The sequence below is a fragment of the Tasmannia lanceolata genome, unplaced genomic scaffold (genome assembly GCF_043159265.1).
Source record: "Tasmannia lanceolata isolate RefF3 unplaced genomic scaffold, GAP_Taslan_0.1 ptg000015l, whole genome shotgun sequence".
In the NCBI taxonomy this organism is placed as follows: Eukaryota; Viridiplantae; Streptophyta; class Magnoliopsida; order Canellales; family Winteraceae; genus Tasmannia; species Tasmannia lanceolata.
In genome coordinates this window covers 21,182,751-21,254,839 of record NW_027518692.1, presented here as the reverse complement: position 1 = coordinate 21,254,839, position 72,089 = coordinate 21,182,751, and the positions used below count along the sequence as shown (strand labels likewise).

At 39.7% G+C, this 72,089-nt stretch overlaps 2 protein-coding genes and 1 long non-coding RNA gene across 6 annotated transcripts; all 3 read right to left on the bottom strand.

The window, feature by feature from the left end:
* Nucleotides 1–11,951: 11,951 nt before the first annotated feature.
* On the bottom strand, nt 11,952–12,557 carry LOC143891842 (uncharacterized). The gene has a single exon (XM_077396350.1). It carries the CDS (start codon nt 12,555–12,557, stop codon nt 11,952–11,954), a length of 606 nt encoding a protein of 201 aa, XP_077252465.1.
* Nucleotides 12,558–23,971: 11,414 nt separating this feature from the next.
* LOC143891909 (uncharacterized) lies at nt 23,972–31,049 on the bottom strand. The gene is made up of 3 exons (XR_013255428.1): nt 28,802–31,049; nt 25,537–25,704; nt 23,972–24,419 (listed from the first exon to the last, which is right to left on the bottom strand). It is a non-coding gene; the product is annotated as an uncharacterized LOC143891909 (long non-coding RNA).
* A 12,195-nt stretch (nt 31,050–43,244) lies between these two features.
* On the bottom strand, nt 43,245–61,259 carry LOC143845443 (uncharacterized). Of its 4 annotated transcripts, none has more exons than XM_077353790.1 (3): nt 60,469–61,259; nt 43,788–47,020; nt 43,245–43,675 (listed from the first exon to the last, which is right to left on the bottom strand). In XM_077353790.1, exons 2-3 carry the CDS (start codon nt 46,848–46,850, stop codon nt 43,667–43,669), a joined length of 3,072 nt encoding a protein of 1,023 aa, XP_077209905.1. In that variant the 5' UTR covers nt 46,851–47,020; nt 60,469–61,259; the 3' UTR covers nt 43,245–43,666. The 4 variants fall into 4 exon arrangements, 3 of the variants coding, with proteins under 3 accessions (XP_077209905.1, XP_077209904.1, XP_077209906.1); XM_077353789.1 differs by lacking the exon at nt 60,469–61,259 and adding an exon at nt 53,342–53,838; XM_077353791.1 differs by lacking the exon at nt 60,469–61,259 and adding an exon at nt 53,342–53,838 and having other exon boundaries at nt 43,246–43,675; nt 43,800–47,020.
* Between the last annotated feature and the right edge of the window lie 10,830 nt (nt 61,260–72,089).

The following is a 72,089-nucleotide window of genomic DNA, read 5'->3' as shown; positions in this document are numbered from 1 at the left end:
TCCTTCCTCCTACTCTTCTTCTTCTTCCTTCTCCGGCAGATCTTCATTTGCCGGCGGGTCTGAGCTCCGGCAAGCTCATTTTCTCCGATCTAAAGTCCTAAACCACCGATCTGTGTATTCTTTTCATTCTTCTAGGTTATTAAAAGCTTAGATCTGCCCGATCCCTTAGCTACCTGTAAAAATCCTAAATCTGCAATATAAAGCTCTAGATCCTTTGTTTTCTCATATTCAAAATCTTAAATCTGTGTATCAAAACCTCAGATCTGAGAAATTGGAAGCAAATATTAAAGATCGGAGTTTCTTTTTCTCCAAGCTAGAAAATATCATCATCGGCAATTAAGAATCTGATCGGATTTTGGAGGCGTAGACAAAGATCTGAACGGAAAGTGCTGAGATTGGTGAAAATCGAAGAAAAGGTACATTAAATACATTAATTAAAAAAAAAAATGTTACTCTATTTCTTGTTCTTGTAGTGATTTTTAATTCCTGTTTTGATTATATGATAGATGAGTTAGTATATTTAGGTTTTAATTTTAATTCTGTTAGGGCAAGGTTCTAGATGTGGAATCTTTGTATTTTTGTTTCTTTATATTTTGATCTTAGAATAATTCTATAAAAGATTTTTGTTTTATTTATTTTTAGGTTCTATTGTATCTTTTGATTTTGAGTTCTTTTTAAAAAAAAAATTAGACTAGGTTTAAAATTATTATCAGGTTTTATTTGAGTATATCATATGAGATTTTATTTTTGTGTTTTGTGTAAATGTTTATAAAAGTCAAATAGTCTTGGACGTTATTGGTGCTATTAAATTCCTTATGTAAACATGATGTCTGTTCTATATGTAGTCCAATTGTATTTAGTTTCAAGGTTGTTTGAATGAGGATCAGCTATGTAATGGAAGTTAAAATAATTTCAAGGAATTACCAGTGAATGAAACATGTTTGTTAAGTGGCAGCTTCTTATTTTAATCTATTTGAACCTTGTCCTCTAAGGTCTATTTATTAGAATGTAATTTTGTGAGAATCCCTTCTAGAAATAGTAAAGACCTCTTGATAATTTTTTTGAATAAACATGAAATAGTTTGAGTTGGGGCAGTTTTGGGAGGGCTATAACCATATCAAATTTTTTTTATATAGAACTATCCGGTAGTATTAGCCTCAGTAAAACTTTTATTTGCACAGCCCTGTTTTGGTCAGGGGAATGTTTTAGTTTTAATTAAATTATGTTGGATGGGATTTAAGGTGTAGGATTAGTTTTTTTTTTTATTGGTATTTTGCATCTATTTCAGGGTTATTTGTTTCAGGTGAGACATTTATAATATATCATTTATATTAGTCCTATTTTAAGAGCAAAGTAATAATATATTTTTTTATATATACTGCTAGCATTTCAGCCTAGAAATGCATTTCATCTTTACTTCGAAACATGAAGTTGCTGTCCTTAGGGATTAGTGTACTTTACAGTCATGATTCATATTTTTTTTAGCACACCCCTGTCATAATAACAACCCTTACTCTTTCTTGATATGGATATCCCTCATCTTGTTAGGTCTCTTATTGTGTCATCTGTAATTGCTCTCATTATGGCAATATGGCTGATGAGCTAAAGAAGTAGCATGAATCTGTTGATATTCAAGGTTAATGTTTGTACCTTTGTGTGTGCTTAATAAATTTTGAGTACTCTGTTGCGCATCTGTTGCCCAAATTCGAATTTAAATCTCTTCATTGCTCATCTGTTGCACATTTATCTCAATTCTGTTGCACATCTGTTGCGCATCTGTTGCCCAAATTTGAATTTAAATCTCTTCATTGCCCATCTGTTGCACATTTATCTCACTTCTGTTGCGCATCTGTTGCCCAAATTTGAATTTAAATCTCTTCATTGCCCATCTGTTGCACATTTATCTCACTTCTGTTGCGCATCTGTTGCCCAAATTCGAATTTAAATCTCTTCATTGCCCATCTGTTGCACATTTATCTCACTTCTGTTGCGCATCTGTTGCCCAAATTTGAATTTAAATCTCTTCATTGCCCATCTGTTGTACTTCTATTACTCAAATTTGAATTTAAATCTCTTCATTGCCTATCTGTTGCACATTTATCTCACTTTTGTTGCACATCTGTTGTACTTCTATTACTCAAATTTGAATTTAAATCTCTTCATTGCCTATCTGTTGCACATTTATCTCACTTTTGTTGCACATCTGTTGTACTTCTATTACTCAAATTTGAATTTAAATCTCTTCATTGCTTATCTGTTGCATATTTGTTTCACTTCTCTTGCACAGCTGTTGCACCTCTATTGCACATCTGTTACCCAAATTCGAATTTAAACTCTTGTAGATGTACTCAGCCATGTGTGTTGCTCTCACTTGTAAATTCTTCAAAGAAATATTCTTGATGTTTGCTCACTACATATGACATGTTCGGTTATGTGGATAGTGATTGTATTATTTACCTCATTCATATATCCTATATACATATAATTTATCTATTGGCTCTACTTGTTGAATTCTGTTGCAATACCAAAGTCTTTTATTTAGATATTAATATCACTAATCTTTTAATAAATGTATGAAATAATTTTAGAAATCTCATTCATCGCAAGGGCGATGAAGGCGATAGCCCAAGCCCACCTTTAGAGAGATTTATTGGATTATGATAATACCCTCTCGCCTCTTCTTTCCTCTTATTTAATTTTGAGTTAGATTCTGAAGATAAATGGATTGTTCAGGTAAGATTATATTAAAGTTCATTATACTCATTCATTTTTATTTAAATAAATTGTTAATAGGAAGAAGGAGATCAGATGACTACTCTATTCGATATTATCGACATGGGTACTGTCTGATCTCAAGGAGGGATTAGAAATATTATCATGTGTATATGATATCAGATGATTACTTTGGCATCATCTGATTTCATTGGAGTCCCCGTATTGGGGTTTGTGGTTGGTTTTGAAGTATTTTGATATTGTTTTTTTTACTTTATTAGGCTATCCAGCGGCTGGTCTGGACTAATCAATGTTATTTATCATTTTATGATTGCTATTAGATTGTATATTCTTCTTTGCTTAGCACTTGATTTATTCTTAGAATAAAATTTGCGATTATCTGGTAGCTTTTTCTTCTCTTTTTGATAGACTAACACAGTCTTGTAGATTTTGTTAAAATTCTTTGATATTAGAATTCCCTCTCGTTGAAAGGGCGATGAAGGCGCTAGCCCAAGCCCATCTCTAGGGGACTTGCGCAGTCCGAATAGCATTCTATTTTCTCAAAAGACTTGCCTAGTCTTTTAGATCCAAATCTTTGGAGACAAGCATTGTCTCATTAATGAATCAACCTGAGTTAACCTCTAGAAGACTACCTCTAGTCTCATAGGTCTTAAACTCTCTTTTTTGTGCGTTGTTTGGTTTTGGGAGAACACCCTACCCGGCTTGGCAACATACCCCTTACCCTTATGGGTATTGGGTTGCACATTTGTTGCACCCTAGGGCTAGGTAGCTGTCCGGCCCGGCTGGGTGTTTTACCTTTGCCAAATATACACAAGGTCTTTTTTTTCCTTGTTAGTATTTTTCTCTATCCTACCTCTGTGTCTAAGAGACTTACCTAGTCTCATTTTCTTGCTAAACCTCCTCTTTGTGCGTCATTTGGTTTTGGGAGAACATCCTACTCGGCTTGGCAACATACCCCTTACCCTTATGGGTATTGGGTTGCACATTTGTTGCACCCTAGGGCTAGGTAGCTGTCCGGCCCGGCTGGATGTTTTACCTTTATTAAATATGCATAAGGTCTCTTTTTCCTTGTTACTTGTGAGTTTTATCTTAGCTTGATAGTCTCACTAGCACCCTTCTTTATCTCATTTTCTTTTAGGAGACAGGCTTTGTCTCATTAGCACCTCCTTCTTAGAATCCTATTTTCAGAGTCAGTCCTTAGCCTAGGAGTCTGTCCTTAGCTAGAGAGTCTGTCTTTCTTTCAGGAATCAAATTCTATCATCTTAGGGGTCAGGATTCTTTCCAACCTCTCATCAAATCATGTGTTTTTCTATCCACTCTTGCAAGGTATAGGATGCTGTCCAACCCTTGCAGAGTTGTTATTCTGTTCATTTCCCTCCGCAAAGCATAGGATGCTGTCTAACCTTTGCGGGATATCAGGAGTCTGTCTTCCCCTTATGATGATAGGATTTGTCCCCTTTGAGTCAAAAATACTTAAAAACAACAAAAACATCTAAAAAACCAAAAAATCTCAAAAATCTTGAGTCATTAGGAGTAGTTAGGAAATCTGTTCCGAACTACGTTGGCTTGATCCCTTTCAACAGGGTACGTAGTGCAGCTTGGGGTCCACATCCCAAGTCCAGCCAAACCTTTAAAAATAAGCATTTTAAATCTTTTAAAATTACAAAAATCTTTCAAAATATTGTTTTCTTCGAAAGGATCTTCCTCTAGAGTTAGGAGCTTGTCCTAGTTAGAGAGTTTTTGAGTCGGGAGTTGCTCCCTCGTTCATTTGTTTGTTTGTTGTGTGTTTTATTTGTTTGTGTTAGAGTTAGGAGTGAGTCCTAGCTAGGAGTTTTACGCCTCCGTCCGGTCAGTCGGCGATCCACATCGCCAATTGATGACTAGGTCTAAGATGCGATAGATCTTACTGTTTTCTTAGGATATACAGCCTAGCTACACTTAGATTATAGGAATCACCTGCATTAGCTTAGGGCTAACCTGCATTTAGTTAGGGCATATAGGGTGTCCTAAAATCTACAATCCATTGAAATTTAAATAATCACACAAGAAGCTTTAAGAACTAGTCCGGTCTTTTAGATTGAGTCTAGGATAGAGGTCTAGATGTCTTAGGCATCATAGCTTAGAATAGGTGCGAAGAACTACGTTGCCTTGATTCTCGTGGAGGCGGGGATACGTAGGCTTCTTTGGATGAATATCAGATCATCTAAAGACTCGGGCCTAGGTATAGATTAGAGTTTTAGGGTTGTATGGTATCGAGTCATTTTCTATGTTTTGCAGTGTTTTCTTACTTTATTGCGCAGACTTTATACTTTTTTGGTGTGTCATGCATGTGTTTGTTCATCAGAACTTAGACACCCATTAGGCATGTCACTTATAACCTAGCTATGCTTAGGTGACACATGTTTCTTTTATTTTATCTTGTGTGCCTTTGATTTCATCTCCGAGACATGCATGATTAGATAGACGTCTTCTCGGAGATATTCATTCCCATTTCATATGATTTTCGCCCAAAGCTCTTTAAAATTATTAAGTAAATGGCATAAGAGACCAGGTGTTTGCACTTGGGCGGATGAGGTGCTCTTTAGACCTTCCGAATTCGTAACCAGGCACGAACCTTATTTTATATCTCTGGTTATCCGTTGCAACAGAGCATAGTATGGGATCCAAGGCCCATTAGCCTTTTTCCTTGGATGGCGACTCTTCTTTGTTTAAGGTACGCCTCGAATCTGGGCTAGTCCCCGAATCGAGAGGTATCTCACCTTTTGTATCGCCACTCATGCTGTGAGGGGCACTTCTTTCGAGAGTTCCTTGGTAGAGCTCTCCATTCTCGTGGATGGTCCATAGAGACTGTTAGCGCGTGGGGGGCACGTCCCTCACCGCCCCCTCTCTCGGATCGGGGTCCACACATAGCAGAGAATGACAGTACGAAATTTCTCAAACCAGGAGCGAGGGGCTTGTTTGAGACCATATAAGGCACGACGAAGTTTGCAAACTTGTCAAGGATTGTGTGAAAGACAAGGAGGAGGCTGCATGTATACTTCTTCCTGAAGATCACCATTTAGGAACACATTTTTAACATCCATTTGTTGCAACGACCAGTGTCGAGTAGAGGCAACAGCAATAAGTGTTCGGACAGAAGTAATACGAGCAACAGGGGCAAATGTCTCCTCGTAGTCAATTCTGTACTCTTGGGTGAATCCTTTAGCAATAAGACTGGCTTTGTACCTTTCAACAGATCCATCTGATTTGGTTTTGATCTTATAAACCCAATGTGGACCCCGATCCGAGAGAGGCGGGGGGACATGCCCCCATGCGAGTCTAAGGATCATCCACGTGAAGGAGAGCTCCGCCAAGGAACTCTCGAAAGAGTGCCTCTCACAGCATGAGCGGCGATGTAAAGTGAGATACCTCTCGATTCAGGGACTGGCCCGGATTCGAGACGCACCTTAGACAAAGAAAGAGTCGCCATCCAAGGAAGTGGGCCCTGGATCCCATGCTGTGCTCTGTCGCAACAGATAACCAGAGATACAAAGGGTCCGTGCCTGATGACGAATGGGGAAGGGTTAGGCGCCCCCAATTCGCCCAAGTACAAGCACCTAGTCTCTTATGCCATTTATTATTAACTTTGAAGAGTTTTGGGCAAAAATCATGTTAAATGGGAACAATCATCCCCGAGATAACGTCTATCTAAGCATGCATGACCCGGGGATGGGCAAAGAAAGTGAACATCCAAATCCTAACTCATCGCATCTAATCCTAACTCATCACATCTAAGAAAGCAATAAACAATCGCACGCATAGCTACAGCTAAGCAGATAATGACAGATATAATGAGATAAGGAAAGCAAATATCTAAGTTTTAGACAGATAATCAAGCTAAGATGAATGGATAAACACTATAGCTAAGCAATCAAAGCAGTAAAGTAAACACACTAGCATGCGAGCCTATGCAAGAGATAAGACTAAGAAAATGGCAATCGATCGTACGCTAGAAGAACAAACAAACTAGAATGCAAGAGAAATCTAAGATAAGCACACAGCAAGCTAAAAGGTATAAGAAAAGAAAGAAATCGGAAAATCAACGGCATGTGAGAACCAAAAATGCCAGGGGAAAGAAGATGGAACACACGATAGGCTCAGAGGGCGATTCAAAAGGAATCAAGCCCAGAGATCCTAATCTGCTGAAGATCGGACAAGTCTCGCGATCGTCATGACCTATCGTTGGGCTCAGCGAGGACAATCCCTGTAAAGGGACCACGCTACGTCATCGCCCGTCCCAAAACCCCATAAACGTCAAAAAACCGATGGAAACCGAAAAATCACGATGAAAACTGGAAATGGAATGAAAAGAGGGCTCCGAGTGACCTAACAATCACCATCCTTGCCCATTTTTGCTTTTGTTTTGAAATATTTGAAAATATTTATTAAAAAGGTTTGACTGAACTTGGGTGGACCCAAGCTACCTACGTACCCTGCGGAGAGGGATCAAGCCAACGTAGTTTGGACGAAAAGGTGAGAAATATTTGTAAAATGGTGTAAAAAAAAAGGGTGACTGGACTCAGGATGCCAGCTGCACGCCTGAGCTGCCTACGTACCCCTCAGCTAGGGATCAAGTCATCCGTAGTTCGGACTAAATTTCCTAACTACACTCCTAATGACTCAAGATTTTTGAGATTTATTATTTTTCAGATGTTTTTGATGTTTTTTTTACTCAACAGGACAGAATCCTATCATCATAAGCGTAGGATAGACTCCTGATATCCCGCAAAGGTTGGACATCATCCTATGCTTTGCGGGGGGAATGAACAGAATAACAACTCTGCAAGGGTTGGACAACATCCTATACCTTGCAGGAGCGGATAAAAATCACATGATTTGATAAGGGGATGGACGGAATCCTAACCCCTATGATGATAAGACAGACTCCTGAAAGACTGAAGGACTGACTCCTATGCCAAAAACTGACTCTGAAAGATGGAAGGACAGACTCCTAAACTCTCTATGACAGACTCTAAAAAGGAAGAAATCCCTTAACCTGCGAAAACTCTAAGGCAGGAAGGGAAAGGGTTGGCTCAAGAAGCATTCCGTCATAGCCTAACTCGAGGGAAAATTCGAAGGACTGATGAAGATTGAAACACCCACGACTATCTCAAAGCATAACGGTGTGAATATCAATTGACCGTGCTGAAATGGCATCATCAAGATTCAACAAACATACAAATTCTACTTTGTCTATAATCATCACAAGTCGTCACAAGCTAAACTCCAACATGAAGGTGATAATACAGAGCTTATATGACAGCAAAGACCGATTATAGAAATGGATAATCCAAGCCAGAAAATAAAAATAAAAATAAAAATGGATTTATTAATCCCAACCTTAAAATCAGATCATAGAGAGGAAGCCAACGACCAAAGGAATTACACTAGAGGAGAGTAACAATAGAACAATTCATGCTTGCTTTCTTAGACAATCAAGGTATAAACCACAATGTAGAATGTAAATTCAAAGAATCTAAGAAAATATCAGATGCAATTCCCAGAACCAATTTAGTCTTTTAATGATATGGAGAAATGCAGATCATTAGCAATGGTAACAAATTCCAAACCTTATTCCATGGCAATAGGCCCGATTTCACCTTAAACACATATTGAAGGAAAGAGATGGAGATTACCTGAACCAAGCGGATTCTCCTTGATGATAGTGATGATCGGAGCCAAAATTGTTAGAAACAGCAAATTAAAGGAATCGGAATTTGCGAAAACACCCAGATTGTAGGGGTGGCCAGAGCTCGAATCAATTTGAATGGAGAGGATGGTTAGAGATCTTAAAATGGGTTTGGGTTCTTGGGGGGAAAGAAATTATAGGAATTAAGGTAGAGATGGGTCTATTGAAGGAGGGTTTTAATGGTAACTGGGAAGATAAATGAAATGGGTTTGGGCATATGGGTGTATGTAACGAAGGAGGCACGGCCAGAGCTGGGAGAGGTTTTCAAAATAGGTTTTGTAGGAAACAGACGGTGGAGGCTACGGGCAGAAAAATGGACGACTGCGGAGGAGACTCGGCCGGAATCCTGCAAGTTTGCCTGATAAGGGGAGCGGAGCATCTTCTCTCTCTCTCTCTCTCTCTCTCTCTCTCTCTCTGTGTGTGTGTTGAATGGAGAAAAGGGAATGGGGGAAAATGGGCTTGGGTCGGAATCGGCCGGATTTGCAGAGGTTGGGGTGAAAGGGAGGGCTGAGATGGGTTTGATGGTGGTGAAGAGATTTACAGAGGATGAACAGCAAACGGGTTTGGGTCTGCTATGGTAGAAGAAGAAGAGGAAAATGGTGGTTTTAATGTGGGTTTTGCGAAAAACAAGGGATAGGTTCGGATTGGGGTGGAGAGAGGTTTGGAGGTGGAGAATAACCGGAGCTTGGCCGGATTCCGACCGGAATCTAGTCGGAGAAGAAGGTGGAAATGGGTGGAGCTTGGGTTTTGATGGAGAAAACCGGAGTGGGTTTCGGCGAAAATATGCAGAGGAGGTGGATGGGGATCGGAGATGGAGGTGGCTGGTATAGTGATGAGGGTAGATGGTAGAGATGATGGGGTCGGTGGGAATGGCAGAAAAATGGAGGAGGGTCTGGGTTAATGGGTTTGAGTGATGAAGAAAAGAGAAAAATGGTGGAGAAATGGAGGTTGGGGTGAAGATCGGATTCCGGCCGGTGGGTGGTCAGAGGTAGAAGAAGGGAGGTGGTGATGGGGGTTTGGATGGTGGCTTGCCGACGGCAAGGGAGATGGCCAGAGGAGATGAAGATGGTCGGCGGCTCCTTCTTTCTGTGGATGAAAATGGGGGGGAGCAAATTTTCTTCTTCCTCTCTACTCTCGCTGTTTTTTTCTTTTCTTTTTTTTTAGAAAAAATGCGGCTCTCTCTATACCCATGGGATATATGACTTTATAGCTAGGGTTGCCATCCTCCTCCTAATCTCTGCCATCCATTTCACTTTTGATCCTATGGTCTCTGTTCGATGCTTGCAAGACAAGCCAAAATGATAAATTCGGCCCCCCTCTTCTTGCCCTGGACAGACCCATTTAGTATTTATGTCTATTCTTAAACCCCACAGGGGGGTGGTCCAAGTACAGACCAGGGGAGGATAAAAAGGTGTTATATTTGCCTTCTTTTTTTTCTTTTTTTTTCTTTTGGGAAATTGGGGCTAGGTCAAAATGAGGTGTCTACACCCATTTACTTCCTACAACAGACTTTCCAGGAGGAAGATCTACAAGGTCCCAAGTATGAGTATTTTGTAAGGCTGTAAGCTCTTCTGTCATAGCTTGCTGCCACTTTGGGTCAAAGGCAGCCTCTCGGTAAGATTGAGGTTCATGAAGAGATAAAATATTAGATAAAAAACAATGATAATCCTTAAGTTTGGCCGGAGGATGGTGTTCTCGTTGTGGGTAGTGATGCGTATGAACAACATGTGATGGATCAATTGTAGAGGCAGCATCGTTGGTGTCATGCATAAACTGGTCAACATCAGAATCAGGAGCTGGAAGATGATTTGGGAGAGTAGGGGAACTGCTAAGAGGCTCAGAAGAAGTGTTGGAAGGGATATCAGGAAAGGGGTCTACAAGTTGAAGAGATTCAAATGACGGATTGGAGGGGAAGGAATAAAATGGTAATTTTCCCCAAAGACGACATGCCGAGAAATTCTTAATTTTTTTGCTTCAGAATCGTAGCAACGATATCCTTTTTGTTGAATGCCATAGCCTATAAACACACAAATGACACTTCTTTACCTAACTTCTGTTGCTCTCGTATAGGAAGAAGTACAAAACATGTGGATCCGAACACTTGAAGTTCAGAGTAGTCTGGAAGATAGTAATAAAGACGGTCAAAAGGAGATATGCCAGCAATAATGGATGAGGGAATTCGATTAATAAGATAGACGGAAGTTTGGACAGCTTCACCCCAGAACTTACGAGGAACAGAAGATGAGAGAAGAAGTGTCTGTGCCGTCCCAATAATATGACGATGTTTTCATTCTGCTATACCATTTTGTTCGGGTGTATTAGTACAAGACAACTGGAGAAGAGTACCTTCATTTTTGAGAATGCATGAAATGCAGTTGACATGTATTCTCCACCAGAGTCGGAACGAAAAATTTTAATTGATTTGGAAAAGTGAGTTTTTACCATAGTAGCAATTTGATATAAACATGTAAAAATTCAGAACGAGACTGCAATAGATAAAGCCAAGTATAGCTTGAATAGTCATCAATAAAAATAACATAATACTGACTACCCCCATAGAAGAGACATTAGTAGGCCCCCAAACATCAGAGTGTAGTAAGTTAAATGGAGATAAGGAAACTGATGTACTTCTAAAGAATGGCAAAGCTGGTTGTTTAGCCAGTTTACAATTAACGCAACATAATTCTTTGTCAACTTGTACTGGTCCTAATAACTTTTTATTGATCATGTAACGAAGACGCGGTGCAGAAACATGACCTAGTCGAGAGTGCCACGTCATGAAAGAAGAAGATCCTAGAGTGGAGGTAGCTACAAGTGATGGACGGAAAGTAGGAGGAATATGAAGTGCATCCAAACGAAATAATCGACCAGTTTTATTGCCTGTCCCAACTTGCTTCCCCGTCAAACGATCCTGTACAATACAACCAGAAGAGGAAAAGATGACATCAAAACCATGATCACATAACTGGCCTACAGAGATTAAATTCATTAAAAGTTGTGGAACAAGAACATCAGGTAAAGAAAGCATGGAAGATGAATTAATTGTCCCAATGTGACTAGCAATAATAGTAGATCCATTTGCAGTATAAATTACAGGAGAGGTAATCGGTCGAGGATTTTGGAATGAGTGCATATCATAGGACATGTGATGAGAAGCACCAGAGTCAAAAAACCAATTATCTGAATAAATACCTGAAGGTGCTGAGAGAGCAGAGAAAGTAGGAGTGATATTACCAATCTGTGAGATAGCTTGTTGAATCATCTCCTGTACAATATCTGTTGTAAGCTGTCCATGAGTTGTGGAAAGATCAGGTGGAACCTTCTTAGATGAAGCTGCTGCGGTTAGACGAGTATCAAAAACATTCGCAAAGTGAGCAATCCCCTTTTTTTTGTTGCGCATATTGTTAGAGGTAGGTGAAGGACAATTCTTAACCATATGTCCATATTCTTTGCAGTAGATGCATTGAATTTTGGACATCTCTTGATAACCCTAAGTTGATTTGCCCTTTGAGTAATTGCCTCTTGGATGAGATGTGACAACAAAGACTGAAGACGGATTAGGAAGAAGACCTTTACGGGTCTCCTCAGCAAATAATTCTGATAAAGCACTTTCAACAGTTGGGAGGGGCGAGCGATGAAGAATAGTAGCACGAATTGTTTCAAAGTCATCTTGAAGAGCCATTAGAAATTGTACTAACCACATTTCTTCTCGATAGTTGTACCACAATTCTGCACCAGTTGTCCATTTAGGCTCCATAAGGGCCAATTCATCCCAGATTATAGTCATTTGGGAATGAAATTCTGAAACAAATTGGCCCTTCTGATGTCTTAGTGAACGAAGATCTTGTTCCAACTTATACTTCCGAGCAAAATTAGATTGCAGATACCGGCGAGACATGAAATCCCAAACATCTTTCGCAGTATCAAATCTACCAAACTGCATACTAATGGATGGAGTGACTGTATTGGCGATCCAAGTAAGAATTTTGTTGTTGTTTATTTCCCAATCATCAAACTTAGGATCATCCTTTTTAAGCGGTTTAAGATCACCAGTGACATATTTCCAAAGACCCTTTCCTTTCAAGAAACTTTGCATAAGAAATGACCAATGACTATAGTTCGTTCCATCCAATTTAATGGAAATTGGCTGGGCGATTTCAGAACTCACATCGTAAATAGGTGATGCCTTATCTATTTGAAAGGATATGATTTCAGTCTTCTAAAGAAATAAGAAGACACCTACTGATATGGCTTGAAAAATGTGACAAGAAAGGAGACAATTGTTACTGTTGAACTACTCCACTTGTTGATGGAAAACAAAGGCTTATGAAAGTATTAAAAATAAAGACTGATGAAAAAGGCTTTTAATAAAAGCTCTTAGTGCATAAACATACTAGGGAACGGAAACAGAAACTGGAGAAAACAAAGGTTCTCTATAGATATAGAAAATCAGAGAGGTAGAGAACAACACCAGAGAGTGCAACGGGGGATTTGAATGCAAAAACAGAGGATGCAGCGGGGGGCTTTGAATCCGGCGTTCTAGCAAGCAGTAGTGATATGCTTGACAAGAAATCGGATCACCCTCTGAGAGGAATCCTTTGAATATGATAAGATCTGTGGTGTCGCTTGCAGCCGCGGCAAGTAACGGACAAACAGAGAATGACAAGGAAGAGAACAGATGGATCGAGCCTCAAAGCTCTGATACCATGTGAGCATCCGAACAAGATACTGAAAGAAACCTTTATTCACTATATGCTTTTGTGTATACAAGGCACAAACATTTATAGGTATTACAGATATCTCTATTCCCTTGATTAGGGGATATCACACAAGAATAATGGAAACCTATACATGCAATAATCTATACAAGGCATCTGTGAAAAGGGGAATAATCTATACAAGGTATGTGATGTATGTGTGAAATGGCAATAATCTTATACAAGGCATGTGTGATAGCAGCATGCTATACAAGGCCATGCTATATATGGCATGTGTGAGCTGCACTTGTTGTTAACATTTTTCACCTAAAAACTAGCCCAAATCTCCATTTTAAAAAAGCCTAAATTTTGCGTCGTGCCCTTTTTAGGTAAAAAATAGAGCCTTAGTGATGGCTGTTTGTAGGTGATCCCTATTATATAAGGAAGAGTATTATTTCGTGTCTCACACTAATCCAAAACCCTGTTTGAGTATGTACAAGATCCAGACTGTTCATTTGGAGAGTTCCACCTTGAGTTTGTCAGGAGATGAACATCTTAATTTACATGTTACAAAGACATTATCGGAATGGATACACTTAGAAGGGTCTCTGAGGGTGATTGTCAAACCATAAGGTTTAAATGTTTGAGATAATAATAGAAGGAAAAAAAAAGCTATGGTGATCACACAATATTTTTGCTATTTCTCTCAAGCATTGGTATTCTAATGCAAAATAAAAAGAGAAAAGTACGGAATGAGCGTAATAATTACGAGATATTACGGATTTCGGGTACCTATTAAATTAATCATCAAACACGGGCGATTCTTCAGAAATGGGTGGAAAAAAGACCCCAACACCCTTTTGACATCAACATAAATCTCCTTGTAGCTTCCTCTTTCATTACAGAAAATCCCCCTGTATTTAATGCACATCTCATCCCCATTAAATTGGCACGGTTCACAAGGCTTCTTTTGGTTCGTTTGAATGTATTTTTGAACCCCCCCACAGAACCTTGGGTTCGTTTCTATCTTGGCCGTCGGAAATAACCAGAGACGGATGGATGCTTTACACGTGTTAAAAAACTATTTGGACCGCTGGAGCCCCTATACACAGCTGGTTTGGTTTGGATTTGAAAATTTCCTTTGAATCCAGAGGCCCTTGGGTTCGTTTAATCTTGGCCGTCGCCAATATACATAGACGGTCGGATCCACGACACGTGGACATTAATATGGAACGGTGGCGTCTTTTAATAATACTGCCATCTCTCTATATTCACCATTTTCTTCATTCCAACTCTCTTATTTCTACTATCTGTTCAACCTTGCCTTCCATTTGTTCATATATATTTAAGAGTTGGGACATTGTCTATGGATTCAGGGAGAGAACAACACCGAAAATTGAGAGAATGACATCAACTAATCATTTTAGTGAGGTGTGCAGTGAGATTCTGCCGGTGTACCCACTATTTACGCCGGCATATTTCCTCCGGCTTACCACCTATTTACGCCGGCGTACCCTTATTTTCCCTAGCGTACCTACATTTATGCACGCGTACCTACCTTTGCTTCCGCTGGCGTACCTAGCAATGTAATTTGCAATGAAATTTATCCAGTTAATCAATTTCTTCTAATTTCTACCTACCTTTATCCATTTAATCAATTTGGTTTGATTTTTTACCCAATAAATTATCCAGTTAATCAATTTGCTTCGAACTAGAGTTTACCTAGAAAAACCTGTTGTGAGAATAGGTTTCCATTGAATAATTCTATCCTGGACATTTTGTATCACATACTAACATGTGATGTAGCCAGAAGTTCATATCAAATGGGATGGGCCTTGACATGAACATAATAAACAAGAGTGTTATCTATACGCTGGTCTTGATTAATCAATCATCTATACACGGGTTTGAACAATCAGGCATCTACTACTACACATCTTTTAACAGTCAGCCTTCCAAACATGGGTATTGAACATCTGTGCCCCCTACATCTTTGAATCCCCGCTGAAACTACAGTATTGAAGAAGAGAAACTACATATGCCTGCATTCCCAAATCATCTCGAATGTTCTCTCCACTCGTAGGCATTGTATATCTTCCTGCTGTAGGTTATAAGTGTAAGCACTCGACTAATGATTCATTTCTTTGTATGCTTCTAAAAAATAGTACCTTAATGAAGTCGATTTATTTGTACTGGCATAGAGCTTTTATGAACTCAATCACGAATACCCCACAATCGAATTTAGCATTTAAAATTTTAGTAGTTGATATTATATAACCTGCACCGAAAAAAATTTGAAGAGTATATTGTCTTAACGGTGCAGGACGAGTACTCACGGGTTTTCTTGGTCTTCTTGTTTCAACGATATGTTTCCACGTATCCGCTTCGGGTTGAAATCTTTTTAGAACCCTCCTAAAGAAGGTAATCTGCACGCGGAAATTAGTCAGAAAATCCATCCAAACGTACATAACTATGGAATATCGCTAGGCAAGAAACCTACCATTCCCCTTGCAAGCTTCCTATTATGAGCTCTGCCCAGTGAATCATATATTATATATTTTCCTTCGTTCATCCCCTATTATCCAGTGTTTCCCATCCCCTATTGAGCACACTAATCTATGGCGTTGCAATTACGCTGACGCGATGCCACTGATATTTAAATGAAAAGGTATTGTACACAGCAGGAGGACTGAGCATAAATGAATGTTTAAATTGGTGAAAGATTTGCAGTTGAATGACTCCAGGTGAGGGGTTACAACACTTATTGAATTTAATCTGTATAGTTACTTGCTCTCAGCAGTTGGTTGGAATCAATGTCTAGGTCATCAGGGTTCTACAACCGATTCAGGATGAGGTTATGTCACCGATATTGTATATATTTCATCCTTCGGTACATCGAGATTTTCACCACACATCTGTTATTGTGACAGCCGACTGGTGTACGAGCTCCTGAAGATAACCATGGCCAAGCGGATTAGTCCAAGTCTATACCGGTCCTTCAGAATCTTATGACCCTTGCTTCCGTTGCGCATGAAGGCTGCGATATTACGCATGAAGCTGATGATAGCCTCCTCCATCAGGAACTAGTGGGCGACATTGTGTATCACCTTCGACAAGAGCTGTTACATGAGAGATTGCTAAGGAAAGCTGCTTAAACAGAGACTTTGGCGATGAAGGGAGAGCTATAGACAGTCAAGTCACAATATTGCGAATACGATCGGAAGTTAAGTGAGCTTGTGAGAGAAGTAATTGTGATTAAAGAGGGGCAAGCTCAACTTGACCGTGTGAGAGTTCTACAAAGGGATGCGAACGCTATTGATCGGTTCGATAGAACAATAGTGTTTGAGGGGTTTGAAATCTATGAGGTCTAGTCGAGACGAGAAGTTGGACGCCTTTTTGGCACTCGGAGAAGAGTAGGGAAGAACTAAAAACCCCCTATCTTTTTTCTATTTCAATGAGGTTAATCTTTGAATGAGATATTGGTAATTTAGGTACGTCGATTTAGCTGCCTACTTGTCTCTTCTAGGGAAACAATAGTTGTTAGGAAAAAGGATTTTCTAACGAAGAGCCATCTTATGACCCTCTACAAATTAGACGGGTGTGTTATAGATTCGGTGAGCATTATTGAATAGCTTCCTTAAAATGTGCTGGTTGATCCTTGACTTATGCCGGCCGATTTTCTCTGAAGGTCATTGATGTTTATGGTGAGCACCTTAATCAAATGGATAAAAGCGGAGCCTAGGGTAAGGGTCGATGCATTACCCTTCAGTCCCGCCTTGCGGTAGGTGAAAGCCACAATTGATTGTCTTCTAACCAGTTTTATGATTATCCATTCCATGGTTATTATAATCACTAGCTTGTAAATGCAGGCAAAGCTACATCAAACCAACCCGCTGACCATGCCATCTCTAGCACCATACCTAAGGGACTAAAACCGCATTCACATTATTGACATCAAACGAATACTTCTTCCGATATGCACTGGAGTCCATTGGGTTCTTCTTATGGTAGATATGGAATGAAATGTATTCATAGTTTTGGACCCGACCTGTGGAGAGTGCTGTAAGTGTTCCTTATGCTTAATAACATATTGTTTCCCATTTTAGTTGAAAAAACCATACTAACATTATATATAATCAATGTCGGCACATGTTAAATTTTTTAAGATTAACTTAATAACCCGCAACAAAAATCCCGAAGACTGGGCAATTTTGATTGCAACAAAACAACCATTGCAGAACAACGAGTGAGGGTATTTAAAAAGATTCTCTTTATGATCTCCCCCACTGAAAATTAATCATGCATATTGTCACATCTATGCGTGCAGATTTGATTGTGGGGTATTTGTGATGAAGTACATAGACTTCCTGTTGAGGGATTGTGACTTTTCTTTCACGGCCGACGACATGCCCCATATTAAACGCACCCTATGCGATCAATTTTTGGCCGGGGTTTATGAAAAATGTATGGTATAGGATGAATCAAGGGTATCTGTATGTATTTTGTTAGGGCAGCAATTTTTCCGCGCCCTATTCTAATTTAGAAAACGGATCATCAAATATTGTTAATGTGTATGAGTAGTTCTACCAAATCATCATTCTATCATACATTGTCATTCCTCGTCAATATTTTGCTATTACATGAAGAGATTTTATTAAGTGGTAGCAAATCACTATCAAACACTCATGTATACCATAAAAGTAACTCTACCCCCTCCATCTTCTTAACCCAGATTGTTAAGAGTCAATAGAATAAAAACAAGCAAAAACACAATAATATTTGATCTGTGATAGACAATAACAAATATGCCAGTGATGTGTACAGAACTGTGAGACTTAAACCCTTACTATTTATGTTGAAAAAATGATAATTGTCTTACCCCTTAAACCCTTTAAATCTTGGGAAAAATACAGATACTCCCCCTCAACTTTCTGACATTTTCAACTCTAACCCTGACTTTTCAAAGTCATCAACTACACCCCCTAAGGTTTCAATTTTTATAAGGAAGAACCCCTCTTTGAAACACTAACAATGTTAATGAAGACCCCATACCCCCCTCCAAACCCCATACCCGAATCCAAACACTACTAAAAACACAGTGGGCCCACATTGTTTGGATAATCCAAACATTTGATGGGCCCTGGCATAGATAGGGTGTGCCCAAAAAATCAGCTCCATAGGATCATCTTAACCCTTTGATCAGTGGATGACATGTCAACTGAGGGGTCTACCTTATGCAAATTGAAACCTCAGGGGGTGTAGTTGGTGACTTTTAAAAGTCAGGGTTATATTTGAAAATGTCAGAAAGTTGAGGGAGTGTAACTGTATTTTTCCCTTAAAACTATTATATTTTGCAGGATTTAAAAATTACATGTAAATCTAGGGAGATGTGCTTCTGTTTGCCTTACTTTAACGCTAGCGTAAAGCATTCAAATTGAACATTCTGTTTGCTAGCCAATTTTATTTTAAAAAAAAGCCAGCTTCCTTAAGAAGCCGCTGGCATCTTTTAAAAGATGCAAGCGTATTTCTTAAAGACGCAGGCGTCCTTAGGAAGACGCCGGCGTCTTATTGAAGACACTGACATCTTTAAGAAATACGCCGTCGTCTCTACACATCACTGGTATATTTGTTGTTGTCTAATCATTTTTTTTTGGTGTGGCTGCAACTTTTTTTGTGTTATTTAAAAGAGGAAACGCCAACGATATTTGATATTAAATTATCCAGTTAATCAATTTGGTTTGATTTTTAGCTAATAATTATTGTATAATACAGTAAACTGCCGTTCGAATTGGAATTTACCCAGACATTTTCTATCATACTAACACTCATTTGTGATGCAACCAAAAGTTCATATGTAATATGCAATAAAACAAACAAGAAAGTTATGTATACACTGGTATTGAACAATTAGTCATCTATACACTGGTATCAGTCTCTAGAGGGACCTGCACCTTTGGACAAGCCTCGGAGCCGAGCCTTCAAAGCCCTGTTTTCCTCCTTGAGGGTAGCGATCCTCGTCTCAAGACCGAAGACCCTGGTCATCGAAGGAGGGGGAGGAGTGTAGGATTAGGATTGAAACTCTCCGCCTTGAGGAGAGTTTCCCAGCGTGTCCTCTTGGCCACCGGATCTCCATGGTACTTCCGGAGGTATTTACTATCCGGTAGTGCTTCCACATCCACAAAAGCGAATCCTGGCAGGAAGAAGATGTCGTAATTACTTTCGAATGATTCTTCAAAAATGGTGTTGAGAGAAGAGAGTTGCAGGTTTGCAGTAGTTGGGGACAGTTCGAATGTGATGGGAAAATGAAGAACCCAAAGTTGGCGACGGTTTGAATTTACCGCCTCCTGGAACGATGCCTCATAATGATGGTGAACCATCCCATCAGGTCATTATTTCTCTATAGGTACGCCACCGGTACTATACAGGTACGCCATCGGTATAAGAGAGATACGCCACTGGTACGCTACGTGTGCGCCAACGGTACAATACAGGTACGCCACTAGTACAACATAGGTACTCCACCGGTACGCCAGGCGTGCGCCACCTGTACAATACAGATACGGCACCGGTACGCCACGTGTGTGCCACTGGTACAATATAAATATGCTAGCGGACCATCTGCTAACCACAATGTGTCCTTTAAGCCCCCTGAACGAACCTACAAAGAGAATCATGCAAGTACCGTCTTTGACCAACATACGAGGATGATTGATATCATGTTGGTGGGGAATTGGGGTCTTTTTTCCACCAGTTTTTGAAGAATCGCCCATGTTTGATGATTAATTTAATGGGTATCCGAAATCCGTAATTTCATGTAATTATTACATGTGTTCTGTACTTTTCTCCATCAGAAATTTCTCACAATTATATACACTGGTATTGAACAATTAGTCGTCTATACACTGGTATCAGTCTCTAGATGGACCTGCGCCTTTCGACAAGCCTCGAAGCCTAGCCTTCAAAGCTCTGTTTTCCTCCTCGAGGATGGCGACCCTCATCTGAAGATCACAGACCTTGGTCATCGGAGGAGGGGGAGGATTATGATTGGAACTCTTCTCCTTGAGGAGAGTTGCCAGGCATGTCCTCTTGGCCAGCGGCTCTCCAAGGTACTTCAGAGGTATTTACTATCTGGTAATGCTTCCACGTCCACAAAAGCGAATCCTGGCGAGAAGGGGAGGTCGTATTTACTTTAGAATGTTTCTTTAGACATGGTGTTGAGAAAAGAGAGTTGCAGACTTGCAGTAGTTGGGGACGGTTTGAATGAGATGGGAAAATGAAGAACCCAAGGCCCACTATAAATAGAAATAATTTGGCGATGGTTCGAATTTACCGCCTCCTTGAACGATGGCTCATAATGATGGTGCCCTTTCCCATCAGGTCATTATTTCTCTACAGGTACGCCACCAGTACAAGAGAGATATACCACCAGTATAGAGATACGCCACCGGTACGTTACGTGTGCGCCGATGGTACAATACAGGTACGCCACCCGTACAACATAGGTATGCCACTGGTATGCCACATGTGTGCCACCGGTACAATACAGATACGCCACCAGTACGCCATGTGTGCACGACTGGTAGAATACAAATACACCAGCGGACGATATGCTGACCACACTGTGTCATTTAAGTAACAAGAAGGAACTTGCAAAGAGAACCATGCAGGTACCATCTTGGACCAACATACGAGGATGATTGATATCATGTCGGAAGGGTATTGGGATCTTTTTTCCACCAGTTTTTGAAGAACCACCCATGTTTGATGATTAATTTAATAGGTATCCAAAATCTGTAATTTCTCGTAATTATTACCTTCATTCTATACTTTTCTCTATCAGAAATCTCTCACCAACCGGGTATTTGAATTTCTCGAATAGATATCGTCAATTTTTGACATTTTTAAATAGGGAAATGATATATTCTCACCCCCATCCCACAATTTTACTTGGGACAGCCCCCCACCCCCTCTAGCCTCTAGGGCAAAAGAGTAGTCATCAATACATTACTAGGGGCTGTCCTGAGGAAAAAAAGGGACGAATATATCACTTTCCTTTTAAATAAATAAATTCATTACGGTATAGAGGAATGATAGATGCAAGGGCCCTCTTTATGCAAGGGTCGGTCGAAAAACCGAATTCGGTTGCACATATTGATGTGGATCTATTCGAGGGCCCTTCTTTAGCCCTTTCATCTATCATTCCTCTACGGTTGAATACCTTTTTTCTGTTATTTTATGATGACTGGTGATCTTTAATGCCAATTCAGAAATTCTCTAGGGTATTATATAAATTCACAAATGGGAATAAGGACAAAGTCATTAGTGCCCATATTATCGAACAAATGGGCCCCATAAATCCGTTACAACCAATTTATTTGCTAAGAAATCACATACTCGTTTGAGAAGAAAATACCGAGACGATAAATTGTCAATTACAGGCCAAATTTTAGAACAAGGTTGAATCTGCACTGGCCGAGATGTTGTATCACTCGAGATATTCGCCGAGATAAGAAAAATGATGGTACTGGCCTACTCGGTTGCAATTTGCCAATTTCTTCTGGTTATTGTGGGCCCCGCTTAAGGTGATCTCATCTCTCCACCAGTCCCCACGCTTGTAAATGATAGAGATGCCTATGTTTTACCTTCTATGTTATAAAATCATCCCCTAAAAACTAAAACTTATAATTAAATGTTTGCTCTTTACATAATAAAAAATATGCACTTACTTAAGAAATGCATTCAACTCTAAGGGGCCGTTTGTTTAAGAATCAACTTGTTGTTTTTATGGGATGATTACTCTAATTAAAATTATTCCTATAAAAGAAAGATTTTATGCATGTCTCCAAATCCATCAAACCACGTCAACATTAATTTCCATATCTAATTATGAAGCAACAAGATCAGCTTGCAGATTTTTTTAGCAAAGTACAGCCTTCATAGGCCTATATAGATAGGCACGCAGGGGCATTGCCAAGCACAAGCTTAGGAGAAATGGGGCTTTTGAAATTCTTCCTTGTAGCACTCATTGTGGCAGTCATTGCAACAAAAGAGGGTGTTGAAGCAACTAATCGTCATCTATTAGTCGGCGAGCTCAACGACGTCACGCCTATCCCTAACGACCTAAACGGTAAACATCCAATTCCAATTTCATTTTCTATTGTCACCTCTACCTTACTACAAGAAAAAAAATAGTCTTAGAAAGAGCATTTTGGTATTGGTTTTAATACTCAATTTGTATATTTTGTGAAAGGATAAGGAGGGCTTATGGTTCGATTTGTTGTTTTTCAGGGCCTTTCTGTGGTGGAGCATGCCCTACTTCACACGAGTGCTGCAAATGCGTCATCAAAATAATATGCTTACAGTGCTGTCCTAGCGAAGAACTCCAATATCCCTAAGTATTTGAGGACCCGTAAACGGTGGTTGTGGACAAGCAATAGCACCGTTTTTGTCCCTTACCCTTTCCTTGCTTACCATTGAAATGGGATTATGATATAATAAAATGTAATAAGGAATTACCATTTCTACTTATATCTGTTCTTCTCTTCATTATTTTTGTTGTTTGTCTCTTAATTTCTTTTTCTTTTTCATTTGTGATTTTTGTGTGTTAGAGAGAGAGCAAGAGAGAGTTGATTTCTTTTACACTAGAGATGGGAGTCCCAAGTAAAAAAAAAGGCGGATATTTCACTTCCCTTAATGTTACACGACTATATAAAAGACAAACTGTTACAAAATCGGAGAGAGCAAAGGAAAATGATTTTTTCACCCACTTTTCAGTTTTCCAACCCCCTGTTGTCTGTCATTTCTAAAACAAATGCCTCCATTTCCACCACCTTTCATTCATCTTTACTTGAAAATGGTTTCGTTCCAAGTCTGATCTATGCGTCACTTTGAGGGGAAAACAAATGGAAAACACCCGCTTTTCCATGGAAAAGGGTTAAAATGGCTGTTCTTTTACTTAAATTATGGATTCTTCAATCCTACGTGGAATCCATTAAATTTGACGTGTTGGCTAAAAGTTCCCACCAAGCTTTCCGCCTCCCAACAGCGGAAATGGCTGAAATTCTAGCCAATTCCTTCTTATCTGGACAAAAAAAGGAAGCCGAGACCCGTCCTCTTGTCAAAAATGCCTCCATCGTCTTCCTCTTACTTTGGCGAAAAAACTAGTCAGCTCATGTAAACTAGCTTGAAAATAGTGTAAAAGAGGGTTCATGATCAAGCTGATGTATGGTTTCCTTACAGCATTTCTTGGATTTTATGTAAGAAATCCAGGTTTTAGGAATCTCTCCCCCATCCTGAGATTTCTAAAACCTGGAAGCATCAGACGATCTCCTACTCTCTTTGCTATCGGAAAGGTGGGCGCGTACAATTTTGAGGAAATCCAAGATTCTAAAAATAAGCGTGTCCAAACGGGCCCCTAAAGGGTGCATTTGGTTTGCAAAAAGCGTGGTTGGTTTGAACATAAGCATGGACCACTTAGGGGTTTTGCTTGGCATTTGGGTGCCATGTCACCAAAACCCCTTGGTTGGTTGCCCAAAAAAGTACAGGGGCCCACATCTTAGGATGATCCAAACCGTTCAATTGATGGGCCACAACACAAATAGGTTGTACCCCGTCAATCATCTCCATAGAATGATCCTAACCCTAGGATCTGTAGGGGGTTAGGATCATCAAGCCTAAAATAACTTGGCCCAGAGATTCCTGACCAAGCATGTGTGGTTGGGTTTTGGTTTTGGAGTCATTGTTGGGGAACAAAGAACATAGTTGGGGTGGTAGCATCACCTTACTTTACAGCTGGGCTAGATATTTTTTTTTATGGGTAAGCTGGGGTTAGGTAGAGCCTGACCAGATTTATTAAAAGAAAGAAAAGCCATTACAAGGGGGGCCTAAAGCGGCGCCAAAAGAGGAAAGATACATAAACTAAAACACAAAACCAGTCCAAAAGAGAATAAACAACATTATGAGAAATGGGCTCAATGAGCAGCTCTTGTAGCAAGAGGAAGATCGAAAATAGGAATGAGGAGCGTGCAATGGGGAGATCCCGGAGAGGGGCTCCAAAAAAACTTGACAGAGCATCTTTCAACAGGGAAATCCATATAACCAGGAACATCAAGAATGGAACCAGACCGAGGGGGGACTAGATATTGTCTGTGATTGTAGCACAAAACTATATTTACAGGAAAATGATTTGTCCACCTCTTTTCCATCATTTCTAAACTCTTTTCTTTTTCACTTCCTCGAAATGGCTTTATTTTCTGAAAAGTCTAACAAAAAGAATGGAAATGAGAAAAGCAAAGAGATTTGCCTCCATAACAGTTATCTAAACTCAATTCCACAAGGGGAACACAATTAAGAATTAGAAGATCAAATGTTCCGTCTGTCATAGTCACGTTCGCTAGAAATAGAATTTCCAGACAGCTAAAATTCATACCACCAGAGGGATTGAATCTACAACTCCTTAACATTATAACTTTCAGTGGTCATACTCATAGGGACTCTGAGGCAAACACAAATCTCTACCTTGGTAGAAAGATTGAGTTCTTCCACTTTACTCCCGATAGCAAATTCTATCCATTTTATGTGTAAGACAAATTTTATGCCCATTTCTTTTTTAAGTAGGCCAAAACCTTGTTTTACATCCATTTTACGTTCTACAGCTTAAAATAATTTTTATGCACATTTTTTCACTTAAAAACTAGCCTAAATTTTGTTTTGTGCCCATTTTACGGCAAAAGAAACAGAGCCTTGCTTCAATTATTGTTGTTTATAGGGTAGCCCTATTGGATAAGGAATAGTATTTGGTGTCTCACACTAATCCAAAACTCTATTTGCGCATGTACGAGATCTAGACTGTTCATTTGGTGAGTCCCACCTTGTGTTAGTCAGGTGATAGTAATCTTATCTTACATGATTCACAGACATTATCGGCAATCGCTAAGGATATCTGAGGGTGAATGCCGAATCATAAGGTTTAAATGCCTGAGATTATAATAGAAGGGAAAAAAACAAGAAAGCTATGGAGATCACATCATATTTTTGGTATTTCTTTCAAGCATAAGTACATAATCCTCTGAATAATATAAAATTCTGAAAAAAATAATAAATTTCTATTGGTTTAGAAAATAATGCCGAATCATAAGGTTTAAATGTTTGAAATAATAATAGAAGAAGAAAAACAAGAAAGCTATGGCGATCGCATCATATTTTTGGTATTTCTCTCAAGCATAGCTACATAATCCACTGAATAATATAAAACTCATAAAAAAACATCATAAATTTATGATACCCAATAACTGTTTGAATCGATCGGTTTCGGATTGTGCCCGGCCGAAGTTGCATGCTATGTAAAATAAGGACTCGGAAAGTGAACAATGAAATCACCTCAACTTTGGCAAAAGTTTAACTAGGAATGTTTTACAGAGAGTTTCCGGGATATGACACGTATTTCTTCACCTCAATTACATAATCCGAACCCTCCATCCAATTCCTCCAGCGGAACTCAGGAAACGAGAGATAGTAGCACCCATGCAAGTTCTCTATAATCAAATCCTGAAGGAGAACACACTTACGAATTAGAATATCAAATATTTCATCATTCATGATCACTTTCGAAAGTGATAGAATTCTCAAAGAGCTAAAATTCAAGTCACCAGGGATTGAATCTAAAACCACTTGACTTTAAAACTTTGAGTGATCCATACTCATAGAGACTCTAAGGCAAACACAGATCTCCACACGCGTAGTAAAGATCAAGTTCTTTCACTTTACTCTTGATTGCGAATTCTATCCATCGGTTGATACAATCATGAGTAATCGTTGAGGAGCAGCAGATATGAAGCCTGAAAATCTGTATGGTTGCATTTTGGCAATACCACAACACACTTTCTACGAACTTGACGAATTTTTGCTATTTTCCATGAAACTTTGGGGCCATTTGGATACATGGATTTTAGAATCCGGGATTTCTTCAAAATTGTGGTTGAGTGACAAGAGAAGAAGCGGACCAGCCGTCATTTTTAACTTCTCGTGCTTCTTTCCATCAGCGAGAGAGTAGCAGCTCCTCCCATATTTCTAGGTTTTAGAATCTCAGGATGCAGGAGAGATTTTTAAAATCTGAATTTCTCATTTAAAATCCAAGAAATGCAGTCACTGCACCATAAACCAGCTTGACCATGAACCCTCTTTTACACTGTTTTCAAACTAAAAACCTGGATTTTAAGATCCGCGTATCCAAACGGCACCTTAGACTCATCGAATTCCAATTTTGGAATATAAAGTGATAGATATCTCCATCTTCTTCACAAGATAGTGGTTCTTATAGTATCTCTCTTGGGCAAGAAAGAGAGGATGTGATGAAAAATATCTTCTGGTAAGTGTGGTACCCGATCCCTCGAGAGGGGCGGGGCGCGAGCCGCCGCGCTCTCTTCTCTTGGTCTCTCGTATCCACGCGATTGGCGTGTGTTTTTTAATTGTTGATTTTTAATTCGTCTTTCCTGTGAACTTGGGATCACTAAGGCAATCCGAATTCCACTGACAGAGTCGCCACCTAGATGTGGGATCTAGGACCCGAAATTAACCAGAAATCTAGACTCGCTACCTGGTTACGAGAATGGAAGGTATGGGGAGTTATCCGCCACATGCACCATTCCTGCCCGATAATCGGTCTTCGATTCCAAAAGCTAACTCTTTTAAATTTATTTTAAATGGCTCATTCAACTCTATGTTAATGTGCGAACTAAGTGATATGCATCCTATGATCTAATTTCAATGTGAATCCTAGATGTGTATCTTGATTTATTAATTTGTCTGGATTCATTCTAAGTGAAAGTTCTCCTAGAATTCTAATTTCATGGAAAGTCCTAAGTGATTTGATTAAGCATTTACAAGAAAATTAATATACAAAACACCACAATTTGTTTGTGGTGCCGACTCGCGGGTGGTATGCCATCAGACATCCAAGCTGCCTACGTACCCAAGCCTCACTGGGATCAGAGTCGACGTAGTTCGGTGCACCTAAGCTAAGCTACTTATGCCTAACTCAACTAGGACACCGACCTAGACGGGATTGACTGTTTCAACAGTTTTAGGAGAAGTTATTTAATTCAAGTTGAGGATTTTATTATCTTAAGATTTCATCTAAGATGCTATATGATTCTCATCTAAATGCAAATGGTCCCTTAGACTAATGCAGGTTTGCCTACATCCTAGTTTACTAGGCTTGTCCTAGGGAAAGATTGGGTGACTAGTGTAACTAGACCTATGGCACGGTTGCTATACATAGCAAACGTCCGTGATGAGGCTGGACTCCTAACTCTAGGACTCCCTAAAACCTAAGACTCCCTAAAACTTAGGACACGACACGACACCGGTGTTCCTAAATTGGGCTCTAAGGGTCCTTACGACGGAAACCGTAATCCAACGGTTCCGAGAGACACGAGGTGAATCGATTTCAGTTCTTGAGGTTAGTGAAAAAAGGGATGGAAGAGATGATGAAATAGTGTGAGGGAATGAGAAAGATAGAGAAAGGTGCGACTGAACTTGGGAGTGCCAAATTGCCTACGTACCCCGCGATGGGGATCAAGCCACACGTAGTTCCGCTGGCGAGGTTGCTGGGATTTTGGAAGACAGAATTGGTATTTGTATCTGGAATCGGGTTTGCATTTGAGCATTGGACTTGAGATTCAGAAACATTGATCTAGCAATGGGATTTTGGAATTGGGAATTTGCATCAAAGAATTGAGCATATAGGAATCATCAAGGGTTTGAATTTTCGGAATTCAAAGTGGGCGGGCTTATGAGATTCGGCCAAATGGATTCAGACATGCGACTCGGATTGTGTTGGGATATTACTTGGTTGGATTGGGTTAATGGTTAGGGTCAAGTGAGTCGGGTCTAAGTTAGGAGCAAACCCGAGACTAGCCATGGTCTAACTAGGAGGAAGCAGGGTACAAACCAGGGTGCGGACCAGGGTGCACCAGGGTGCGAACCAGCAGGGAACCAGGGTGCGAACCAGCAGGGGAACCAGGGTGCAACCAGCAGGGAACCTGGGTGCAACCAGCAGCGAACCTGGGTGCGAACCAGCAGGGAACCAGGGTGCAACCAGCATCGAACCTGGGTGCAACCAGCAGCGAACCTGGGTGCAACCAGGGTCTAACCAGAGTGCGAACCAGCAGGGAACCAGGGTGCGAACCAGCAGGGGAACCAGGGTGCAACCAGCAAGGAAACCAGGGTGCAACCAGCAGGGAACCTGGGTGCAACCCGCAGCGAACCTGGGTGTGAACCAGTATCGAACCTGGGTGCAACCAGCAACGAACCTGGGTGCAACCAGGGTCTAACCAGAGTGCGAACCAGCAGGGAACCAGGGTGCGAACCAGTATCGAACCTGGGTGCAACCAGCAACGAACCTGGGTGCAACCAGGGTCTAACCAGAGGCTAACCAGGGGGAACCAGGGTGTGAACCATTAGGGAAAAATAAAAATGAAGATAAGATGGGTTAAGAGAAGAGGGAAACATGTATAACTTCAAAGTCTACCATCAAGAAGAATGAGTAAAGATTGATCCTAGATGCTTCCTAACATGGTTTTTCTTTTAAAGTAAAAGATATGCATGAAAACAGACCCTACATAGAATTGAAATAAATGCCTACCTCTTTGAAAACCCACTTTGTGTTTGATTTTTCTTTGATGTTAATTCCTTGAAGATGATTCCTTGCTTGATAATGACTGCTTTTGATATATATCACCCAACGTATCACCCGATCCGGCAAGGATGGCCGAACCCTTGAAGAGATGAGGGAGAGGGATGAATTTTCTAAGAGAGGGATTCTTTTTCTTCTTCTTCTTTGGATGGTGGGATGAGAGGGTATTTATAGGAGAATGGGATAGGAGGTTAGGTGAGGTTAGGTGAGGTTAGGTGAGGTTAGGTAAGGTTAGGTGAGGTTAGGTGGTTAGGTGAGGTTAGGTGAGGTTAGGTGAGGTTTGGATGGTTAGGATGAGAGGAGAGGTTAGGTGAGGTTAGGTGAGGTTTGGATGGTTAGGATGAGAGGAGAGGTTAGGTGATTTTGAATGGTTAGACCCAGGTCAAGATCTGCCATTGATCTAACGATTTACGGAAATCGGGTCTCGGAATGGAATCAGGGTCCGGGCTATGAAGTGACCCTAGCTTATTTTGTCCCGATTGATGATCCGTAAAGTCAGATCAAGATATTAATGACCTAAAACATATAAATCAATGATAGAGGGGGTTCTCACATGGATTTAACACACTAAATTCACCAATCAGGGTATTTTTCAATTTTTCGGATCTAATCATCTCACCAGGTACATCTCTTTATCATTTTGTTTTTTTCAAAAAATTTGAGGATGCATACTTTACCAATGAAATTCTACGGATCAATATATTAGGTTATTGTTGGTTAAAGTAAGGCAAAATGTGGGTGTCTACAGATGCCCCTCTTTGGTAGAGACGACGTAGTCATCGAATACCAAAGTCAAAATGACAGAACCATTTTGCGTAGCTTTAATCGACAAAGAACCCCCTAAACACAATGCAACCTAATATAATGCAAGACCTTAGATGAAATCCTAGAATTGGAATGCAATAAAACAAACCCGCTGCGGTGCCGCTGGCAACGAGAGAAATGGGATACCATTTTCAAATGGATTTTCGGAGGGAAAGGAATATCGCTTTTGAACAGCTTCAGAGGAAATGAGACGTCATTTTCAAATGGTCTCAGAGAGAATAATGGATGACTTTTGAAAGATTCTTAATGAAAACGCAGCATCATTTTTGAATGGGCTTGGGCAAGATGAAATACCGTATTTATACGGATTCGAAGGAAATGAGACATCATAGTTGTATGATGTTCAAAGGGGATAAGAGACCATAGTTGTATGGACTCGAAGAGAATGAAATACCGTATTTGTACGGATTCCAAGGAAATGAGACATCATAGTTGTATGATGTTCAAAGGGGATAAGAGACTATAGTTGTATGGACTCGAAGAGAATGAAATACCGTTTTTGTACGGATTCCAAGGAAATGAGACATCATAGTTGTATGATGTTCAAAGGGGATAAGAGACCATAGTTGTATGGACTTGAAGAGAATGAAATACCGTATTTGTACGGATTCCAAGGAAATGAGACATCATAGATGTATGATGTTCAAAGACGATAAGAGACCATAGTTGTATGATCTCGAAGAAAAGAGGCACCGTTCTCAAACGGGCTTGAAGAATTTAGAGATTTTTCATAGGATTGGATTTATTATTATTTTTTTGAATCGGGGATTGGATTTGAAGAATTTTTTTTTTTTAATTTATTTTATTATTATTTTTTAATTTTATTTTTGGGAAATGAAACATCATAGTTGTATGATGTTCAAAGGGGATAAGAGACCATAGTTGTATGGACTCGAAGAGAATGAAATACCATATTTGTACGGATTCCAAGGAAATGAGACATCATAGTTGTATGATGTTCAAAGGGGATAAGAGACCATAGTTGTATGAACTCGGAGAGAATGAAATACCGTATTTGTACGGATTCCAAGGGAATGGGACATCATAGTTGTATGATGTTCAAAAGGGGATAAGAGACCATAGTTGTATGGACTCGAAGAGAATGAAATACCGTATTTGTACGGATTCCAAGGGAATGAGACATCATAGTTGTATGATGTTCAGAGAGTATAAGAGACCATAGTTGTATGGACTCGAAGATAATGAAATACCGTATTTGTACGGATTCCAAGAAAATGAGACAGCATAGATGTATGATGTTCAAAGAGGATAAGAGACCATAGTTGTATGGACTCGAAGAAAAGAGGCACCGTTCACAAACGGGCTCAAGGAGAAGACGAGACCATTCACAAATGGATTCGAGAAATGAGGCACCGTTCACAAACGGGCTCAAAGAGGACACGAGACCATTCACAAATGGACTCAGAAAATGAGGCACCGTTCACAAACGGGTGTGGACCCCGATCCGAGAGAAGAAATGAGAAGGTGAGGGAACAGGCCCCCTACACCATCCTCTGGATCATCCACGTGAATGAGAGCTCTGCCAAGGAACTCTCAAAACGGATGCCACCCTCATAGCATATCACGAGTGGCGATATAAAAAGAAAGAGATATGTCTTGATCCGGAACCGAAGTTCAAAATCGAGACATACCTAAAATAAACTCAGAGTCGCCATCCATGGACATGCCATGGAACCCTAAAATCAAATCCTCTGTGCAATGGATAACCAGAAATATATATGGGTTCGTGCCTGGTTACGAATGGAGAAGGTCTGAGAGCACCCCCAATTCGTCCGAGTGCAAGCACTTGGTCTCTTATGCCATTTTCATTAACTCTAAAGAAGTTGGGTAAAAATCATGTGAAATGGGAACAATCCTCAGGAATCGTCTACCTAAGCATGCATTTCCTGAGAATGAAGAAATAAACACATAAAATGAAATGAAAAATGTGTCACCTAAGCAAAGCTAGGTTATGAGTGACATGCCTAATGGGTGTCTAAGTTTCTGGTGGACACACACATGCAAGCTACAACCAAAGGTATAGTATCAGTACAAGAAAGTAAGAAAACACATCAAAACATGAGATACAAATCTATGCTATATATGACAGGACAAGTCCTAACTCTAATGCAGGACTGGACTCGGACCAGAATGGCCATCCATCCTAGCTGCGCTACGTATCCCGGCCTCGGGAAGAATCGGAGCCCACGTAGTTCGATGCCCTATTCTAAGCTAGGATGCCTAAGACACCTAGACCTTTATCCTAGACTCGATCTAAAAGACCGGACTAGTTATTAAAGTTTCTTACACAATTATTTAAATTCCGGTAAATTGTGAATTTTAGGACACCCTATATGCCCTAACTAAATGTAGGTTAGCCCTGGGCTAATGCAGGTGGTTCCTACAACCTATGTGTAACTAGGCCGTGCATCCTAAGGAAAACTATGGGCTGACTATATGCCTAATCTAGCCATCGGTTCGACTAGATGTCTGACCGATCGACTCGAGGCCTCCTAACTCTAGAGACACTCACACGACAAGACATACCATATCAATACAAATCAAGACAAACTCTTAACTCTAGAACACAACCTAAACAGCTAGGACATACTCCTAACTCTAGAGGAAGATCTTTTTGAAAATGGTTTGAATATTTTTGTAATTTTTAAAGATTAAAAATGTTTATTTTTTAAGGTTTGGCTGGACTTAGGATGTGGATCCCGAGCTGCACTACGTACCCTGTTGAAAGGGATCAAGCCAACGTAGTTCGGAACGAACTTTCAAACTACGCTTATAAAAGAAACACTCAACACTTTAGATTTATTTTTTTTTTTTAGTTTTTTTATATTTTCAAATGTTTTTGATAGTTTTAAAGTTTTCAAATGTTTTTGAGTTTTAAATTTCTAATGTTTTTGGATTTTAAAGCTTTTCCAATGCTCTAAACCTTTAAATGTTTTCAATCTTAAAGGGAACACGCGAGAACAACCACAAACTAGGGCAAAGCCCTAAAACCAAAAGGGGAAACCCCGAACAAGCAACTAACGCCTCAAAGAGACGATCCACAACAAGAAACTGGCGTCTCAAAGAGACAAACCACAACAAGAAAGATAGCGTCCCAAGAAGAGAGAAAAACGATCCAAGATCCCAAGCAAGCAAAGCTCTAATAAGACTGAGTTAGCCTCTAATCAAAGCGAAGTAATCAACAACTCTAAAGGAGAAACTCCGAACTAACAACACTAAAGAGGGAGAATAAATGAGTCAGAGACTCTCTAATAACACTATCGAGTCAAAGACTCACTCTAAAAGAGGAGGCTACTCTAACATGAGGCTAAGTAAGCCTCCTAAAGGGGAAACTCTCTACATGAGACAAGGCTTGTCTCCGAGACACAAATGACGTAAAAAAGAATAAGAGACCCTGCGCATATTTGGCAAAGGTAAAACACCCAGCCGGGCCGGACAGCTACCTAGCCCTAGGGTGCAACAAATGTGCAACCAGATACCCATATAGGATAGGGGTATGAAGCCAAGCCGAGTAGGGTGTTCTCCCAAAACCAAACGACGCACAAAGAGGAGGTTTAGCAAGAGAAAGAGACTGGGCAAGTCTCCTATACACAGAGGTAGGATAGAGAAAAAAAGCTAGCAAGACTAGGCAAGTCTCCTATATACAAATGAGGGGTATGCTACTTGGACTGAGCAAGTCCCCTAAGGATGGGCTTGGGCTAGCACCTTCATCGCCCCAATATAAGCATTAAAATTGATATAGGCTCCAAACAATTTTTAAAAAAAAGAAAAGGTGAAATTTCCACCCAATATGTAATTCTCTTCAAAAAATGGTCAAAATGCCAAACAAATCATGGGAATGATTCAATATGTGATTTCTGACTTGCTAGCATGCTCATCATATTCCAATACAAGCATTAGAACTATATAGGCTCAAAACAATCTAAAAAAAATGAAATCTCCATTCAACATGTAATTTTCAACAAAAATTGTAAAAAATGCCAAACAAATCATGAGAATGATTCAATATATAATTTAAAACTTGCTACCAAGCTCAAACATCCAAAACAATTATTAAAATTGAATTGAGCTCAAGTTATCCATGATTTTCAAGAAATAGCACAATTATGACATATAATGTGAAAAATGCAACTTTGCACTTACTTTTGGACCCCTCAAACATCAAAACCATAAAAAATACTACTAATCAAAATTGTAGATCTCATCATAAGAAACATTCTCTCAGTTGACCACTTTGTTTGGATCTGGCCAGAAGTGGTCGGAAAATGGCTTCTTCCGATCCATCGCCATTAAAGGACATATTAGTGTTTTAACTGAAAGTTCGGGCTCAGTTTTGACTCTTAAAACATTGCTTCTGGAAAAATTCACTCAAGGACAAAGTATTAGAAAATCTCTTGAATAACATTTTTTCTTTGTATGGCTTCGGACGAAACAGACCTGGAGTAGTCTAAAAATGGCCAACAAGCTGCTGTTGTAGAAATGACATTGTTTTCAGAAAAACTGAAGCTTGCAAGTCGTTTTTGACATATTAAAAAGCATTTATGGAAAACTTTGATCAATAAGGAAGTTTTAGGAAATACTATAACGAACACTTTTCCAGTTCACAGTTTTGAACAATTCTAAGCAGTAGCAGTCCAAAAGTTTCACGACACAGTAATTTCTAATACACAACAAAAACATCAATTAAAGGACATATTAGTGTTTTAACTGAAAGTTCGGGCTCCGTTTTGACACTTAAAACATTGATTCTGGAAAACTTCACACAAGGACAAAGTATTAGAAAATCTCTTGAATAACATTTTTTCTTTGTATGGCTTCGGGCGAAACAGACCTGGAATAGCCTAAAAATGGCCAACAAGCTGCTGTTGCAGAAATGACATTGTTTTTAGAAAAACTGAAGCTTGCAAGTCGTTTTTGACATGTTAAAAAGCATTTATGGAAAAATTTGATCAATAAGAAAGTTTTAGGAAATACTATAACGAACACTTTTCCAGTTCACAGTTTTGAACAATTCTAAGCAGTAGCAGTCCAAAAGTTTCACGACACAGTAATTTCTAATACACTTAACAAAAAACATCATTATGGACTGAAAATTTTAAACGGGTATAACTCTCTCGTCTTTTGGCCAAATTTGGGCTGCCATATGTCGAATTGACCGGTTTGACGAGATCTACAAGATTGAGATGTTTAATTTTGAAAATTTTGAGCATTTGAGGTCGAAAAATAAAATAAAACAAAAAAATAAAAATAAAAAATCAGAACTAAGGATCACTATACCTAGGAAACACACATACACATTCAGAGACACATACATCTATTTGTAGACATGCGCATATATATCTGCAAATAAGTACATATCCATATACATCCATTGTATTGACATACCTGATGTAGATAATTCCCTGAGTTCTAGTAGAGCCAAATGAAGGAACTGTAATTGTGCTATTGACGGAAAGATGGTTGGGATTCGACCAGAGTTGTCGAAGTCCACCCGATTGCCGGAGATCGGTGGGATGATCGGCGATGGAGGAGAAAGTGAAGGTGAAGGGAGGAGATGGGATTGAAGTAGAAGATGGTGGTAGGAGAAGAAAATCTCCAAACCCTCTCCCTCTCTCTGTGTTTCTCTCTCTCTCTCTCTCTCTCTCTCTCTCTCTTTTTCTCTCTTTTTCTTTCTTTCTGTTTCTCTCTTTTTTTTTTCTTTCTTTCTTTCCTCTTCTTTTTTTCTTTTTTCCTTTTCTTTTTCTCTCCCCAAACACCTCTCTACACTCTTCTTTTATAGTTGAAAATCTCAGATCTAGATCTGAGATTTTCTCCCAAAATCTCAGATCCAGATCTGAGATTCTCAAAATATCAGATCCAGATCTGAGATTCTCAAAATCTCAGATCCAGATCTGAGTTTTCCCAAAATCTCAGATCCAGATCTGAGATTCCCAAAATATCAGATCTAGATCTGAGATTCTCAAAATCTCAGATCCAGATCTGAGATTCTTAAAATCTCGGATCTAGATCTGAGACTCCCAAAATCTTAGATCAAAAAAAAAAAAAAAAAAAAAAAAAAAAAAAAAAAAAAAAAAAAAAAAAAAAAAAAAAAAAACGAAAATGATAATAATAATAATAATAATAATAAATGATATATATGCCTCCCTTTTCCATGGACAACCACCTTTAAGATGATTCACCCCCCTTTTTAGATTACACTATGTAGATTACACTATGCTTCCTACATTGCTCGTCTTATTTGACAAATCGGCTTGGATTTTGATGAAATTTGGCGGGGGCCTTGGTGAGACCCTACCCTAATTCGCAATGTAATTTGAGATCTTAGCTTAGTGATTGGATGGGGTTTTGCTTGAACACCGCAAGCTTGGGTCTGGTCAAAATGGGGTGTCTACAGATGCCCCTCTTTGGCAGAGCGTGCTTGTCACGCGAATGGCAAAGCTGAACAGACGACACATTTTGACTGACCCGAAAGCAAAGCAAATTTTTGGGTTTTCAGTTTTAAAATGATATTCACAAAGATAAAACTCTACCAACAATAGGAGATAGCCTCTCACCGACTCTTAACTCGGCAACTATGACATCTCAAAGAGATAGTCTCTCCCTAATACTCATGACTCAACTATCTAAACTAGTTAACAAAGAGGAACGAGCAATTTTTTAAAAACACAAACATTTTTATTTATTTTTATATATCAGGCTAAGCCAAAGTAAACATATCAAATGCTCAAAGAGCACAAACCAAACAAACAAACCAATCACTCCAATTACTCAAAGAGCTTTCATTTTTTTTTTTTATATCAACCACGTTGCAATTTGTCTAAGACAAGCACAAACTCAAAGAGTTTTTCCTTTTTAGAAAACCTGCAAAAATAGGCCAAAGACCAATGAATCAAAACTCGTCCAAAACAAGTGCAAAACCAAATACTCAAAGAGTAAAAAAAAAAAAAAAAATTTATATATATTTTTTTTAAAATCATGCCGATCAGTCAAAGACTCGACCAATTATAGGGTGTTCGAATATTTGAGCTAAACTCAAACTTCTAATCCCGAGGCGAGACTAAGTCTCAAGCCTGGCGATAGATATATAGATCATTGCTGAAAATAAATCTGTTTAACTATCAGAGTAATTCTCACTCCTCTCTTTCAAGGTAGCGAATCACTCTAGGTTACGCGGTTCTGCTAAACAGTTCCACATAAACCCAAATTCGTAGGTCCTGCTAAACAGTCCCCTACAAACCTCTTCGCAGATACACATGACTCCTAACACGTTAGGAAGCTGCACATTGTGGAACGATGATTAGGTAAGTCACTACTTGACATTACATTACTAATCATCGGAGTACTCGAATATTTGAGCTAAACTCAAACTTCTAATACCCAAGGCGAGACTAAGTCTCAAGCCTAACGATAGTTATACAGATCATTGCTGAAAATAAATCTGTTTAACTATCCGAGTAATTCTAACTCCTCTCTTTCAAGGTAGCGAATCACTCCGGATCACATGGTTCTGCTAAACAGTTCCACGTAAATCCAAATTCGCAGGTTCTGCTAAACAGTTCCCTACAAACTTCTTCGCAGATACACATGACTCCTAACACGTTAGGAAGCTGCACATTGCGGAACGATGATTAGGTAAGTCACTACTTGACATTACACTACTAATCATCAGGGTACTAAGTATCCGGGCGAAGACCAATCTGCGTAACGCCGGATCGGAAATATTTTCCTTAAAAAAAAAATGATCGAAGAAAAAGACCAAACCGTGTAACACAGGTTCAGTGAGTTTCTCCGTTAAAAATCTTTCAAAAAGACCAAACCGCGTAACGCAGGTTCGGTATTTTCAAACTCTATTAAAATCTTTCAAAAAGACCAAACCGCGTAACGCAGGTTTGAGAATTTCAAACTTTGTTAAAATCTTTCAAAAAGACCAAACCGCGTAACGCAGGTTTGGTAATTTCAAACTCTGTTAAAATCTTTCAAAAAATACCAAACCGCGTAACGCAGGTTTGGTAATTTCGAACTCCAATAAAATCTCGTCGATCAGTCTAAAACTTTCTCGACCACTTATTAGGGTACTCGAATATTCGAGCTAAACTCAAACTTCTAATACCCAAGGCGAGACTAAGTCTCAAGCCTAACGATAGTTATACAGATCATTGCTGAAAATAAATCTGTTTAACTATCCGAGTAATTCTAACTCCTCTCTTTCAAGGTAGCGAATCACTCTGGATTACATGGTTCTGCTAAACAGTTACACGTAAATCCAAATTCGCAGGTTCTGCTAAACAGTCCCCTACAAACCTCTTCGCAGATACACATGACTCCTAACACGTTAGGAAGCTGCACATTGCGGAACGATGATTAGGTAAGTCACTATTTGACATTACAATACTAATCATCAGGGTATTAAATACCCGGGAGAAGGAAAAAGACCAATCCGTGTAACACAGAATCAACGATTTTTCCCCAATTAAAACCTTTCAAAATGAGCGAAGAAAAGACCAAACCGTGTAACACAGGTTCGGTGATTCCCCCTATTAAAATTTTTCAAAATGATTGAAGAAAAGAACAAACTGTGTAACACAGGTTCGGAGAAAGACCAGATCGTGGAATACGGAATCTGTTAAGTTTTATCTTTATTAAAAATCTTTCAAAACTCGAGTAACTTGAGAGAATTTTTGAAGGTCAAACACCTTTTTTTTTTTTTTTTGAGCGAATTCTCTGGAGTGAAAAAAAAGATGCAAAGCATTTTACTGAAATTTGAAAAATCTCTGTAGTGAATTCTAGATTCCACTGGGATAAAGATTTTTCAAAGAAATTCAACTCCAAAGGAAAATAACCTGACTAAGAAGCTCAATATAAAGAGTGTTCGAACTTCTTTAGTCTCTATTTTATAAAAATATTTATTTCAAATCTCAATGATTACTTGACATCTTTTATGACATAAGTCATAAAAGATGCCCCTAGTATGATTACTTCCATGACAAAATTCATTAGAGAGCAAAAAAAGGGAATGGGCCAAAGGCTGAACATTTGAGATTACAACAAATTTTTCTGATAAACACCTGGGTTTACAAGGTTTTTCATAGGCACCAGAAACTTGTTACACCCGAAATTTTTTCATCTTTGCCATCTGCTGATATCGAAACTGAGCTGAAAGCTTGCCGACATATGAACATTGCTCTGCTTTACATTATCCACAGGAACCACAAATTCTCTGCTTCTCTAAGCTTCTGAGTCTTTATCACCCCGGCTTTGGGAAGAATACTGACTAAACAGGACTCTGGAAATTGACTTTGAGTCGACAACAAACTAACTTTGACAGACAATGATTAAAGACTTTGACGAGTTTTAAACAAGACTTTAAAAGAGACTGAATCTGCTTCTGAAACTGATAAACATTTTTTTTAAAAATGGTTAAAAGTCCACCACTCTTAGGGCCTTTTTTTTGTTTTTAAAATATCATGTTTAAAGATGTTTCAACCTCTTTTCAAGATCTCCATCATGGTTATTATACCTTCAGATTACTTAGTTTCAATTTCCTGACTCAAAGAGTAACCAAAGAAGCTCTGATGGCACTTATTCAGACATTAAAGAAGAGCCAAAGAGAAAAAGAGAAGTTCAACTGGCTTTCAGATAGCTCTGTCCTTCATGAAGTCTTGCCGTGACCAAATCGCTCTTTTGGGTTTTCGATTTAGCGGACCGCATGCCTTAACTTTTGCCTGGACTGTCTGCCCTTGCAGATTTTCCATCCAGCAGGCCCAATGCCTTGATTTTTGCCTAAACTGCCCTTTCGGGTTTTCAGCTTAGCGGGTCTTAAGACTCCATCATTTTTTATTTTTTTTCTGTTTCTCTACAAACCTGGGCCTAAATACACCAGAAGGACTTTCAGGTAGGCTTAGGTTCAAAAAGGCTAAACCCTAATGTATTTACATGTTACTGGACCGAATCTGGACCCTCCAGACTTCCTACGTATCCCTGAAGAAATGGGAATCAGATCCGCGTAGTTCGCCCCATTTGGCTTTGTGAAAGACGTGACCGAACCCGAATTAATCAGGCTACCTACGTACCCTTAAAAAGGGATCAGGTCATAACGTAGTTCAAACTACTTTCTTTTCTTTTCTTTTTTTTTTTATATATATAAAAAAAAAATGCCCCTAGTTTGGGTTCATCAAAGAAACAAATTGTTTTATAGGCCCAAAGGGTTTGCAAAACGGTTTAAAACATTTAGGCTGCTGACTTAAAGCTCAGGTCGATCAAAGACGGCCTCCTGGTGTACTTAAGCATAATACTTTTTTAACTGATCCAGGTTTGTAGGTTCATTTAATTTTTCTCCATTTTCATTGAGGAGTCTTACGGCTTTTCCAGGCAAGACTTCATCAACGATGTAAGGACCAGACCAGTTTGGCCTGAATTTACCTCGAGGATCAAATACCGGTGCCTTGTAGGACTTCAAAACAAGATCTCCAGGCTTCAAATCTCGGACACGAACTTTCTTGTTGAAGGCTCTTTCGATCCGCCTCTGATATCCTTGGATATGATACAAGGCTCTCAGCCTCTTCTCATCTATCATATGCAGCTCATCATGTCTGGCTTTAGCCCAATCAGACTCTGGTAAGTCAGCTTCCATCATCACTCTCAAAGAGGGAATTCTAAGCTCAACAGGGAGGACTGCCTCCATTCCGTACACCAAAGAATACGGAGTTACACCAGTTGAAGATCTGATTGATGTCCGATAAGCCCACAAGGCATATGGAAGCTTATTCGACCAATCCTTATAAGTCTCAGTCATCTTACTGATAATGACTTTAATATTCTTATTTGCCGCCTCTACAGCCCCGTTTGTTTGAGGTCTGTAAGGAGATGACTTGTGATGCTTTATCTTGAACTCTTCACACAGGTGTAACACCTCTTTCTTGAAATGCGACCCATTATCTGAAATTAGCTCATGAGGCACTCCATATCTGCAAATAATGTTAGCACGGATGAACTTCGCAACTGTGTTTGAAGTAATGGAAGCATACGAAGCGGCTTCAATCCATTTCGTAAAATAATCAATGGCGACCAGGATGTATTCATGCCCGCTCGAAGACTTTGGATAAACCTTCCCAATTATATCAATTCCCCACACTGAAAACGGCCATGGAGAAGTCATAGAGTGCAACTCCGAAGGAGGAACATAAATAAGATTTGCATAGACTTGACACTTATGGCATTTCTTCACAAATGTGAAGCAATCTGCTTCCATTGTGGGCCAATAGAATCCAAGTCTCAAAATCTTTCTAGACAACATCTTGCCATTCATATGAGGTCCACAAACTCCTTCATGAGTCTGCTCAATAAGCTCTGCGGCTTTGTCTTCATCAACACAAAGAAGCTGTATGCCATCAAACGACCTTCTGTATAGCTCTTCCCCGCAAATAATAAAGTTAGCAGCCAACTTCTGAAGCGTCTTCCTCTCTTTGCTTGAAGCTTCTGGAGGATGCCCTTTACCAGCAATAAGATTCTTGATATCTGTATACCACGGCTTCCCATCTGGGCACCTGGCTGAGATCTCTATAGCATTCACATGCGAAGGAGCCCACTGAAGTCTGACAACTAGCGGCTGAACCTTCATTGATACAGAAATGTCTAACATCGAGGCCAAAGTAGCCAAAGCGTCAGCAAAATGATTTCTGATCCTTGACAAGTGAGTGAACGTGATGTTCTTGAACTTTCTGACCAAAGATTCTAAATAAGTGTTATAAGGGATCAATTTATCTTCTCGAGTTTTCCATTGTCCATTAATCTGACAAATGATCAAGATAGAATCCCCAAACACATCAAGATCCTGAATCTCCAAAGCTAAGGCTGCCTCTAACCCAGCAATGCAAGCTTCATACTCAGCCATATTGTTGGTGCACTCAAACTGCAACTTGATAGAAACAGGAATATACTCCTTCCGAGGGGATACAAGCACAGCTCCTACTCCTTGTCCTCGATTGTTTACAGCTCCATCAAAATACATAAGCCACTTAGTGCTCAAAGCTGCTTCTTCGATGTCCATGATCTCTTCGTCAGGAAATTCTGCCTTCAGAAAAGCGTTCTCTTCAATAGGTGCATCAGCCAACTGTTCAGCAACAACACGCCCTTTAATTGATTTCTGAGTGACATAAGTGATGTCAAACTCAGACAATAACAATAACCACCTTGCGGTTCTTCCTGTAAGGGCGGGTTTCTCAAACAAGTATTTAAGCGGATCCATCCGTGAAAGAAAAAAGATCTTGCTTGAAAGCAAATAATGTCTAAGCCGCTGGGTAGCCCAAACTAATGCTAGACATGTCTTTTCCAAAACTGTGTACTTTAACTCGTATTCCAGCATCTTCTTACTGATGTAGTAAATGGGCTTCTCCCGTTTAGACTCTGAATCTTGCTGAGCAAGCATGCAACCCATCGCTGTATCTGTGATAGACAAGTACAACAATAATGGCTGGCCTGGTGTAACTGGCGATAGGACAGGGGGCAAGGATAGACACTGCTTAACCTTTTCAAATGCCTCCTGACATTCTTCATTCCACTTCTTCGAGGAATTCTTTTTCAAAAGCTTGAAAATGGGTTCACACGTCATCGTCAGATGTGATATGAACCGTCTCAGATACTGAACTTTGCCAAGGAAACCTCGGATCTGCCTTTCTGTCTTCGGCGGCTGCATTTCTTGAATTGCCTTAATCTTTTGCGGGTCTACTTCAATCCCTCTTTCACTGACCATAAACCCTAAGAGCTTTCCTGATGTAACACCAAAGACGCACTTACTCGGATTTAGGCGAAGCTGATACTTCCTGATCCGTTCAAAGAACCTTCTCAGGGCAACAGTGTGCTCAGGTCGAGTCTTGCCTTTCACAATCATGTCATCAACATATACCTCGATCTCTTTATGGATCATATCATGTAAAAGAGTTGTAGCAGCCCTCTGATATGTAGCACCTGCATTTTTCAAACCAAACGGCATCACCCTGTAGCAGTATGTACCCCACTGAGTAATGAACGCTGTCTTCATCATGTCCTCGGGCGCCATCTTAATCTGATTGTAGCCTGAGAAACCATCCATAAAGGATAGAAGAGCATGACCAGCTGTATTATCAACCAGGAGATCAATATTGGGAAGAGGAAAGTCATCCTTAGGACTTGCCTTGTTCAGGTCTCGAAAATCGACACACATTCGAACTTTCCCGTCCTTTTTGGGCACCGGTACAATGTTTGCAAGCCATTCTGGGTATTCAACTACTTGAATGAATTTTACCTCCAACAGCTTCTTAACTTCTTCATAAACTTTCAACTCCCATTCAGTTTTGAGTTTTCGGAGCTTTTGCTTCTTTGGCTTAATACCAGGGATTAAGGGTAAGCGATGTTGAACAATTTCTTCACTTAACCCTGGCATGTCATCATATGACCAAGCAAAAACTTCCTTGAACTCTTTAAGTAAGGCGATTAATTCCTTGCGTTCTTCAGGAGATAAAGTTTTACCAATTCGAATCTCCTGAATCAAGGTTTCGTCACCTATATTCACGGTTTCAATTTCCTCTTCGAGTGGTTTTGCTCGGCGATTCTCATCCTGTTGAATCATGTATTTGATTTCAGGAGGAGTGTCGTCGGCATCCTCATCAGAGGGGGAGTCTTGATTGTTATTATTAAGATTATCAAATTCTGAAGCAGAAACAGTAGAAATAAAAGTAGAGACAGGAATGTACTCAGAAGAATTTTTTATTTCATTGAATGCTGAATCAAGTACATGAAATGATGAATCACCCACATCGGGCTTTACAATAGACTCTTGAAACAAATTTACGGACTCAACGAACATATTGACATTTATGTCAATTGACTCTGAACTATGTATGGAAATAATATCTGAATCAACGATAGAGGCAGCATCTGACTTGATCCCTCTGGAAGAAGAGGAATCATCATCGACTTCAGGAGACTCGACATTTATATTACCTGCATCAAAAGAATTATTAGAATAAACAGACTCTGAATCAAACTTAAAGACTGACGGGTACTTATGGACAACTGACTCTTTTGGAGGGACACGACTGTTTAGGAAAGTAACCTGAGGTATGACCTGAAAAGTCCAATTGGTCAATGGTTCTTCTGCCGGGATGATTAAATGGGTAGGGTTCAAAATTGAAATCCTCTGGTCGATCACAGCAATAGTCTGTGAATCTTCAAGAAACAATGAACTCAGAAGGCTCGACTCTACATGCTCTGCCCAATCAGCTTCTGACTCATCTTCTGAAATCTGCAGACCAGTCTGCTTGTCTTCCAACTGCAAATCGAAGAAAATTTCAAAGCCTGGCAACCTTTGCCCTGAACTCTCATCCAGCCAAGTCTCGGCAAAACCACAAAAAGGGACATCAGCACCTTCTTTCCTAAACCGGCCGTTCATCGTCAAACTAATCGGCGCCATTGGTAATTCTAACCCTCTGCGGCGACACTCAGCCCATTTCATCATCAGCAACCTCATTTCTTTAATTTCCTTCTTTGAGGGCTTGTACCCTAGCCCAAACAGACCATTGAAGGATTCGAACTCAGGGAATTCGGTCAAACCCTGATGGTATTTCCCCAGCCCTGCACCTGGCATGTATCCCTGTCGACGAACCATCCGAACGACATTCGAGTTTGTACTGGTCAGGAAACAAATTTCCTCATTCATAGCTTCTTTAAAGGTGATGGTAGCCACCTCTAGTGAAAATCCAGTTAAACTAACATCCTCAGACTTCTCCATTGTCAGGTCCTGAGTAATCAGTCCTACTTCCAGGTCCGGGTCTCCCTTTACGGTTACCACTCCGTTTTTACGAAGAAATTTCAGCTTTTGGTGAAGAGAGGAAGGAACAACCCCGAACTTGTGCAACCAGGGGCGCCCAAGTAACAGCAAAAATGAGGCTTTGATGTCCAAAACCTGGAATTCTATTTCGAAGTCTTCTCCTCCGATTTGTATCTCAGTTACTAGGGTTCCGATCACATCTCGGCGAGTACCATCGTATGCCAGAATACCCTGTTCAGATGGGATGAAATCCGCAGGACCAAATCCAAGAGTTGTTGCAGTACTCAACGGGCATACATTCAGAGCAGAGCCATTATCAACCAATACCCCTGGTACTCTCTTCTTGTTGCAAACTACTGTGATTTTCAGAGATTTGGTGTGGTCTCGGCCCTCAGAAGGCAGATCGTCGTCAGTGAAAGATAAAGTCTTAGACACTCTTGTCATGGCAACCAAGCTTACCAGCTCATCAGGAGTAGTGTCTACAGAGACTTGTGCTGAGTTAAGCTCTTGAAGGACTAATTTTCTGTGCTTAGATGAGGCCATGAGTAAACCCCATACAGAAATATTAGCCTGAGTCTTTTTCAACTGCTTTAACAAGCTCTCTTCTTCTTCATCGGCGCTGACCTTACTGACCTTATTCTGTCTCTGGTTTTCAGCATTTCGTGCAACCTCTGCAGGATTTTCAACACACAATTCTTGAGGCTTGAATACACGCCCACCACGGGTCATGTGACGCATCTCGTCACAATGGTTATCCAACAACAATAACTCATCTTCTTCAAAGTCCTCAGCCCTTAAGACATAAGGAGCTGCCCTTGCATTTCCGACACTGTCAGTCTGAAATACACAAGGCTGGGATGATGATGACTCAGCAACTTCGTCATCAACGAAGGAAATCACATAACGTTCTCTCCTTTCTACTGCCTCCAGCTCCCTATCATCAAACTTCATGACATAGGTTTTTTCTGTTGTAATGGCACAAATGAGGTTTGCTGGATCAAGCAGAGGTTCGTCAGTAAAGATGGCGTTGGTAGTAGGAGGAGGCATGGCATGATGGTTAGGAAGTGGGTTTTGAGTGACGTTTGGTCTCTCCACTGCCAACTCATTTTTGTCAATCATGTTTTGGATGGCATGCTTCAAGGCTAAACAATTCTCAGTCAAATGCCCTGGACCTCTGTGATATTCACAGTACTGATCCGTCTTCCAGAATGTGGGTAAGGGATTGGGTGGAGGTTTGATATCTGGGAGCCGGATCTTCCTGTCTTTCATAAGCCTTTTGAATATCATTATTATCGGATATGGAAGAGGATCAAACTTTCTGTCATATGCAATTCTCCTTGGAGCAGTCTCTGCAGCAACTCTGGCCACAGGCCTGGTATAACTGACAGCATGAATTTCTTTGGACTGGACCATAGGTCTTTTCCCGTCTCGGATTTCAGAAGAAACCTTGGCTCTCAAGCCTTTTGTTATGGCATCTTCTGTCTGAGTACCCGTCTTGATTAAATGGTCAAAGCTCGGGTAATGCTGAGGAGCAAGAAAATGAAAATACGTGGGAGACAAACTCTTCAGAACCAGCTTTATCTGCTCTGATTCAGTCATTTTCTGGCTTAGCTGAGCAGATTTGTGTCTCCAGCGCCTGATAAAGAAAGTGAAGGTCTCTTGAGGACCTTGCTTTAGCTGTTTTAGGTCTCTCTTCGTGACCTCAATACCCTCTTCCATTGAGAATTGCTCTATCAGTTTCTCCGAAATATCTTCCAGGGTTCTCACCTCCTCGGGCTTTAACCTTAGAAACCACTTCTTTGCGATCCCAATCAAAGAAATCGGGAATAACTGGGCCATCTGCTCACGGCTCAGACCATACTGCTGGGACAAAATGATAAACCACCTCATGTGGTTACGCGGACACCCGGTTCCGTCATATTTGTCATAATCAGGAGCTTTGAAGTTGGGCGGTAAAGAAACTGTTGAAGATAGTATTAATTCAGATACGTCAAATTTCTTGGGTCCCTGGACTCTCATCTGCTCCATCTCATGAGCCATCTTGCTGAACTTTTCAGACATTTCCTTCTCAAATTTTTCAAATTTTTCTTTTTCTCTATCAACCTCTGGAGCACAATACTCTGCAGCATACTGATCATCATCTAAATTCACCTCGAAAGACTGGATAACGGGTCTATGCGACTCCGGAGCTGGAACATGAGAAGGCTGAAGTACGGGCCTAGACGTGGAAGTCTTATCACTTATCTGTGTTTTCATGTTTGCCATTTCTTCTTTCATTCCTGCCATGTCTCGGGTGAGGTTTTTCATCATCTCTTGCATGCTCATTAAAAGTTCAGTTGTGTCTGCCATTTGATTTACTTCAAAGGAACCGGAAGACTCTGGTGAAGAAGGTGAGTGTACTGCGGATGGCACAGGAGAATCAAAATGACGAACAAGTCTAGACACTGAAGTAGGTCTAGACCAGGCAGGCTTAGCTTGGGAGTCTTTTTTAGGAGCGATGGTTGCTATCTTTCAGAATCCTGATTGGAAGTTAACAAACTAGATTAATTGATTGACAAATGAAATAAAAGAGTTTGTACCAATAGAGACAAAAGTAAAAACAAACATCCTTTGTATTGATTATACTGGCGGCAATCGGTTACAATGTAAAAATGCTGAAAACCCTGAATCAAAAAAAAAAATTCTTTGAACAAATGAAAACAATAAAATGACAATCTTGATCCAAAGATCCTCATGGTTCATTAATTCGAGCTCTTCGGTTTGCAGGCTCCCCAAATTCTCTTCCCTTTCGAAGTTTAGACATGAAAATAGATCTCCTCTCCGTGATTTTGTTTCTCCAGGCAGCTACTATGGATGCAATGAGATCAGGAGTAAGGTCTTCACAACAAGGTGGTGTGATAACCTTAGGAGGACACAAGATTCCAATAATCTGAGAAGGGAAACACAAAGGTGCATAGAAAGATGATTTTTCTAAACCCATAAGATGGACAAATGAGTATGGGCAAGTACTGGTAACAATTTGTGGACATGATTGACTCACCCAACGAATTTGGCTTTCCTTTATGGTCTGCAACCAATGGTGCCATTCTTTAAGCTGAGATTGCTTAATCTTGGTCTTCCAGGAATGAAGACTTTTAAGGGTGTACTCAATGCGGTTCTGTGGCTGAAGGATAGTGAGTTTCTCACATAGCCACACATATAACAGCTTGGCACAGCCGAAAAAGTTATCCTGTACCTTTTTACTAGCAATAACGTCTAAGCCATAAAAGGTTTCAGCTAGCATTGTAGGGACAGGATTTCTCCCCTCATTTATCTGATCTACAATTGTTAACAAGGTGAAAGGAGCAGCACTAGAATCTCTACGAAGAACATGACGTGCAAAGACAGCAAAGACTAAGGCATTACGTCGACACTTCTGAAAACGGGAGTCAGTAGGATCGACGTTTTGAGAAAACAGTTCAATGAGGGTTTGAAATTGCACATTTTTCTCAGTTAAGCAAGGCAGAGTTTTCACGATCTTATTTTCAAAAAGTTTGTAAAAAAGATCATGAGGGGAGTCTGTGCTTGAAGGTCGGATCCAGAGTCCCTCGGGAGGAAGCTTTAACAAGGCACACCAGTCCTCAAATATAGGACAGAGTTGAAAAGACCCGAATCGGAAAACATGGAAAACAGGATCCCAACATTTAGCAGCTGCTTGAAGAAACTTCCAATTTATGCCACGACTATTCAGATGAGTAAATGAACCGATGAAACGCTCAGTGATACTCCATTCTTCACACCTTAGCGGAAAAGATTTAATAGTCTCGGCTATCCACTTGTCTAACAGATTGTTCGCCATGATCAGACCTGACACTCAGATAGAACAAGATGATAAGGAAGGGAAGATAACCTTTAAGTGATCAATAGGAATAAGCTTGACAATCTGGGACATGGAATTTTTTCATCAAAGATGAGTGATCACACATCTTTGATCAAACCCTATAATCAACAGATCAAGGACTAAACCTGGCCAAGATAATGGCGACCAAAAAGCCACTGACTAGACTTAGATCTGAATAACGGAATGGATATAACTGATTGAATTAAATAAAGAATCTCTGACTAAGAGGAGAACCATAATATACATAATCAGTATATATATAGGTATATACACATACACACAAATCCTAACCAGGGGCACCAGCCCTAAATCTAATCTAGCGGAGTCGAGAAAATCTCGACTCAAGACAGACTGATGAGTGTGCTAGGACCGTGTTGTAGCCACGCAAGGTGAGCTACTCTAGTCTACAGATGGGACAAAGCTCCTAACTCTAGGCTCTACATGTGTAAGCAACACATGTTCGACCCTATATGAATGCAATCTCGAAACGGGTACTTCCTAGTTGGGCTTTACTAGGTTAGTAAGTATATATAATATATATAAAATAAAGTAGGGCTCCAGACTCAATCTATCGGGTACTATGCGTATGAAACATACTTAACATGTATAACACAAGTACGCCCCATGTTATACATAGTATGTTTCATTGCTCATCGGCTGCTGTAGACAAAAGTACGCCCAATGTCTACGGCTGCAGCACCGGCGCATAGCTTGGAAATAGATTCAACAGTACCATCAGGGTAAAGATATCCCAGTCGGGCACGCATTGAATCTATCCCGTGGAACCAAGAAGGAAAAACAATGAAAGAAATAACAATTATGATAATGCATGATGTGTAGTGTGTGAATCCCTCATTTTAATTACGCGCCTATCTGGTGCCCCTGGATTCTAACGATAAAGTTCCCATTTAAAATGATTTTAGCTCAAATTTCTTCAAAGTTAGTAAAAATGGCATTTTTATAGAGTTAGGCAATGTTTCAAAAAACTCCCCAGCAGAGTCGCCAGCCTGTGGACCCCGATCCGAGAGAAGAAATGAGAAGGTGAGGGAACAGGCCCCCTACACCATCCTCTGGATCATCCACGTGAATGAGAGCTCTGCCAAGGAACTCTCAAAACGGATGCCACCCTCATAGCATATCACGAGTGGCGATATAAAAAGAAAGAGATATGTCTTGATCCGGAACCGAAGTTCAAAATCGAGACATACCTAAAATAAACTCAGAGTCGCCATCCATGGACATGCCATGGAACCCTAAAATCAAATCCTCTGTGCAATGGATAACCAGAAATATATATGGGTTCGTGCCTGGTTACGAATGGAGAAGGTCTGAGAGCACCCCCAATTCGTCCGAGTGCAAGCACTTGGTCTCTTATGCCATTTTCATTAACTCTAAAGAAGTTGGGTAAAAATCATGTGAAATGGGAACAATCCTCAGGAATCGTCTACCTAAGCATGCATTTCCTGAGAATGAAGAAATAAACACATAAAATGAAATGAAAAATGTGTCACCTAAGCAAAGCTAGGTTATGAGTGACATGCCTAATGGGTGTCTAAGTTTCTGGTGGACACACACATGCAAGCTACAACCAAAGGTATAGTATCAGTACAAGAAAGTAAGAAAACACATCAAAACATGAGATACAAATCTATGCTATATATGACAGGACAAGTCCTAACTCTAATGCAGGACTGGACTCGGACCAGAATGGCCATCCATCCTAGCTGCGCTACGTATCCCGGCCTCGGGAAGAATCGGAGCCCACGTAGTTCGATGCCCTATTCTAAGCTAGGATGCCTAAGACACCTAGACCTTTATCCTAGACTCGATCTAAAAGACCGGACTAGTTATTAAAGTTTCTTACACAATTATTTAAATTCCGGTAAATTGTGAATTTTAGGACACCCTATATGCCCTAACTAAATGTAGGTTAGCCCTGGGCTAATGCAGGTGGTTCCTACAACCTATGTGTAACTAGGCCGTGCATCCTAAGGAAAACTATGGGCTGACTATATGCCTAATCTAGCCATCGGTTCGACTAGATGTCTGACCGATCGACTCGAGGCCTCCTAACTCTAGAGACACTCACACGACAAGACATACCATATCAATACAAATCAAGACAAACTCTTAACTCTAGAACACAACCTAAACAGCTAGGACATACTCCTAACTCTAGAGGAAGATCTTTTTGAAAATGGTTTGAATATTTTTGTAATTTTTAAAGATTAAAAATGTTTATTTTTTAAGGTTTGGCTGGACTTAGGATGTGGATCCCGAGCTGCACTACGTACCCTGTTGAAAGGGATCAAGCCAACGTAGTTCGGAACGAACTTTCAAACTACGCTTATAAAAGAAACACTCAACACTTTAGATTTATTTTTTTTTTAGTTTTTTTATATTTTCAAATGTTTTTGATAGTTTTAAAGTTTTCAAATGTTTTTGAGTTTTAAATTTCTAATGTTTTTGGATTTTAAAGCTTTTCCAATGCTCTAAACCTTTAAATGTTTTCAATCTTAAAGGGAACACGCGAGAACAACCACAAACTAGGGCAAAGCCCTAAAACCAAAAGGGGAAACCCCGAACAAGCAACTAACGCCTCAAAGAGACGATCCACAACAAGAAACTGGCGTCTCAAAGAGACAAACCACAACAAGAAAGATAGCGTCCCAAGAAGAGAGAAAAACGATCCAAGATCCCAAGCAAGCAAAGCTCTAATAAGACTGAGTTAGCCTCTAATCAAAGCGAAGTAATCAACAACTCTAAAGGAGAAACTCCGAACTAACAACACTAAAGAGGGAGAATAAATGAGTCAGAGACTCTCTAATAACACTATCGAGTCAAAGACTCACTCTAAAAGAGGAGGCTACTCTAACATGAGGCTAAGTAAGCCTCCTAAAGGGGAAACTCTCTACATGAGACAAGGCTTGTCTCCGAGACACAAATGACGTAAAAAAGAATAAGAGACCCTGCGCATATTTGGCAAAGGTAAAACACCCAGCCGGGCCGGACAGCTACCTAGCCCTAGGGTGCAACAAATGTGCAACCAGATACCCATATAGGATAGGGGTATGAAGCCAAGCCGAGTAGGGTGTTCTCCCAAAACCAAACGACGCACAAAGAGGAGGTTTAGCAAGAGAAAGAGACTGGGCAAGTCTCCTATACACAGAGGTAGGATAGAGAAAAAAAGCTAGCAAGACTAGGCAAGTCTCCTATATACAAATGAGGGGTATGCTACTTGGACTGAGCAAGTCCCCTAAGGATGGGCTTGGGCTAGCACCTTCATCGCCCCAATATAAGCATTAAAATTGATATAGGCTCCAAACAATTTTTAAAAAAAAGAAAAGGTGAAATTTCCACCCAATATGTAATTCTCTTCAAAAAATGGTCAAAATGCCAAACAAATCATGGGAATGATTCAATATGTGATTTCTGACTTGCTAGCATGCTCATCATATTCCAATACAAGCATTAGAACTATATAGGCTCAAAACAATCTAAAAAAAATGAAATCTCCATTCAACATGTAATTTTCAACAAAAATTGTAAAAAATGCCAAACAAATCATGAGAATGATTCAATATATAATTTAAAACTTGCTACCAAGCTCAAACATCCAAAACAATTATTAAAATTGAATTGAGCTCAAGTTATCCATGATTTTCAAGAAATAGCACAATTATGACATATAATGTGAAAAATGCAACTTTGCACTTACTTTTGGACCCCTCAAACATCAAAACCATAAAAAATACTACTAATCAAAATTGTAGATCTCATCATAAGAAACATTCTCTCAGTTGACCACTTTGTTTGGATCTGGCCAGAAGTGGTCGGAAAATGGCTTCTTCCGATCCATCGCCATTAAAGGACATATTAGTGTTTTAACTGAAAGTTCGGGCTCAGTTTTGACTCTTAAAACATTGCTTCTGGAAAAATTCACTCAAGGACAAAGTATTAGAAAATCTCTTGAATAACATTTTTTCTTTGTATGGCTTCGGACGAAACAGACCTGGAGTAGTCTAAAAATGGCCAACAAGCTGCTGTTGTAGAAATGACATTGTTTTCAGAAAAACTGAAGCTTGCAAGTCGTTTTTGACATATTAAAAAGCATTTATGGAAAACTTTGATCAATAAGGAAGTTTTAGGAAATACTATAACGAACACTTTTCCAGTTCACAGTTTTGAACAATTCTAAGCAGTAGCAGTCCAAAAGTTTCACGACACAGTAATTTCTAATACACAACAAAAACATCAATTAAAGGACATATTAGTGTTTTAACTGAAAGTTCGGGCTCCGTTTTGACACTTAAAACATTGATTCTGGAAAACTTCACACAAGGACAAAGTATTAGAAAATCTCTTGAATAACATTTTTTCTTTGTATGGCTTCGGGCGAAACAGACCTGGAATAGCCTAAAAATGGCCAACAAGCTGCTGTTGCAGAAATGACATTGTTTTTAGAAAAACTGAAGCTTGCAAGTCGTTTTTGACATGTTAAAAAGCATTTATGGAAAAATTTGATCAATAAGAAAGTTTTAGGAAATACTATAACGAACACTTTTCCAGTTCACAGTTTTGAACAATTCTAAGCAGTAGCAGTCCAAAAGTTTCACGACACAGTAATTTCTAATACACTTAACAAAAAACATCATTATGGACTGAAAATTTTAAACGGGTATAACTCTCTCGTCTTTTGGCCAAATTTGGGCTGCCATATGTCGAATTGACCGGTTTGACGAGATCTACAAGATTGAGATGTTTAATTTTGAAAATTTTGAGCATTTGAGGTCGAAAAATAAAATAAAACAAAAAAATAAAAATAAAAAATCAGAACTAAGGATCACTATACCTAGGAAACACACATACACATTCAGAGACACATACATCTATTTGTAGACATGCGCATATATATCTGCAAATAAGTACATATCCATATACATCCATTGTATTGACATACCTGATGTAGATAATTCCCTGAGTTCTAGTAGAGCCAAATGAAGGAACTGTAATTGTGCTATTGACGGAAAGATGGTTGGGATTCGACCAGAGTTGTCGAAGTCCACCCGATTGCCGGAGATCGGTGGGATGATCGGCGATGGAGGAGAAAGTGAAGGTGAAGGGAGGAGATGGGATTGAAGTAGAAGATGGTGGTAGGAGAAGAAAATCTCCAAACCCTCTCCCTCTCTCTGTGTTTCTCTCTCTCTCTCTCTCTCTCTCTCTCTCTCTTTTTCTCTCTTTTTCTTTCTTTCTGTTTCTCTCTTTTTTTTTTCTTTCTTTCTTTCCTCTTCTTTTTTTCTTTTTTCCTTTTCTTTTTCTCTCCCCAAACACCTCTCTACACTCTTCTTTTATAGTTGAAAATCTCAGATCTAGATCTGAGATTTTCTCCCAAAATCTCAGATCCAGATCTGAGATTCTCAAAATATCAGATCCAGATCTGAGATTCTCAAAATCTCAGATCCAGATCTGAGTTTTCCCAAAATCTCAGATCCAGATCTGAGATTCCCAAAATATCAGATCTAGATCTGAGATTCTCAAAATCTCAGATCCAGATCTGAGATTCTTAAAATCTCGGATCTAGATCTGAGACTCCCAAAATCTTAGATCAAAAAAAAAAAAAAAAAAAAAAAAAAAAAAAAAAAAAAAAAAACGAAAATGATAATAATAATAATAATAATAATAAATGATATATATGCCTCCCTTTTCCATGGACAACCACCTTTAAGATGATTCACCCCCCTTTTTAGATTACACTATGTAGATTACACTATGCTTCCTACATTGCTCGTCTTATTTGACAAATCGGCTTGGATTTTGATGAAATTTGGCGGGGGCCTTGGTGAGACCCTACCCTAATTCGCAATGTAATTTGAGATCTTAGCTTAGTGATTGGATGGGGTTTTGCTTGAACACCGCAAGCTTGGGTCTGGTCAAAATGGGGTGTCTACAACGGGCTCAAGGAGAAGATGAGACCATTCACAAATGGACTCAGAGAATGAGACACCGTTCACAAACGGGCTCAAGGAGAAGACGAGACCATTCACAAATGGCCTCGAGAAAAGAGGCACCGTTCACAAACGGGCTCGAAGAATTTAGAGGTTTTCATGAATTTGAATTTGACGTAGAATTGGATTTGATGAATTTTGGATTTGAACTTAATGAAATCGGGGACATTATAGATCGTGCCCAATAAAGATATTGGAAACCAAGACTTTGGCGAATGATGAGACGACCAACCTTATGAACGAAGAACCATTAGTAACAAGAATGGATTAGGAACACTTTTATGAAACTTCAACAAGATTTTTCTCAATGAGACTGTTGGTCTTGTCTTCTTGGGATTTTGATAACTGAAACCTTGAACAAGACATTTGAGATTGGTAATTTAAAACAATGGCTCTCTTGGATATAATCATGAAAAAGTGGGATTTGCCTCTTGACAGGTGTTTAGATAAACATTTCTTGACCAGGATAGTATTTAACTAACTGGAAGGAGATTCCGAATTTTAATGGTTCATCTTTCTGAGAAATTGGCTCAACCACCATTGCATCTGGGGCTCTTCCAAGCTTAAGGTGCCTTCCTGGGGTATGATCTTTTTACGGAAGCTGGGCTTTTTGATGTTTCTACTTCTGAACTCTTCTGAGTTGATCTTCTTTGAAATGTAGCTGTTTGACTAGATTCTCGAACCCTTTCAGGTATAATTGCAGGGAGCTGCCTAGGCCGGGCTTCCTTCACCAAGACAGTTACATCATTTGGACATAGGAACGACGATTGACTCTTTCTAAAGAGAAAACTTAGATGAAAGGCACTACTCAAAGGATTGAGCAGCCCTGAAGGAGTGAACTTAGAATAACAAAGATTGACTGACTACACTGACAGACACAGTGATGCTTCTGACTTAGTTAATATTTTGTTTGGTAAGTCTATCCTTCCGAGGAATAGTTTTTCAATTGGTAAACACTGGACCTTTTCCTTAAAACAGTAATGCCTCAAGGATTTAATTACGACCCCTAAGATTGCTTAGCTTCAATGCCCCCAGTTTTGAGGATGTTACTTGAATTTGTTTGAACTTCAGTTAATCTTCAGTCTTGATATCGGATGTGGCCTTCTTATAATGATTCTCTTACCGTGACCAAGTCACCTTTTTGGGGTTTTTAACTTGGCGGACCGTGCTAGCCTTAACTTTTGCCTGAATCGCCTTTCTAGGTTTTCGATTCAGCAGGCTGTCCCCTTAGCTTTTGCCTAAGCCGTCCTTTCGGGTTTTCAACTTAGCAGGGGAATGATCTTAAATTTTGCCTAAACCGCCTTTTCAGGTTTTCAGTCTAGCAGATCTTCAAACTCCGTTCTTTTTCTTATTCATCATTTTTTTTCTTATCGTGTCTCGAGACCTAGATCATTAGTTCTGAACATCGGGAGGACTTCATAGGTAGGATATGGCTTTACAAAGAATGGCTTAAGGCTCGACAAAGATTTCGACCGAACCTATGAACAGGTTGCCTACATATCCCCATGTAGGAATCAGGTCGTGTGTAATTCAGGGCGAATGCCCCTAGTTTGAAGATAAATTGTTTGAAGGTTAATTGATTTTTCCTTTTTTTCGTTCTTTCTGGAATGATTGACTTCTCTTCTGTTGGAACTTGTCCCTCTTCTTTTTTTCTGAAACGATTGAATTTCTTTTCTTTTTTTCTTTGAATCGTCCGAACTCGGTTTAACCGAGCTGCCTACGTACCCCAGTGTAGGGATCAGGTCTCGCGTAGTTCGGGGGCGAATGCCCCGAGTTTGATGGGTTTTCAAGAAAATTTTACTCAGGCTCGAAGGGTTTGCAATCGGTATTCTTTTGACGTTGGGTTCTGATTTTGGGATTTATTCGGCCAAAGGAGGCCTTCTGATGTTCAAATTGGGAATCGATCCAGGTTACTAGGGTCCCTCTGGTACTGATTATTTATTTCTTTATTTTCTTTTGTTTTTTTTTTTCACGGAGTTTGACGGCATTTCCAGGTAAGAGATAATGGATCTTCTTCTTCCAAGATTCTAAAGCGTGCTTTCGACTTTCATAGAGCGAAACTTGTTCTTTGACATCCTCCATCTATGGATTCGTTCTGATGATCACTTTTCAATGCTTGCTCTTGAACTTCTCATCTTGAATTTGTTGGCTTTATGTTATGAATTTGAGAACCAAGGTCATTGATTGGAAATATGAAAGTTGTTTCCACTCTATGCCCCTTGTATAGCATATATCTTCTCACTTTCTTCATTTTCTTTGAGCTTTCCATCTATGTCTTGCCCCTGGTATCGGTTGTAGCTTTTCTAGACAATCTTCTTATTCTTGAAACAATTTTATCAATTCTTCACACTCTTCAGAGGGTAATGTATTTTCAATCGGCATTCACTGAATCAAAGTTTCAGTGCCAGTGTTTACCACTTCAATTTCTTCTTTGAAAAGCTGGGATTGGCGCTCCTCCTCTTGCTCAAGTAATTGTTGTGACTCAAGTGGAGTTTCGTCAATTTTGTCCTTATTTGAGGAGGGAGTCTTATTTTAAGATCAGAAGCACACTTAAGAAACAGACACAAGTGAACTATTGGACTTGAAATTTTTATTTAAAGAAAAAGCTATTACATCTGACGACCTATCCTCTCAGGATTCACAACTCTAAATAAAAAAGAGAGATAACTTGCCTGGACTAGGCATTGACCTTGAAATGTAAGACCGGACTCAACAATTGTACTGACCATGATGACTGATTCGCATAGGGGAATGCCCCTAGTTCAAGGATTATGATAGTGAACTCTGAAGGACTTAGCAAAATATTCTTGAAAAAGGTTGCCCTTAGAGTAAGAAAAGACCAAGGGTACAAGCAAGATTGGATCATCTGGACCAGGCATGATCAGATCATCTGGACCAGGCATGATCAGATCATGAGATTGCATAATCAAAAGATTGTGAGATTCTGCTCCTGCCAGTTAGGGGATGGCATGAAGATACGATTGAATTGTATGATAGAAGAATAAAAGACGCACGATCAAGAGATTAGATGAGATAGCATAAGATTGCTTTCAACGGATAGATCATGAATGACTAATCCTATGAGATCTTTGGAAATGATGGGATTTATATCCTAACCCCAAAGGGAAAGTTTTTAATCTTCACACATTTTAACAGTGTTACCTGAAGGCATCAACCCTAATCCTAATCTATCGGAGTGGAGAGAGGATCTCGACTCATGACTTTGTTTGTGTACCTAGGACCGATCGTAGCCATTGGAAGATGGTCTACGGCCTAATCTAGACACAAATAGGTAGGATATCCTAAACTAGGCTCACACACGTGATGCACATGTGTTCGTATACTACATGCATGTGTGGGTTAATCTAGGGGTAAGGCCAAGAGTTCCCTTAGCGCGAATCCCTGTTCGATATACTGTACCAGTGTCCGGCGTATCAGTACGTGAACAAGAGATCCGTTTACGTACCATAAAGGTACTAGGCTAAGGGTGGAATGTTTCTCTAGCACAGAGGCACCAGGTGATGAAATCCCAGTCAACCATGCTAGATAACACTCCGGGTTCCTAAAATAGGACGTGTGTGCACGTGAGATGCAAGGGTTTAGATGCAAGTGATGTAAGTGTGTGCAATAAGTTCGCGCAATCTATGATGCCTTCAGGTTTTGTTAAATTAAGTTCGAGTAAAATGTGATGAGAGAAAATAAAACAAGACAAACTAATCTAACAAGTATAGAGTTTTTATGAGCCAGTTAACTTAAATTCAAATGAATTATCTTTTGAAATTTTAATGAAGTTAGGTGGTCCCCAGCAGAGTCGCCAGACTGTGGTACCCGATCCCTCGAGAGGGGCGGGGCGCGAGCCGCCGCGCTCTCTTCTCTTGGTCTCTCGTATCCACGCGATTGGCGTGTGTTTTTTAATTGTTGATTTTTAATTCGTCTTTCCTGTGAACTTGGGATCACTAAGGCAATCCGAATTCCACTGACAGAGTCGCCACCTAGATGTGGGATCTAGGACCCGAAATTAACCAGAAATCTAGACTCGCTACCTGGTTACGAGAATGGAAGGTATGGGGAGTTATCCGCCACATGCACCATTCCTGCCCGATAATCGGTCTTCGATTCCAAAAGCTAACTCTTTTAAATTTATTTTAAATGGCTCATTCAACTCTATGTTAATGTGCGAACTAAGTGATATGCATCCTATGATCTAATTTCAATGTGAATCCTAGATGTGTATCTTGATTTATTAATTTGTCTGGATTCATTCTAAGTGAAAGTTCTCCTAGAATTCTAATTTCATGGAAAGTCCTAAGTGATTTGATTAAGCATTTACAAGAAAATTAATATACAAAACACCACAATTTGTTTGTGGTGCCGACTCGCGGGTGGTATGCCATCAGACATCCAAGCTGCCTACGTACCCAAGCCTCACTGGGATCAGAGTCGACGTAGTTCGGTGCACCTAAGCTAAGCTACTTATGCCTAACTCAACTAGGACACCGACCTAGACGGGATTGACTGTTTCAACAGTTTTAGGAGAAGTTATTTAATTCAAGTTGAGGATTTTATTATCTTAAGATTTCATCTAAGATGCTATATGATTCTCATCTAAATGCAAATGGTCCCTTAGACTAATGCAGGTTTGCCTACATCCTAGTTTACTAGGCTTGTCCTAGGGAAAGATTGGGTGACTAGTGTAACTAGACCTATGGCACGGTTGCTATACATAGCAAACGTCCGTGATGAGGCTGGACTCCTAACTCTAGGACTCCCTAAAACCTAAGACTCCCTAAAACTTAGGACACGACACGACACCGGTGTTCCTAAATTGGGCTCTAAGGGTCCTTACGACGGAAACCGTAATCCAACGGTTCCGAGAGACACGAGGTGAATCGATTTCAGTTCTTGAGGTTAGTGAAAAAAGGGATGGAAGAGATGATGAAATAGTGTGAGGGAATGAGAAAGATAGAGAAAGGTGCGACTGAACTTGGGAGTGCCAAATTGCCTACGTACCCCGCGATGGGGATCAAGCCACACGTAGTTCCGCTGGCGAGGTTGCTGGGATTTTGGAAGACAGAATTGGTATTTGTATCTGGAATCGGGTTTGCATTTGAGCATTGGACTTGAGATTCAGAAACATTGATCTAGCAATGGGATTTTGGAATTGGGAATTTGCATCAAAGAATTGAGCATATAGGAATCATCAAGGGTTTGAATTTTCGGAATTCAAAGTGGGCGGGCTTATGAGATTCGGCCAAATGGATTCAGACATGCGACTCGGATTGTGTTGGGATATTACTTGGTTGGATTGGGTTAATGGTTAGGGTCAAGTGAGTCGGGTCTAAGTTAGGAGCAAACCCGAGACTAGCCATGGTCTAACTAGGAGGAAGCAGGGTACAAACCAGGGTGCGGACCAGGGTGCGAACCAGCAGGGAACCAGGGTGCGAACCAGCAGGGGAACCAGGGTGCAACCAGCAGGGAACCTGGGTGCAACCAGCAGCGAACCTGGGTGCGAACCAGCAGGGAACCAGGGTGCAACCAGCATCGAACCTGGGTGCAACCAGCAGCGAACCTGGGTGCAACCAGGGTCTAACCAGAGTGCGAACCAGCAGGGAACCAGGGTGCGAACCAGCAGGGGAACCAGGGTGCAACCAGCAAGGAAACCAGGGTGCAACCAGCAGGGAACCTGGGTGCAACCCGCAGCGAACCTGGGTGTGAACCAGTATCGAACCTGGGTGCAACCAGCAACGAACCTGGGTGCAACCAGGGTCTAACCAGAGTGCGAACCAGCAGGGAACCAGGGTGCGAACCAGTATCGAACCTGGGTGCAACCAGCAACGAACCTGGGTGCAACCAGGGTCTAACCAGAGGCTAACCAGGGGGAACCAGGGTGTGAACCATTAGGGAAAAATAAAAATGAAGATAAGATGGGTTAAGAGAAGAGGGAAACATGTATAACTTCAAAGTCTACCATCAAGAAGAATGAGTAAAGATTGATCCTAGATGCTTCCTAACATGGTTTTTCTTTTAAAGTAAAAGATATGCATGAAAACAGACCCTACATAGAATTGAAATAAATGCCTACCTCTTTGAAAACCCACTTTGTGTTTGATTTTTCTTTGATGTTAATTCCTTGAAGATGATTCCTTGCTTGATAATGACTGCTTTTGATATATATCACCCAACGTATCACCCGATCCGGCAAGGATGGCCGAACCCTTGAAGAGATGAGGGAGAGGGATGAATTTTCTAAGAGAGGGATTCTTTTTCTTCTTCTTCTTTGGATGGTGGGATGAGAGGGTATTTATAGGAGAATGGGATAGGAGGTTAGGTGAGGTTAGGTGAGGTTAGGTGAGGTTAGGTAAGGTTAGGTGAGGTTAGGTGGTTAGGTGAGGTTAGGTGAGGTTAGGTGAGGTTTGGATGGTTAGGATGAGAGGAGAGGTTAGGTGAGGTTAGGTGAGGTTTGGATGGTTAGGATGAGAGGAGAGGTTAGGTGATTTTGAATGGTTAGACCCAGGTCAAGATCTGCCATTGATCTAACGATTTACGGAAATCGGGTCTCGGAATGGAATCAGGGTCCGGGCTATGAAGTGACCCTAGCTTATTTTGTCCCGATTGATGATCCGTAAAGTCAGATCAAGATATTAATGACCTAAAACATATAAATCAATGATAGAGGGGGTTCTCACATGGATTTAACACACTAAATTCACCAATCAGGGTATTTTTCAATTTTTCGGATCTAATCATCTCACCAGGTACATCTCTTTATCATTTTGTTTTTTTCAAAAAATTTGAGGATGCATACTTTACCAATGAAATTCTACGGATCAATATATTAGGTTATTGTTGGTTAAAGTAAGGCAAAATGTGGGTGTCTACAGTAAGTCACTGATTTGGGTCCTTCTCTTCCTTCCACCCGTCTTTGTTTTTTCACAACACTTTGATCCCATCTTTGTTTTTTCACAACGCTTTGATTCCGACCTGTATTTATAGAAGACGTAGGGTTTGTTTAAAGGAAATTAAGGGACTGACTATATAATCCTATTTTAATATATATATATATATATATATATATATATATATATATATATATATGAGAATAGAGTTCCTAAGGTGTCACCTCATATAGCTTATATGAGGTGGCGCTTAAAAACATAAGGGGCCCATTTTGTTTGGGGTAATCCAAACCACTCATTTGAAAGGCCCTTAGATGGATATGGTGCTTACAAAAAATCAGGTCCATAGGATCATCCTAACCCTTCCATTTATGGAGGTAAAAAATTGGCATATTTATGGAGGTTTATACTCATCCATTTCAACCGCCACAAATGGAAGGTTTATGATGATCCAATGAAGTTGATTTTTTGGGCACACCTTATCTATGTGAGGGCCTATCAAATGAATGGTTTGGATCATCCAAACAAAATGGGCCCCTTATGTTTTTAAGCGCCACCTCATATAAGCTATATGAGGTGACACCTTAGGAACTCTATTCTCTCTCTCTCTATATATATATATATATATAAGTAAAGCGGAATCCTCTAAGCTGTGGTAGTGCGACGTGTCTACTCCTTCTCTATCCAGCAATTTTCAAAAACCCTCTTTATCACGTTAAGGCAAATCTTCTATTATAGGGAAGAAAGCTATTAAATCTCCTATTATAAATCTTTCTCTCCTAATTCTCTCTTAAGGTAATTAAATCTCCTATAATTTCTCTCCCGCTAGATTGCTTTTTACTGATATTTGCGGATGGTATTTTCTACGGAAAGAGACCACTAAGACGATTCTCTCTCTCTCTCTCCCCCTATAGTATTTTAATGTGAAGCTATATATTTGGATCTATTTTTAATTAGGACGCCCCCCTATAGTGTATGTATGACTACTCTTTCACGCTAAATGGGGTTAAAATATAGGGCCACATATATTATGTTCCACTCTAAATAGGTACTGCAACAACGGAAGTAGAAAAGTTGGAAATACAGAAGAGTCGTACAATCAGAATTTCAAAATCCAATTTCTAAAAATCTTCTCATCTTCTCTTAATAAATACCCAAAAAACAAGACTTTCTATTTATTCTATCTCTAATCACCTCTCTGTCTGACTGTCTCTCTCTCTCTCTCTCTCTCTCTATCTAAGTGAACGAGGACTCCTTCCAAAGGTATTCCATGAAGTAGTTTCAGAGCCTATAAAAAATAGTAGGTTAAAAATAGAGTTTTCAGTGCCACGTGTCAGCCATCCTATAACCTCTCCTTTCGTTTCATGCCACTATACCCATTTTCCTCCTTTTTAGATTCAAAACGTATTTTAAAAAATAAAGACTTTTAATAGCCCATTAATTTAGTAGTTAAATCTAAAAAATTGTCTCTATTCCTTTAATTTAGAGGTTAAACCCCATAAAATTCTCTCTCTCTCTCTCTCTCTCTCTCTCTCTCAATCGGCATATGTTTCATATTCCCATCTAATCTATCTAAATTTCCTAGATGTCGTAAAGTTTCATACCCTGCAACCTTTTCATAGAAAACGATTCGAATCCAATAAATTCTGGCTTTCTAAAATCGTACAGTCTTTACCCGTACCCAACTGAAAATGAATTACCAACTCCCAAAAGATATCCACCTTCCAAATATGAAATTTTAGGATGGTTCTTCTGCCACAAGAAATTTTAGTCATTTCAAAGACTGTTCGGCACTTTTGGTTGATGATGGTGGGGAAGTTATAACACGATTGGAGTGGTTGAATTGCCAATGACTGTTTTGTGAGCAATTTCATAAATATGAAAACTAGAACGGAAGAGATGTTCTAATAGTGATGAATCTTGTTAAAAAACTGTAGATCAGAGAGATGTTCGAGGTGCAAGTTCTATGTTTAAAAGACCGTGTCAACACATTACTTGCAGGTTAGTCCTTGTTGGGTATTTTTTAATATAATCAGATTTGCTTTCTTTTTGTAAAAGAAACGCTTTCATATCTTTTCATTTCATTTGCATAAGTTCTGAAATTGTCTAGAATATCTAGAGATGTGGGCTTCCACAGATTGTTTTGAGCAATCTATCCTTGATCGGATGAATGTAAAAATATTGACCAGATGTGGTGGAATCACATGAAACCATTTTCACTGATCATCACCAGTTAGATTTGATGATCTGAACCGTTTATTGGATTGGCTTTACTATGTATGTATCATGGTACAAATTTTTTTCTTGGCTGTCAAATTTCTAATTACTGCTATTCAATCGTTTAATTTAAAACATAATTGCCCAAAGAGCCACATTCATTGGAAACAAGTCTACTGGTTGAATGGTTAGGGAAGTTTGATTGCTCTAATTTTTCAGAGTACTTTGATTGGCCCACCAAATCGATAGTCCGGAGGATCATCCCATGAATAAAATTTATGGTCACAATCTATCTACATCAGAGTGCCCAACAAATGTATGATTTAGATAACATAATAATGTCGGCCCTGGGAAAAAAAAAGCACAGCCTTTTAGATTTTATGTGAGTTTCTTTCTAATTTTTAGTGATTTGGGTTTTCTTTTCCTTGAATATTGATCAGTTCAAACGAAGAAACTAAAGAAATGATGTGGGTTCTAAAGCATTAACAAGTAGTATTTAGGGTTCTTTTGAAGAATTAGTGTTCTTTCTATAATTGGGCTTTAGCAAATAGGGTTCTTCTATAGAATTTGGGTTAAAAAGTGGGTTAACGGGAGCCTTGAAAGAAGATCATTGTTTTTCTTTGTTTTAATTCCCGTGCAACACGGGTCTGGAACTAGTATACAAGTAAAGCTGAATGTGGGACAACATGGTGCTGCCATGTGTCACCCTTCTATACACGCAACTTCTGTGTATAGCTCCTTTCAAGAGAAAGAAAAAAATACACCACAATTCTGTGTAGAGGAAAGTAATTCCGCAAGTTCTTAGTCGATGGAGCACGAGTTTCGCAGATAGGTTTGCCATGTGTCACCCCGTCGAATTTCAAAAGCACTATCTACGTGGGAATTTCAAAAGTCATTTTCATATCTAAATAAAAAATTGCACGTATAGTACTCTTACTAATTAGTAATTACCCATAAAACAAGACTTTCCTTTAAAACTATTATCTTTTGCAGGCTTTAAAAATTACTTGTCACTCTAGGGAGATGTGCTTTTGTTTGCCTTACTTTAACGCCAGCATAAAGCATTCAAATTGAGCGCTCTGTTTATTGGCCAAACTTTATTAAAAAAACCGCTGGCGTCCTTAAGAAGACGCCGGCGTCTTCTAAAAGATGCCGGCGTATTTCTTAATGACGCCGGTGTCCTTAAGAAATACGTCGGCGTCCTTATGAAGAAGCCGACGTCTTATTGAAGATGGTAGCGTCTTTAAAAAATAAGCCGCCGTCTCTACACATCACTAGCATATTTGTTGTTGTCAAATCATTTTCTTTTGGTGTGGCTGCAACTTTTTTTGTGTTATTTAAAAGAGGGAACGCCAACGATATTTGATATTTAATTATCCAGTTAATTAATTTGGTTTGATTTTTAGCCAATAATTGTTGTATAATACTGTAAACTGCATTTCAAAATTGAATTTACCCAGACATTTTCTATCATACCAACACTCATTTGTGTTGTAACCAAATTTTCATATACATTACGCAATAAAACAAAAAAGAAAGTTATATATACACTGGTATTGAACAATTAGTTATCTATACACTGGTATCAGTCTCTAGAGCGACTTGCGCCTTTCGGCAAGCCTCGAAGCCGAGCCTTCAAAGCCCTGTTTTCCTCCTCAAGGATGGCGACCCTCGTCTAAAGATCGCAGACGCTGGTCATCGGAGGAGGCAGAGGATTATGATTAGAACTCTCTGCCTTGAGGAGAGTTTCACGGCGTGTCCTCTTGGCCACCGGCTCTCCAATGTACTTCCAGAGGTATTTACTATCTGGTAATGCTTCCACATCCACAAAAGCGAATCATGTAGGGAAGGAGAGGTCGTATTTACTTTTGAATGGTTCTTCAGACATGGTGTTGAGAAAAGAGAGTCACAGACTTGCAGTAGTTGGGGACGGTTCGAATGAGATGGGAAAATGAAGAACCCAAGGCCCACTATAAATTGAAGTAATTTGGCAATGGTTCGAATTTACTGCCTCCTGGAACGACACCTCATAATGAAGGTGCCCTTTCCCATCAGGTCATTATTTCTCTACAGGTACGCCACCGATACAAGAGAGATAAGCCACCGGTACGTTACGTGTGCGCCAACTGTACAATACAGGTACGCCACTGGTAGGCCACATGTGTGCCACCGGTACAATACAGATACGCCACCGGTACAATACAGATATGCCACCGGTACGCCTAGTGTGCGCCACTGGTACAATACAGATATGCCAGCAGACGATATGTTGACCACAATGTGTCATTTAAGCAACCATAAGGAACCTGCAAAGAGAATCATGCAAGTACCAGCTTGGACCAACATACGAGGATGATTGATATCATGTCGGAAGGGTACTGGGGTCTTCTTTTTCACCTGTTTTTGAAGGATCACCCATGTTTGATGATTAATTTAATAGGTACCCAAAATTCGTTATTTCTCGTAATTATTACCTACATTCTGTACTTTTCTCAGAAATTTCTCGCCAACCGGGCATTTGAATTTCTCGAATAGATATCGTCAATTTTTGACATTTTTAAATTGAGAAATGATATATTCTCACCCCCATCCCACCATTTTACTTGAGACAGCCCCCCTCCCCCTCTAGACTCTAGGGAAAAAGAGTAGTCATCAATACATTACTAGGGGTTGTCCCAAGGAAAAAAAGGTACGAATCACTTTCCTTTCAAATAAATAAATGCATTACGGTAGAGAGGAAAGATAGATGCAAGGGCCCTCTTTATGCAAGGGTCGGTTGAAAAACCGAATTCGGCTGCACATAATTCTTTAGCCCTTGCATAAATATGGCCCTGCATCTATCATTCCTCTACGGTAGAATACCTTTTTCTGTTATTTTATGATGACTGGTGATCTTTAACGCCAATTTAGAAATTCTCTAGGGTATTATATAAACTCACAAATGGGAGTAAGGACAAAGTCATTAGTGCCCGTATTATCGGACAAATGGGCCCCATAAATCCAATACAACAAATTTATTTGCAAAGAAATCATATATTCGTTAGAGAAGAAAATACCAAGACGATAAATTGTAAATTACAGGCCAAATTTTAGCAGAAGGTTGAATTTGCATTGGCCGAGATCTTGTATCCATCGAGATATCCGCCGAGATAAAAAAAATGATGATATTGGCCTACTGAGTAGCAATTTGCCAATTTCTTCTGGTTATTGTGGGCCCCGCTTAAGATGATCTCAGCTCTTCGCCGGTCCCTACGCTTTGAAATGATAGAGATGCCTCTGTTTTACCTTCTATGTTATAAAATCATCCCCTAAAAACTAATAATTATAATTAAACGTTTGCTCTTTACATAATAAAAAAATGCACTTACTTAAGAAATGCATTCAACTCTAAGGGGCCGTTTGTTTAAGAATCAACTTGTTGTTTTTATGGAATGATTACTCTAATTAAAATTATTCCTATAAAAGAAAGATTTTATGCATGTCTCCAAATTCATCGAAACACGTCAACATTAATTTCCATATCTAATTAAGAAGCAACAAAATCAGCTTGCAGATCTTTTTAGCAAATTACAGCCTTCATAGGCCTATATAGATAGGCACGCAGGGGCATTGCGAAGCACAAGCTTAGGAGAAATGGGGCTTTTGAAATTCTTCCTTGTAGCACTCATTGTGGCAGTCATTGCAACAAAAGAGGTTGTTGAAGCAACTAATCGTCATCTATTAGTCGGCGAGCTCAACGACGTCACGCCTATCCCTAACAACCTAGACGGTAAACATCCAATTCCAATTTCATTTTCTATTGTCACCTCTACCTTACTACAAGAAAAAAAAATAGCCTTAAAAAGAGCATTTTGGTATTGATTAATACTCATTTTGTATATTTTGTGAAAGGATAAGGAGGGCTTATGGTTGGATTTGTTGTTTTTCAGGGCCTTTATGTGGTGCAGCATGCCCTCCTTCACACAAGTGCTGCAAATGCGTCATCAAAATAATATGCTTACACTGCTGTCCTAGCGAAGAACTCCAATATCCCTAAGTATACACTGCTGTCCTAGCGAAGAACTCCAATATCCCTAAGTATTTTAGGACCCGTAAATGGTGGTTGTGGACAAGCAATAGCACTGTTTTGGTCCCTCACCCTTTCCTTGCTTACCATTGAAATGGGATTATGATATAATAAAATGTAATAAGGAATTACCATTTCTACTTATACATATTCTTTTCTTCATTGTTTTTGTTGTTTGTCTCTTAATTTCTTTTTCTTTTTCAATTGTGTTTTTTGTGTGTGTGTGTGTGTGTGTGTGTGTGTGTGTTTGTGTGTGTGTGTGTGTGTGTGTGTGTGTGTGTGTGTGAGAGAGAGAGAGAGAGAGAGAGAGAGAGAGAGAGAGAGAGAGAGAGAGAGAGAGAGAGAGAGAGAGAGAGAGAGTTGATTTCTTTTACACTAGAGATGGCAGTCCCAAGTAAAAAAAAGGCGGATATTTCACTTCCCTTAATGTTACACGACTATATAAAAAACAAACCATTACAAAATCGGAGAGAGCAAAGGAAAATGATTTTTTCACCCTCTTTTCCGTTTTCCAACCCCCTCTTGTCTGACTTTTCTAAAACAAATGCCTCCATTTCCACCACCTTTTGTTTCTCTTTTCTTGAAAATGATTTCGTTCCAGGTTCGATCTATGCGTCACTTTAACAGGAAAATAAATGGAAAACACCTGCTTTTCCACGGAAAAGGGTTTAAATGGCTGTTCTTTTACTTAAATTAGAGATTCTTCAATCCTACGTGGAATCCATTAAATTTGACGTATTGGCTAAAAATTCCCGCCAAGCTTTCCGCCTTGCAACAGTGGAAATGGCTCAAATTCTAGCTAATTCCTTCTTATCGGGACAAAATAGGAAGCTGAGAACCGTCCTCTTATAAAAAAAATGCCTCCATCATCTTCCTCTTACTTTGGCGAAAAAAATTGTTAGTTCCTGCAAACTAGCTTGATAACAGTGTAAAAGAGGGTTCATGATCAAGCTGATGTATGTTGTCCTGACAGCTTTTCTTGGATTTTATGTAAGAAATCCAGGTTTTAGGAATCTCTCCCCCATCCTGAGATTTTTAAACCCTGGAAACATCGGACGATCTCCTACTCTCTTTGCTATCTTAAAGGGGGGCGAGTACAATTTTGTGGAAATCCAAGATTCTAAAAATAAGTGTTTCCAAACGGCCCCTAAAAGGTGCATATGGTTTGCACAAAAGCGTGGTTGGTTTGAACATAAGCATGGATCGCTTAGGGGTTTTGCTTGGCCTTTGGGTGCCATGTCACCAAAACCCCTTGTTTGGTTGCCAAAAAAAGTACAGGGGCCCACATTTTAGGATGATCCAAACTGTTCAATTGATGGGCCACAACACAAATAGGTTGTACTCCGTAAATCATCTCCATAGGATGATCCTAACCCTAGGATCTGTAGAGGGTTAGGATCATCAAGCGTGAAATAATTTGGCCAAGAGGTTCCTGACCAAGCATGTGTGGTTGGGTTTTGATTTTGGCGTCATTGTTGGGGCACAAAGAACATAGTTGGGGTGGAAGCATCAAAGTCCTTACTATACAGCTGGGCTAGATATTTTCTGTGATTGTAGCACAAAACTGTATTTATAGGAAAATGATTTGTCCACCCCTTTTCCATCATTTCTAAACTCTTTTCTTTTTCACTTCCTCGAAATGGCTTTATTTTCTGAAAAGTCTAATCAAAAGGGGAACACGCTTAAGAATTAGAAGATCAAATGTTTTGTCTGTCATAGTCACGTTCGCTAGAAATAGAATTTCTAGAGAGCTAAAATTCATACCACCAGAGGGATTGAATCTACAACTCCTTAACATTATAACTTTCAGTGATCATACTCTTAGGTACTCTGAGGCAAACACAAATCTCTACCTTGGTAGGAAATATTGAGTTCTTCCACTTTACTCCCGATAGCAAATTCTATCCATTTTATGTGTAAGACAAATTTTATGCCCATTTCTTTTTTAAATCGGCCAAAACCTTATTTTACATCCATTTTACGTTCTACAGCTTAAAGTAATTTTATGCACATTTTTTCACTTAAAAACTAGCTTAAATTTTGTTTTGTGCCCATTTTACGGCAAAAGAAACACAGCCTTGCTTTAATGGTTGTTGTTTATAGGGTAGCCCTATTGGATAAGGAATAGTATTTGGTGTCTTACACTATAAACCCAAGGGTTCCCATGGGTTAGTCATTCATCTTACCTTCTTGTTTTGATGCTAGCAAACTAAATTGATTAGCATTTATGGACTGATGTATTGCTTTGAGGTGTTGTGTTGTACACAGGAATTTCATGTCATAATCGTCATTACACAACTCTTCTCAACACATGGCTTGTGGATCAAGGATCAAAGGAACCAAGAGCTTGCACCTACATTGGGGACATCCTCATTTGAAGATGCTCAAGTCAAGAAGCTCAACATGAAGATCCCACAAGTTCCTAAGTAAGTGTCAAGAAGGAGCATGGAGTTGAACATGCCATGGTGACACCTCATGTATCTCAACATGCATTGAAGATTGGAGGACAAGTCATAAGAGCTAAACAAGGTCAAGAAGTTCACTCACAAGCCGAAGAAGTCCAATAAAGTGCAAAGGAGCCAAGACATTCCGAGAAGACTCAAGGTTCTTATTTTTAGAAAGTATTTGGAGTCCTCTTGATTTTATGTAAAATGCACTTTCAAAAGCTTTTCAAATGGTTTTCATACTTAACTTTTTATATCTTTGAAAACCATTTACACACCCTAAAATGTGTTTGAAAACCTAGGACTTAAGCCTAAATATCATAGCCCAAGAGCCCCTGATCTTTAAAGTAAAAATAGAATTTCATACAGGGCCGGTCGACCGAGATATCCCGGGCGACCGTGGCAAGGTAGCTGGAAATCTAGCACTTACCGGATATTGGCGGGCCGGTCGACCCGGGCGACCGCAGATATGTGTCTGTTTCAAAACAGAACAATCCGTCATGGGTTTGGGCAGGCAACCGCCATGGGTCGGTCGATCGAGATAGGTTTTTGAGCCAAATTTTTTTGAGCAAACAGTTAGCCCTCGTCGGGCGACCGCCGCGGTCGAGCAAACTAGCCGTTGGGGCATTTTCTGGTTGACTTTTTCAAGCCATTTATTTACAGTTTTACCCCAAACGGTCATATTTTCGAATACACTATATATACATGATTAAAACCTATCTCTACAAGCTTTTGAACATTTGAGAAAGATCAAATCCCATTTCTCTTTTAGCTTCAAGTTTTATTTCAAAAGCAAAAACCACTTTGAACATGTATTTTCACGTTCTTTCAAGAGGCACTCCATAAGGCTTTACATTTGTATTTTCTTGGAGTGATTGTGAGCTATTAAAGTTGTAATCCGCCTATTAAGAGGCATTGAGTGTTTTCATTGTTTTTGTTCTTCATTGAGGGTCTTCTCTTCGGCCCGGTAAGAATTGTGAAGAAGATGGTCTTCTCTTCAGCCCGTGAACAAAGGTGAAGACGAGGGCCTCCTCTTCGGCCCAAGAAAAGTGAAGACGGCATATTAGGGTGTGTTCCCTTGCCGAAGGCTTCGTGCAGATGGGCTTCGCTTTGGTCCTTGAGAATGGAAAAGCTTATTATAAAACTTCGAGATTAGGCTTGAAATCTCACCATAGTGGAGTACCCAAGGAGCTAAACTTGGAAGAGTGGAGTAGGTCAAGTTGTGACCGAACCACTATAAAAACTTGGTGTTCTCTTGTGGTGTGGATGCTTTCTCTCTCTCCTTCTCTCTCTTGCACGTGTGGTGATTGGTAATCTCTAACCTTACTTATGTTTATGCGTTAATTGAACAAGGGTTAGTAAATGCACTTAAGTTGAATGTCTAAACCCTAAATTGCATTATAATATCTATTTGAACAAAGGTTAGCTAAATGTGCATGATTAGAAAGTCTAAACCCTAGTTTTTATTGATATACCTATTTGAACAAGGGTTAGACTAATTAGTGCTTAATTAAATGGATTGATTTTTAATCTCCCTTAATTAAGCCTAAAATTTCTAATCGAACAATTCACCCCCTGGCCTCTTGGGTTGTCACACTTGTATTTCATACACTAATCCAAAACTCTATTTGCGCATGTACGAGATGTAGAGTGTTCATTTGGTGAGTCCCACCTTGTGTTAGTCTGGAGATAGTCATCTTACCTTTCATGATTCGTAGACATTATCGGCAATAGCTAAGGATCGCTTAGGGTGAATGCCGAATCATAGGGTTTAAATGCCTGATATAATGATAGAAGGGAAAAAAACAAGAAAGCTATGGAGATCTGTAGACACCCCATTTTGACCGTACCCGACCCGAAAATTCCTTGTATGTAGATCATTTTTGAGAATTTGGACGGCCCAAGTGATCCTGAACCCTATTGGTATTCTATCGCCCCAATTCCTTCATTCCTAAAATTTGTAAAGATCACAAAATACCCCTGAGTTTTTTGTATTAGCACTTTTTCATTTATACCACTAAGCTCCAAATGACATTTTCACTAACCCATCTTGTCTCGGTGTTTAAAGAGTCATCAATGG

Bases quoted from the DNA above. Each gene is read 5' to 3' on its own strand.
- LOC143891842 (XM_077396350.1), bottom strand. From the start codon at position 12,557: ATGCAAAGTTTCTTGAAAGGAAAGGGTCTTTGGAAATATGTCACTGGT.
- LOC143845443 (XM_077353790.1), bottom strand. From the start codon at position 46,850: ATGGCAGACACAACTGAACTTTTAATGAGCATGCAAGAGATGATGAAA.